Here is a 70,830-nt window from a genome sequence, read left to right on the forward strand (position 1 = left end):
TGTTGGCTTGTAATATTAAGGTGCAGGGGCCACACGGCCAAGCCACACGCCCATGTGCTAGGCCATGTGAAAATACCTGAGCATTTTATTTCTCAGTTTTAAAGATGCAGGGGACACACAGGCAAACCACACGCCCATGGGCTAGACACACGGCTGAGACATACGCCCGTTTCTCTACCTGTATGGACGAAAATAGGTCATTTCATGGTCACATTTGTAACACCCCTAACTTGTATCCGTCGCCGGACTAGGGTTACAAGGCATTACTAAACATAAATACAGTTCTGAACATTCTCAAGTTAATACAGGCCATACTCATATGTATACATGTAAAGCATGAAAATAATTACATATTAAACATGCATTATAAATATATTGTAAAAATCAAACTTTACATTTCTTAAATCTAAACTTGCGCATATTAAACCAAATAATATTATCACAAGGCATTTATTCCTTAGCAAATATATATATATCATTATAAATTTTACAATTTATACCAATCATATAAGCATCATATATATATATGTGCATATACACTTTCAATATAAACCGAGCCATAATGACAAACATCTTTCGATTACATTCATATATACATATGCATATAAATATAATCAACATCTTGCTAAAACTCATATAATTCCCATAGTTTACTATTGCACAAATCACTATTCATTTGGTAATTTATCAATGTTTCACTTATATACCATTTTAAACAAAACAATCTCAATAGACAATCATTATTTAACTTTATTAACTATACCTATATATATAAGACCATATAACCACTTAAAGTACCCATAAATTTTTCATGCAAACCGAACCAAACTAATCTATACATATTCGAACATACACATACCTTATTAACATTTTTAATCTATTATTAACCAAACCAAATTTCATTTATTAATATATAACATACCCTATATCATGCATATCTAAATATACATTAAACAAGCTTAACATTTGAACTCATGTTTATAATTGACCAAATATACAAATTTTTACACACTATGACCGAATCATCAACCACAACCAAGTCCACCAATCATTTTCAAGCTATTTTGAAAACATATAGCACCAATCACATATATCATTCATTCATTTCCTATAACATTATAATCAAAACGGAATAAACCATCACCAAACATAACCACATCCAAACTTTGAAGTTAAGCCATAGTCGAGTGGCTCAAATTATACATACCAAGGTTGAACAAAATACATATCAGCCTATACATGCCATAAGTTCGAAAATAAACTTTTAAAAGTATCAAAAGTTGACAATAGTATGGATGACTTCGATAACAATCCCCGAGCTCGTAACTTAAAACCAAAATCTATAAAACAGAGTAACAAAAACACACAGAGTAAGCTAACTTAGCTTAGTAAGCTTTAAGCAAATTAAACAACTGAAATGAATAAATCAAACATTTCAAGCAAGTCGAATTGTATCATTAATATTATACTTTAACACAAAAAAGTTACCTTGGCCGAATGTTCAAAGTCAATATTAACACCACATAAATACTTACCTATATAACCGAATATACAAGATCCATTATATCATCTCATAAATACTTTCATGTATGGCTGAATACACAAGGTTCATTATAGCATTACATATGGCCGAATATATATGTTCAATATGTCATCATATATGACCGAATATACAAGCTAAATAGAACATCACTCATAGCCAAATTTACAAGTTCAATATATCATCACATTTGTACATACCTATGTGGCCGAATATATACAAAGTCATTTAGCTCAATTTTTACTTGATCACTTTCCATAACAACTTGAAATCTTATAAGCATAGACTTGAAAATAATTCACCGATATAAAACTTGCTAGGCGTAAGCCTGAATCACACACCGGCACAAGGCCTGCTAGAACCAATTTCTAATATTTATTCACCGGCACTAAGCTTGCTAGGCACAAAGCCCGATCAAATTCATCAGCATAAGGCTTGCTAGGCTCAAAGCCCGACTATCACAATTATAAAATCATTCCATAACAGTTCATATATCAAATCATCCAAATATTCCATGTAATTCATACAAACTTTCAGAGGTTTTAACTCAATCGAATAAAACTCAACCACATTAATTCAATGTTAAACCACATTCGGCTAGTGTACTATACAGCTATAAAATTCGAATCATCATAGTAAACCATTATATATTTGAAACTATGTTTATGTAACGCCCCCTTACCCGAGACCGTCGCCGGAGTCTAGCACAAGGCACTACTAAACTTACTTGAGCACTTAACCAAATTCAGATAATTTATATCATACTTTTCAGACAAGCTGTCCAACTGCGTCATAGTTGCTAAAAAAATCATATCTCGAGTTATAAAACTCGAAATCCAAATCCGTAAATTTTACCCAAATTTAGACTCATATATCTACTTACTAATTTTTTTGTATAATTTTTGGTTGGTCTAATTAGTACATTTTATTAGTTAAATTCTCCCCTATTTCAGGGTTTGGCTACTTTGACCCCTGTGCACTTCGAACCAAATTTCTCCCTGTACAGAATTCAAATAACCATGCCGTTTGTTTCTCTTAAAAATAGACCCAATGAGGAATCCATACATATATAGTATGACTCCTAATTATTTTTTTGCAATTTTTAATGATTTTTACAAATTAGAACAAGGGAACTCGAAGTCATTCAGACTCTGTCTCACAACAATTTAAATATCTCATAACATAAAATCCAATTGCATGCACCGTTTCCTCTATATGAAACTAGACTCATTAAGCTTTAATCTCATTTTTTTATTCAGCCATTAACTCAATTTCCACAATTTATGGTAAATTTTCAAAGTCAAACTATTGCTACTTACCAAAAACTGTTTTAGTACAAATATTGTTAATTAGTTTATAACATCTTTACTTCAATTCATTCAAACTCTATACATGCCATATAAATCTTTAAACATAAAACAAAAACTACCGGAATTGATCTGAATAGTGTGCCTTGTTGTGTTGATCCGATCTACCAACTTCTCTTTAATTCAATCTACAAAAGAAATTATCAAACACACACAAGTAAGCTTATTGAAGCTTAGTAAGCTCATAGGCATAAAAACACAAATCTTGTCAAATATTGTACACAATCATATATCTATTAGTTTAACTATTTCATTCTGCAAATCATAATTTCATTAATAACTCATTTGAATAATTTCCATATGGCTATTCACAATTTAACTCCATTGGGCCCATTTCTCATTTACTTCATTGTCAAATTAGGGAACAATAAGGGAATTGAGTACTTCATTATCACATTGCCATAGTAAACTATGGACTTTCACATTGTTACGCCTCACACACCGAAGCCATAGCCTTGCCATGGTCTTACACGGTTCACATATCATACCGAAGCCATATTCCAGACATGGTCTTATACGGAATCACATTATCACATTATACCGATGCCATAGTCCAGCTATGGTCTTATACGGAGTCACATTATCACATTGCACCGATGCCATAGCCCAGCTATGGTCTTAAACGGGCGCACTTATCACATATTTTCCGTCAATTCATCAGGGTCACAGAATGGAAGCACTCAAATCCATTGTTCCTACTAATTTGTACTTTTAGTTACACATTATTTATTAGTTAATGCAAATTGATAGTATTCATCAATAATAAAATACTTTAACAATCATAAGATTTTCATAACAAAACATTGAACTTAGCCATATGAACTTACCTAGGCTAATTTGCAAAAATCGTAGAAATTCAGGGACTATTCTTGAAATTTCTCTTTTCCACGATTCAGTTCGTTTTCTTGATCTATAATTATAAAATCATTCCTTCATTAGCATCCATTTCAATTCTATTCTATTTCACAATTTATGCCCTTAAATTTTTGAAATTACACAATTACCCTAAACTTTTCAATTTTTACAATTTAGTCCCTGCTCAATTTATTCAACAATTGAACTATTTCTTCTCAAATAACACTTTATTTAAACATTATAAACTATCTCACAGCTTTTGACATTCAAAGTTTCATCACAAAACCCTAATTTCACAACTTTCACAATTAGGTCCTAAATATTTATTTCTAAAAAAAATCTCTTCATAAAATCATCATAGAATAAAATTAAAACCTCAATTCCATGATAAATCATCATAAACTTTCAGCACTTGTTCATGGTAACTTTCAAAATTATCCATATAATAAAAAAACTAATGAATTAAATATATGGACCTAGTTGTAAAAGTTTCAAAATCACAAAAATCACAAGAAATAATCAAGAATTGAGCTTACATGTAATAGAAATATAAGAGACCAGCTTAAAAGAACCCTTCAATGGTGTTTTTGCTGGAGAAGACGAAGAAAATTAAAGAAAACTCTAGATTTTTACCTAATATATCATATTTTACAATTTAATATTTACCCAATTCCAATTTTACCCCTTGTTCACACTTGATTTTTTTTCCAGCACACACCTGCCGTCCGGCCCAATAATAGGTGTTTAATTGCCTATTTAGTCCTCCTTTAATTATTACTAGAGCTATTTAATCACATTTCACAATTTTGCACTTAATTCAATTTAGTCTTTTTTTTACCCAATTAACTACTGAAACCTTAAAATTTCTTGACGAAACTTTAATACTAACTTATTAACACTCCATAAATATTTCTAAAATATTTATGGCTCGGTTTATGAATTCGAAGTCTCGATACCTCATTTTTATTCCGTTTTATCTAAAACTTCTTATACTACATAATTTCACTAATTCAAAATTATTTCTAAAACCACATTTAACATTTACTTACTAATATTTAAGCTCACATATCGGATTTAGTGATTTCAAATCACTGTTCCAATATCACTGAAATTTGGGCCGTTACAGTTTAATTGCTTAAAGACTTACCTCGGATATCGACGAATGTTCTAAATCGGCTATTCAACTATTTTTGTTTTTCCCCGACCCAAGTCCGATTTCTTTTGTTCTTGATCTATATAATTTCAAATTAACTTGATTTAAACACAATTTCATTCAATTTAATCCAACAACACAAAAAATGGAAAAATTACCATTTTACCCCTAATATTTCATACTTTTACAAATTAGTCCTAATTTCACAAAATACAAAATACACAAAATCTCACCACATCATAGTTAGGCCGAATCTTCCTTATGCTCATACTAATCCATATATTCCATTTATCTTTCATTTTAGTCCTTCAACTTATTATTTTTACAATTTAGTCCTAATAACTCAAAAACATTAAAAACTCCAATACAAAACATATTAATCCAAAACATATCTTTCATAATTTATCATCAAACATCACAAAACACAAATGTTCATCAATGGCATAACTCAAAATATTCACCAAAATTAGAAATTTGAGCATGGACTAGCTAAAACACAAAGCAATGATCTCAAAAACGTAAAAATTATTAAAAACAGATAAGAAAATACTCACATGCATGAGAAATGAGTATAGTTGAATGCTCAAGCTTCCATGGCTGTTCTAAATGTGAGTTTTCAGTGGTGGAAGGTGATAATGAACCAAATTTTTCTTCTATTTTATTTAATATTAACTTATTTACTAACTAGCAGCTTTAACATTTAAAAATAAAATAAATTTCAACAATGCCAAACCAATTCTTCCACTAACCAAAATAGTGGAATAATTATTCAATAATGACTCCTACTTTAATATTCCATAGCTATTAGACACATTTGACTTATAGAACACAACTTTTACACTTTACGCGATTTAGTCCTTTTTGCTCAATTAACTATCGAAATGATAAAATTTTTCAACGAAACTTTCACCCATGCTAATTCACATATAATAAAAACGAAAAATAATATTTAAATATTTTTCTGACTCAAATTCGTGGTCCCGAAACCATAATTCTGATTAGGGTCTAAATCGGACTGTTACAACATTTCTCACCCCTTTGGATATCAACCTAAGCACAACATTTTAACACTTCAATAAACCACCACAAAGCAATCAAAGCAAGCCAAACTCATGTATTATACACAATATATCATCACATATACCATAAATACTCAAACTTACCTATCTAGTCCATTTAACAAATTTTACTAAGGTTTATTACTAATTAAATACCTATTAGCATATATAATTCATAACCACATCACAATTTACTTCATTTCCAAACCAAAATATATATCTAGGTTGATTATTTAAACAAAACATCATTCATAACATGTATACAAACCAACTTTGATCTAATCCACATCAATCCCTATACATGCCATATAAACCATGTTGAACGCTTCAAAAACTACCGGAACAAGCTGGATAGTCTGTCTTGATGTGCTCATCTGATCTTCCGACCTCACGAAAATCTACAATAAGTTCGATAGGTTAAACATAAATCTTACTGAACCTACCATAACACATCAATTAAATAAATTCATTCAATGTAAACTCCTTGCCAATCACAACTTCAATCGATGAATACACTTATTTCAGATCAATACCGATAACAAATAATATGTCCTTCAATTTCAATTACATATATTCACTTACCAAATCTTCCCAAATTGAGGAACGGCTTACGAATAAAAGTACATCATTTTTAGAAGCCCGATGGCTAAACAGAAGCTCATGAGAGCTAAACAGAAACCTATAAGGGTTGAACGGAAGCTTGTAAGCGCTAAACAGAAACCTGTAAGAGTTAAACAGAAGCTCAATAAAGCTGAACGGAAACTCATATGAGTTAAACAGAAGCTCGTAAGAGCTAAACGAAAAGTAAACACGAAAGTTCACAACATATGCTGAACCTCAGTTTACTTGGGTAATTTGCTGTCATTTTCCTCCAATGTCGTCAATTCACCGAATGCCAAATGTACTAAAATCTCGCGTTTCATTTAATCCGAATATCCAATTTAATTTTATAACTTTAACAATATTTCATTTTCAACAATAGAATAAATACATAATACCATTCATCAAATCAATATAAATATTAAATTTTAACCATACGAACTTACCTGGATTGAATTGTAATATTTACAGAAGTTTAGGGACTATTACGCTAATTTTCCTTTTCACAAGTATCTATGGGTTCTTGATCTAAAATATAAAATTATTCATTCATTAGTACATATTTCAGTTCCAATTCACTTCACAATTAATACCCTTCAATTATTTAAATTTACACAATTACCCCAAACTTTTACAACTTTTACAATTTAGTCCCTTAACTAGTTAATCTATCAATTGAACTAATTTTTCTCAATTAATAATTTATTCAAATATTCTAAGCTACCATACAGGCCTTGATAAAACAGAAATTTAATACCAACGCTAATTTTTTAACTTCTTCACAATTTGACCCTAAAATCAATATTTAACAAAATCACTTTATAAAATCATTATATAACAAAATTAAAGCTCTAAATCTATGTTTAGTCATCTAAAACATCTTATATTCATCAATGGTAACTTCCAAAATTTTCAATAAAATCAAAAACTAAGGTAATATTAAGTTGGACTTAATTATAAAAGTCTCAAAAACATAAAAATTACAAAAAAAAATGGCATTAGACTTACATGCAGCAAAAATATACAAAACCAGTTGAAACTCTATCTCCCAGGCTGTTTGGACGAAATTTTGAAGAAGAATGGCTTAGAAAACTTTAGAATTCAATTTGTTTAAGTTTAATTTCAACTAAATTACTATTTTGCCATTATATTACATTATTTTATTATTTATTCTTTGCTTATGCGCCTCAGCCATCTCATTTTGGCTTATTTCCTCTTTAAGTCCTCCCTTATTTACTATTTGAACCATTTAATCATTATTTCTTATAATTTACAAGTTTTGCACATATTTTAATTTAGTTCTTTTTAATTAATTAACTATCAAAACGTTAAAATTTTCTATCGAAACTTTAATACTACCTTAATGACACTCCATAAATATTTATAAAAATATTTACGACTCGGTTTATAGAAAAGAGGTCTCGTTACCTCATTTTTTAAAACCACTTAACCTAAGATTTTATCACTCAAACCTAATAATTCATTATAAAACTTAAATTGCCAATTCAAAATCTTTCTAAAACCACATTTCACTCGTAAATACTAAATAATAAAATTTACGAGCTTACTCGTCAAATTTAGTGGCCTCGAACTACTATTTTTTATACCACTAAAAATCGAACTGTTACAACTATTTTTATAAAAATATTATTAAATATCAATGCTTGGATTGGAACCATTATATTTTAAACTTGTGGGGAGTAATAGCTATTATATGTTTTACTACGCCCTTGTTTTTGAGTTTAGGTAAATTGTAATTGGATTTTATTTTATATATTTTAAAAATTATAAATATAAATTTAATATATATATATTTAAAGATGGATTAATTCAATTTTCATTTAAAGATTTTTGTAATAATAATAATAGAAAAAGAGTAGTTGCTTTTATGCCCAATAATTATTATTTTTTTCCTCATTGTGGTGATGGCTTATGATTGAATATTAGAAACAATGGCATTAACATCTCCCACACGAATATGCAAATTCTAGATCCCGACAACAGGACAAAACGTGTAAGAGAACCGTTGCTCTTTCAAGTTGTCCCTAGTTCTGGTCCTGTTTATCTCGAGCAATCTGACATATATAATCATAAACGCATCTACTAGACTAGTATCTTGATAGTCAATATTAATTAAATGCAATATAAAGGTTGAATTGAGTGATAAAAGATTAAAGATTTTATATTTGAAAATGTGAATAGAAAAAAGGAAAAAATAGGATTGAGAGAATTTATCTTGAGTTCGATAAAAATTAAGTCACGGCCGTAGTACTGATCATGAGTTGAGTTTGGGCCAGGTCAAGGTAAAATTTTTAGGCCCAGTCCAAAAAATGGACTTGAAATTTTGTCCAAGTTCGGTTCAGATAAAAAATGCTAGAATTCGAGCTCGTCCAACCCTCCCGTGTTAAAATTTTTTATATTATTATTATATAAAAATAAATTTTAAAAACATAGCACATCAAATAGACTAAAAATATTAAAATAAATGTTTCTAAAAAATTGAAAAAATTATACTTAAATAATACTAACATATGTGCAACTTAGCAAAAAAACGTCTTTACAATAATAGCAAAATTACAATAAAACATGAGTTATATAATATCCAAACAATAACGACAAAATAATAGCAATATATTAGCGAAATAATAGCAAAACAGCAGCAATTTTTTTTTGTAAATTCGGGCCGAGTTAGGTCGAGCCTAAGCAAAAAAAACAAAAAACTTACCCAAGATCCATCCCATTTAGAAAACGGGTCTTATTATTTTGTCTAAACCTATTTTTTGGATTTATAATTTTATCAAAACTCTCTCACTTTTGATTAGGTTTATTACGATACATGAAAAAAATATAATTAAAAAATATATGTGTATGCGTGTAGAAATTACGTATTTAGAATATAGATTTATATTTTAAAATAACATATAATAAATAATGAAATCTATGGTTTGAAACTAATTAATAATAACACATGAAATATGTACGATATTAAAAAAATTAAATTAAATTGTAAGTAAAACGGAATTTAAACACATGAGTACGAAGAAAGAATACAAATATATAATTATTTATCATGGTGTTGTCATCAAACCTAAGTTTGTGTCGAGTTAATTTGTGACACTATCTCAATCAACAATAAATATATATACACAATTGATGGAGGCAATAAAGTGTGTATAATGAAATTAAAATGTATAAACAAAATCGGAATAAAACTTTGGTTAAGTGGTAAATTTAAGATTTTACCAATGAAATTAGTGTAAGTTCAAAACCTTCCATATGCATAATTTTTTATTGTTTTTAATAAAAATATTAAAATATCCTCGAATAATATAATATATTTTAATTATGAAATGGCATTTTCATAATTTTCCTAACTAAGTTGGTGCTCAATTGACTTGTGGCACAAATTCAGTCAGGCCTTAAATAATAGTATAGATATATATACAATTGAACCCCAAGTTGTGACTTATTGACTGATTGCTATCCTACCTAGGAATAATCTATGTTCAAATCATCGTTGTACCAAAAAATCATATATATATAACTGAATGAGGTAATAAAATATGCATATTAAAATAAAAATGTAATAAAAAATTATAATAAAACTTTGACCAAGTTCTAAATTTAAGATTTTATTGATGTAATTAGCATGGGTTCAATTCTTATTATATGCAAATTTTTATTGGTTTTTAAAAAAATTATAAAAAAGCACTAAATTACCCTCAAATAATATACCTTATTTTAATTACAAAATGATATTACCATAATTTTCCTAACCGAGTTGTTGTCTCCTTCACTCGTGACACCAACTCAGTCATGAACTTAAATAGTTATGTATATTAGATTGTGGCACAGTTACAATATATGTGAAAAATATACGTAATAAATATATTTATATTAAAAGTTAAAAGTTCATGTGTTTCAAGTTCAAATGTCATAATAAGTGGCGGAGCATAGTGGAGATCCATGGGGCCATGACCCCTCTAAAATGGTAAAATTTTAATTTAGGCCATTTATAAATTATAAAATTTTAAATTAGTAATGATAAAATTTTATTTTTGCTCTTTAAAGATGATTTTTTTTAAATTTAACCCTTTAAAAATTATAAAGATACAAACTATTAAAATGATGAAATTATATTTTTACTATTATAAAAATATACAATTTAATTCTGTCCCCTTCAAAAAAATTTCAGGCTCCACCACTGATAATAATATTGTTTTATTGTAAAAAATGAAAACACAAATCCATTCTCGTATTTTAATAATTATTTAATTAAATTAATATCAAAATTGATTGATGACACCAATTCAATCCGCGAGAATTAATATACATATAGGCACCCTAATTGGAGATGTGCAAGTGGTGGAAAGTGCTTGAAATGATGTTGGCAGGAGGTCTTTTTCCTTTTATTTTTCTGATTTATGTGTATTTGGAAGGCTATTTGTCTGAAGCTTTGCTCTTTCTATAATTGTCACCATTTCCTTTTATTTCAACACTAAATTATTAATAATTTATTGAAATGGTCCATTTATAAGTTCATAGTTTATATATGTCTAAAGTTTAAAATTATGAAATTAATATTTGTTATTTTGTATATAAAATAATATTTTAATAAAATTTTAATTAAATTGCTGTCTAATTGAAAATATAAAGTTAACGAGCTTAATGTTGTGGTTTCAAATTTAATTAAGTGCATTTTTTAAAATTTTACATAATTTAAAATGACAAAAATATTCTATAATAATGCTTCTTATTTTATGAAAAGAATAGTTTTTGGTAATTATTCAATTGAGTTGGGACTAATTAATGAGCGACTCAAACTCCACAATTAACTTTTTAAATATAGCATAGAGATTAAATTATAACTCACGTACGAGGTAGGTTAAAACATTTATATGACAAATATATAAAAAAAATTATATAAAAACCAAAAAAGGCTTTGATTAAAATAGAAAAATTGAGATAATGAGAGTATTTCGTCTTGGATTTAAATCCCATGATTTTTTTATGTGTGTATACTTTTTAAAATTAATCAAAATTAAAAAATACGTAAATATTCTTAAAATATTATTTGTTGTTTTGTAGTAATTTTCTAACTGAGTTGTGACCCAATTAATAGGTTACATTTAACTCAATCAACCTTATATGTATATATAGTATAGATGGATAATAATTAGAAAATAAGAAAAATATTCGAAAAAAGCATATCAGCACTAGATCTGATCATGGATAGGTCTGATGCAGAATTTTAGGCTTAGTTTTTAGATTTGGGCTGAAAAATGGGTTTAAAATTTTTTTAAGTCCAACCCTTATTAAAAATGCTAAGCCCAAGTTTGACCCGACCCAACCATAATAATTTTTTTATATAAAAATAAATTTTAAAAATATAATACATCAAGTACACTAAAAATATTAAAATAAATTATTTCTCAACAAATTAAAAATACAAAAAAGAAATATAGGCATGTGATTTTGGTCAGCCAAGTTAGGCTCGCGCAAAAAATCTATCTGAGGCTCAATCTATTTAAAAAACGAGATTTATTTTTTGAACTTATATTATTATCTAAATTCTCTTACTTTTCAAATAAGCCTTCAGACTTAGATAAATAATTTAACATGTGATAAAAAATATTCCAAAGTGAAAATTTTAGAGAGAAAGCAGGACCCCCAGGAGAGCTGAAAGAAGGTCGAAAAGCCGAGTTTAGTGGGAAGTGCAAAGGACGATTACAAAGTGGAAGGCTGTCATTTCTTTACCCATAGCCACAGCCACACTTCCAGATATGGTCTATTTTGAAAGAGGATATTATGACCAATCGGGGACGAATGGGGATGTCAATTTAAACCATTAGTTATCTATTTAGACTAATAATTTTTAAGTTTAAGTTGGATCTGATTTTAAAAATAATTTATTTTTTTATTCAAGTTTAATTTAATTTATGAAAAATAAATTTAGACCTGATTCGACCTGCTCATATTTAATTTTTTTAGATTAATTTTTATTTAGAAATAATTTTTTTTTAAATATAATATACTAAATGCATTAAAAAATGCTAGAATAAGAATTTTCTAACATATTAAAAAGCATTTTTATTAAAAACACAAATAAATATAATAAATAATTTATTGTATTAAATATAAATTTTAAAATTTTATATTTTGGATTAAGTTATTTAGTTGGATATTTTTTTTAAAGTTTTGAGTAATGAGTTTAATTGTTGTTGGGGTAGTGGTTGAATATAAATATAAATATATATACTTAATATAATAATTTTTTTATAACATAATATATTCGGGGGCTTAAGCCAAAAAAATTTACCCAAGTCTCAACCTATATAGAAAATAGACCTTAAATTTTATCAAGCCTATTTTTCGAGTCTCGTTTATCCGAATCTTCCTATTTTTCAAGTGGACCTTCAAGTTTAGACGAGTGACCCTAACTACGAATAGGTATAGGTATGCATAAGCATCTAGTTTCCAATTATTGGTAGGTTTAGGGCTATAAAAAGTGGTAGCGTTTCGTTGCATAAAGGCGGTGGTAAGGATTTGCATGTCGGATACTTTACTGTTCCCTAAGAGCAAACAAGACTATAGATTATCCGAACAGAGGAGCCATAAGTGGTTGGGTTGAGAAAGGAAATTGAAAATCAACTTCAACACTACTATTTTGGTCGGTTTTGCTTCATAGAATCCAATAGAAAGTTATGAATTTAATTTCTATACTTTAATTTAGTAAATTTTAGTTTCTTTATTTTTAAAATTTTAAAATTTCAGTCCTCGTCGAACAATAACTATTAAAAGTTAAGTTATGTTATTTCCAAAATTAATAATGTAAACATATTATCATATGTGTAATGTCATGTTTGCTTGTTATTTTTACATATGCACTCGTTAAAAATCTAATTAATGAAACAACGAAAGTCAATTGTGTCAAAATTAAAAAATTAAAAATTCGAAAAATATAAAATTTAAATTTAAGGGATACTTGTCAGTGTCTCTCCCACTGGCAATTTTCATTTAGTGAGGAGTACAGCAAGGTTGCCCTCTTTTGCCTGTCTAGTGCAAATGCCCTTATCCTAATGCTCTCCAAAGCAATGTTTATTGGTTTATTTAAGGGAGTAGCAACGGGTACTTCTTTGTGTAAAATAATGCAAAAAAGAGAGAGAAATTGTTTGAAGTGAGTGTATTTCAACTCTTGATGAAGGAGAGTTTACAACATATTTATACAACTAGTGTAAAATATGAGATAAGCACAAATGGTTACAGCAAAGATATAGCTATAATAATTGTAAAAAATAATCCTAAAAATAAATGGTATATATCTACTCTTAACACCCCGTCAAACTAATGCCAAAGTGCAATGGAGGCATGATTGCCTCTGTGAAATTCAAACACGGCAAGACCAAGGGGTTTGGTCATAATGACGTTTTGGTCATCTAGGACCGTTATTGATTGGTTTCTCCTTTTTCTCTTTTTACCCCCCGGGGGGGGGGTGTTGCCCTCTTCTTATAGCCTCTTTGATAGCGTTCATCAAACTAAGGTAATCCTTGGTGGCATCATTGTGATATAGGCATTATGCCGTGGGCTCCCTTACTCCTCACACTCCCTTCAGTTTGAGTTGTGAAAATCATTTAGTTTCCTTTTTTGGGAGATCACAGTTTTCAGGGGTAAAGATATACCTTTTTTTACTTCATTTCTACAGATAATGTTAATTGTTATCATATAAACAATAAATTTACTTGCGATTGAGGTTCACATCGTAAGGGTTTTGAAGAGTCATTAATGGGAGGGTGATTTACAACGAGAGATGTGGAAAGAAGCTTTTCTTAGAAGGCTAAAGAAATGGTGAAAAGAGATTTTAGTAGGGTAAAAGTCCAACGTCCCTTTCTTCTCTCTCGTCGGAAGTATTTATAGGAAAAGAAGGGTCGCTTGTGGGTCCCATCTATCAAGCTTAAGTGTCGTGGTTGGGTGGCAGGCGATAGCCTAGGGTGTAATTAGATTTAACTTCAAAAAGACCAGATGAGGAATTCTCAAATACGATGAATTGATGGATGTCTTTGGGGGTTTCCCCAATATATATGGATTATATCGCCAAAGTATAGGACAAGTTGTGGCGTTCATCCTTACAAGGTTAAACTTTTATATTAGTGGACATCTCATATAAAATACAACACAATAATAAAAAAAAAGAAATAGACTACAATATTAGAATTATTTTTTTATACAATATACTTAAAATTACCTATAATTCTTTTCCATTCCTTAAATAAAATGATAAGTGTACTTGCTTTCGAATAGAGTTATTCATGGGCCGGATTTGCCCGAAAAATGGTAGGGCTTGGACAAAAAACAGGGCTCATTTAGAAAACGGGTCAAGCCTCGGGTAATATTTTTTTGCGAAGTCGCAACCCGAATTTTCAGTAAAAAATTCTCTGCTATTTTGCTATTGTTTTCCCACTTTTTGCCACTATTTTGCTATAATTTCACTATTATATTGCTATTATTTTATTGTTAATGTTTGGATATTGTGTAACCCTTGTTTTATTGTTAATTTTGCTACTATTTTAGAGGTATTTGCTTGTTAAGTTGCACTTGTTTTAATTTTATTTAAGTATAAATATTTTTTTAATTTTATTTTCAATTTGTTAGAAAATATTTATTTTAATATTTTTAATGCATTTAGTGTATTATATTTTTAAATTTTTTATATAAAAAATAAAAAATAAAAATAAAAAAATTAATACGAGTCGGGCCGGGCCGAGGTTTTAACATTTTTATCTAGAACGAACTTAAGCAAAAATTTAGACCCATTATTCAGTCCAAGACCCGACCCAACTCATAAACAATTATATTGTCGAACTCATATCCTCATTCACCAACAATAATATTAATTTCAACTGAATTAAAAATCATTTAACTCCAAAAATTTGCCATTAAACTAATTGCATCACAGCTTTTCTTTATGTTTATCATTTTTGTGGAAAGTGGATAACAGTTGGAAAATAAAATTTACACTTTTTTGTTTTTTCAGCAATTGCATTCTCTCTTTTGAATTTACTACGAAGAAAGTAAGCAAAATAGATGAGGACAGATCTAATCATATAATTAGAACAGGTCGATGTTAAAACAACTTTTGCCGTGATAGATATATAGGATCATTATCTGTAAAGATAAAAACAGTGAAAACTAAAAACTCCATTGTTGAGTGTTTTTCTCAACCTTCTCTTTCAATAATAAGATTGTATATTTATATGATATGATTACTGTTCGTTGACGTGATATCTCAGAATAAATTCTATGCATATCATCATGTACTCTATTCTAGATTTATCATGTGTCTGTACGGTCTATGCGCGATCTTAATGTGACCTTGCAGGAAGAATATGCATGTACCCCTCATGCGAACACTCAATACCATGCAATCTCGCTGTGCGAGCCCAACACTCGAGCTTGATATGGGATCCATTCGAGTTACTGGTCGGTAATAGTAAGTATCATAATAATAGAACTAAAAATTTATTATTTTTTGTTGGTTTATATATATATAGATAGATATTATGATATTGATTGAATTTACTATTTTTTAGGGATGAATTTATTCAATTTTCAATCTTTATTTGACTCGCTAAAGATAGTAATATTGTAATAATCATAGTAATAAGTACTAATAAATAATTAGAATTAGAATGTTATTTGAAAAAATATATTAAATGTCTAGAGCTTTATTAATTTTTATTATCATATCCTTACAATTTAAGGATGAAATTGATCGAATTCATTAAAAGGTTGAGAGTAAAATTGATACAGTTCAATATAAAATTATATTGGCATTATAAGGTTATTCGTTAGGGGAAAAAATTATATGAAACAGTAATATTATTCATTTCTAATAGTTTAATGTCAAATCTAAATAAAAATATTGAAACTCAAGATGAAAATACTGATGTGATATTAAACTATTGAAAAATAGATACGAGATGTTCTTGTTTCATATAATTATCAAATCTTAGGTCATTGGATTAATTTATCATAAATTTATATTTTGCCAATAAAGTGAGATGACTTGATAAGTGCCAACCGGTAAAGTGACATAACTCGATTAATGCTGAAAATTGAGACTGGTACGATGTTGTAAGTAACTTTAAAAAAAGATAATATTACATTATTAATTTTAGTTTTCCTATTAAAATTTATTTTAGAATAATTTTACGATAAATTTCGTCCATCTCTTAATTTAAATTTTATATAACAATATAGAGACTCCACGTAGACTTTGACCTAAAAACATCATCATGTCTAATGTTAAAAATAAACGTCTCAAAATGACAAGCACCCAGCAAAATATTAGACCCCATAACTTCAGGATTTGACATATAATAGAAACCCAAAGGAAAAATGAAAGGTTAGAACATATTGATATTGCAATGAATTCATAATTTTAATATTGCTAATTATTGGATTTATATTTTTAAATTTAAAAAATAGAGATTAATTAAATATTTTGAATGTAAAAGAAGAGTGACTAAATTCTAAAAGTACGCAGAGTAGAGGGACTTGGTGCATCTTTTAACCAAAATAAAATCCTACTTTTACTGGTTTCACAGCTTTATAAAAACCACTCAAAAAATCATGTCTAGAAAAACCCATAAGCACAAACCAAATCAAGATAAAACACCACCTAGACACCATCTTCCCTAATTGTCACTTTAAAAATAAGGCGAGCTAGAGGTTGAAGAAGATCCAAGATCAAATTTGTTTTTTTGAAACTGGAAAAATGAATTGGGTTTTAAGCAAGTGTTTGAATGAATGAATTAAGGAGGATGATGATGTTGAGGCAAGGCAGCACAAGGTGTGAAGACTGTGGCAACAAAGCCAAGAAAGAATGTGGGTTCATGAGGTGCCGGACTTGTTGTAGGAGCAAAGGGTATCAGTGCCAAACTCATATCAAAAGCACTTGGGTTCCTGCCTATAGAAGGCATCGAACCCGCCCACAGATCTCTCATAACCCTACAAGGCTTAGACAAAATCCTTCTTCAGGTACACACCCATACCTTTGCCTTTTCCATGTATACACATACATAGATCTATTTGTACTGTGTTGAGTGTTGACTGATTGGAACCCTAGCAGCTGTTATATCTTTCTTTAATTTCTTTTTATTGGTTGTCCTTGTTTAGGGTTAGAAGTGGGGAATTTTCCGGCGGAAGTGATATCTCCGGCGACATTCCAGCGTGTTCGAGTGAGCTCCATGGAAGATGAAGATGATGAATATGCTTTTAGGACAAGTGTGAACATTGAAGGACGTGTGTTCAAGGGTCTTCTCTATGATCAAGGCCCTCACCACTCATTAGGCGAAAGCTCCTCTCGAGATCAGACACATTTGCATCAACAGCAGCCGAATCAAATCATTGCAGCTGACCCTCTAACAATGGCTACTACAACTACTACTACTTCGACTACTGTAGAAACTCTTCTTCCCTTCGCGTATGCATCTCCCTTTAATGCTTTCATGTCACCTAGTACGCAGTTTTTCCTCCACCAACCAAAGCCTTAGTAACTGCGTGGGAAGAAGGGGAAAATTGCTTTAGGAAAAATAGAACTTGTTCTTGCAAACTTTACTCACTTTCAGTGAGTTGGAACTCCCATTTCCCTCTGCCTTCTTTGGTTATAGCAGGTGATCGCTTGTATTTGCCCTAATCATATCTAATATTCATCATAGTTTTAAGAAAGAAAAAAAGGTTTAATTATGTCCAGAATCTTTGTAACCATCAGACTGTTGAAATTTAGTCCACTTGTTTTTATTTTTCAGGAATTTAATCCTTATCCTTGTCTGTTTTAAAATTAAACTACAATTCATTAAACTGTGAATGAATTTTCATTAAATATTCAAAATGTACAAAATTTAGTTAACAATAATATCATCAGGTAGATTTTAATTTTTTATGTACAAAAATAAACACCACAATTAGACCAAATAAAATTTTAAGGACTAATTTTGACATATAAGTTAAGGGAAATAATGTATTTTAGTACACTCGAACTCATGTCCTCTTACATTAACAACAATATTTATGCCAATCAAACTAAATACTCAATCAATAATTTTTTATTTTGAAAGAATTTTAATTTTTAAATTACGATGACTTTTTAACTTTTTTGTTGTAATATTGACGCAATTACACTTACTAAAGGAAAATAACTATGCCCTTTTGAATGAAAAAAAATAGAATATATCATTTCTACTTGGAAAAAGAGTATTACAAAAAAGATATTATATAAGAATAAACTTCATCAAATATTAGGTTATTTGTTTAAGATCAAAATTTAGAAGTAAGCAGTATTCGATTCGAATCGAAAAATTAAATAAAAAATTTAAATTTTGAATTAAATAGTTCAAGTTATTTGAGTTAATCGAGTTATTTGGATCAATTCGAATAAAAAAAATCAAAATTTTAAATTACACAATTTGAGTTATCTGAAAATCTGAATAAAAAAAAAAGCAAAACTACGTTGTTTTGATAAATGTTTACATTTACTAAAGTAATACTATTAAGTTATAAGGCAAAATTCCGTTGTTTTGATAATTGTTTGCCCATTAAATTAAAAAGCAAAACCATTATATTGGTTATGTAATTAAATAATTTTATACTTTGTCTACTAGTTAAATAATCGTTCCATGTAAACGCAACATTGAGTATAAATAATAGGATTTGTTAACTCGACTAGAAATTTTTCTACTCAATTCAATTTGATTCAAAAAAAAAAATTAAATTGAGTTCGATTGTTAAAATAGGATTCATTAACTCGACTAGCTAGAAATTTTTTGACTCGATTTAACTCGATTCGATCAAATACTCACCCCTAATTAAAGGTGCCAATCCGTCAAAATAAATGGTTTTATTATTTACAAAAAAATAAATATTTTATTTGAATTTAATTATGAAAAAGTATAAATATTAATATAAAATTATTTTTATTATTTTTCATTAATAAAGCGAGTTGAATCAAGGTTGAAAAATCTAGTTTAGAACTTGACCTATGTGTTTAGGATAGGATGATTATTAAAACTGGTTAAATAACAATAGACCTGTTTATGGATTGAGACACACATCAAAATCTAAAGGTTCATTCAAAATTTGGGAGGTTTGGGATAAAAATAGTAGGTCTGGAAAATGGGTTTTGATAAAAAAAATTAGGCTTGTTTAAAATATGAGTTGAGCTCGAGTCTTGAATAACTTGACCAGTTTTTAAGATAGTAATTTTTTATATTATGTTATTTATAACACATAGAAATTAAAGATTTAAAAATGTTAAGATGACTATATAAAAAAGTTTAATAAATAAAAATATATAAAATTAATAAATATTAAATTAAAAATAATATAAATATATTTTAAAAAAATATGGGCGGGTCTAAAATAAGCTCGAGATAGCCATTTACAAATGTGCTTTGACAAAATTTTAAACTCATATTTCAGACCAAACTTAGACAAACATAAATGTTTTGTTTGTTTACATGTAAAAGACTTTACAGAAAATAATTTTTGTATTTTCCTGTTTCACAGAAAATAGTTTGGTCAAAGGAAAATGAGTTACAAGTCAATGTAAAATACGCCAAAATGACTTATCATTTTGAAAAATGTAAGTCATTTCCGGAAAAGAACTTTTTTATAGGTAATTTTATTTTTATATAAAATTTAACTTAAATCAAGCTTAATACTATTATATTATATTGATAATAAAATTTATTTTTAAATTTTTTTTAAATATTATATTTTTCAATATTATTAAACATATATATTTAATTATTTATATTTAGTCACATAATAAATTATTATTATAAATAATATAATTTATTATTTTAATAAATTATTTAATATTTTAATAATAAAATTTAAAAATAATAATTTTAAATAATATTCTTCACATATTATTGAAAATATTTAATATTAATATTTTAATAATAAATATTTTGTAGTGTAAAGGTTAAAATATATCATAAGCCTATATACTCTTCACAAAATTTACGGACTTTTTAGATTTGAAAATCAAGTTCAATTGTTGACATCGTTAAATTTTTTTGTCAATTTTGTTGATGTCACATTTTTAAACAAAAAATATTCAATTGGTAGTCATGTAACTAAAAAATAATATTGTAATAAACCTAAATCTAACAAAATATTTGTAATATATGCGCAAAAACAATGTAAAATATAAACTTATAGATATAAAACACACTCAATTAAATAATGAAAAGATAAGAAAATCTCTCTATTTCATCGAAAACAACTTTTATAGAATATTTTAAAGAAATCTGTCAAACAACAAAAAAATATTTTATATAGATTCATCTAAACATAATAAAATATTCACTTTTCTAAAAATATAAATCATTTTCCAAAAACTATTTTCAGTAAAACAAACAGATAGAAAATATTTTGATATCATGTATAAACCCAACTCAACCTAACCCATTAACACCTTTAACAAAAAAAAAATACACTGAACTTAAAATAATAACAAAATCTTTGCGCTTTGCACTCTTTTTTATTATGAATAATGTTTATTAACTTTGCTAACATCCAGGTGACAATTCATGTGTGTATCATATTTGGAATTAATTAATTTTTTAAAATAAAAATATTACAAAAATATTTTTTATAATTTTTAATAGAATTCTAAAACACTCTTAATATTTTTTATTTTGTAAAATTTTTTTTTATATTTTAATTTTTTAAAATTAATTAATTACCAATATGGCGTCCATGTTGCAATATACGTATATGCCACATTAGCAAAGTTAGCAAACATTAACTTTTCTATCTATTTTGGAGTGAATTGACAAACAACACAAGTTAAAATGTTAAAAGAGATGAAAAATTAAATAAAGGACTAAAATGATTTTTTTTTTAAATTGGAGAGTTAAATAAATGTTTATGCCAAAATAATTATCTTTCCTTTTCTATGGGTAAAAACTGGGCACATCAATCCGTACGGGATAAGATTTTTATATTTTAAGTCTTCTTAATTATTGTTTTTATTGAATATATTAAGAAATAAAACACAATAAGGAAGTTAGATTATTGAATCTAATTAATAATTATACATATTTATATACTTATGAATTATATTTGTATTAATATACAATATATATTTTACGTTCAATGCTCTCAGTAATTATAATCATTGAGATTTGAAATTTTATCTAATTAAAAAAAATAATTGATAATATTATTAATTAATTTTAATTAAATCAGAATATGTACTATCAATTGAATATTAATTTTTAAATCAATACTTTAAATATCAAAATCTTACATATTTAAATATCATGTATTAATTTAAATTTTAAATTAAACAAAGGGACTAAATTTTAAAAGTTCAAAGAGTACGAGGATTGATTAGCTATTGAGCGCACTACTAACCATTTCATTCAGTGTGTGAATAACGGGCCATCAAGTCCAGCTTCCGTACCCTAAGACTCGAAAATTTGAATGTTTACAATAGAGCCCAAATATAAGCTCATTAGCCCACATCAATTATGGCGCGAAAATCATCGATGATTTCCCGCCTAATGAGATCCCCTTTTCCCCATCAATGAGGCAGTACCGTTTGCATTTCTCACTTCAGTATCAGAGAAAAATCTTTCCGTTAATCTTTGCCTCTGTTCTTTCTCGTAGCCATGGCTTCCGAATCTTCTCCCGCTAATTTCAATAATGGTAATTCTCGTTCTCTCTTCGCAATTTACAGGGTTCTTTTGTTTTTAAGTTATTTTTGAATCTAAGTTTCTTTTTTTTTGCTTTTCAGGTCCTTCCTCTCCTGATGATTCCTTCTCCAGCCCCATAGCTAACACCTCTTCCCCAGCTCATCGTCGCCGGCGTGGCCGCCGTCAAGCCTCCACTCCTTCATCCGCTGCCGCAACTCCACCTCCAAACCCTTCTCGTTTCGCCAACTCGGCATCTACCCCAACCCCAGCTCGTTCCACCAGGCGTGGTCGTCGCCCAGGCCCAGCCACGTCCCCATCTCCCGCTGTCGCTGCCACTCCATCCTCCACCGACGATTTCTCGATGCCCTCTTCCGAGGGGGGCGAGGATATGGAGGAGGCGACCCCTACCTTTGTTTGGGGTACCAATATTAGCGTCCAAGACGTGAAAAATGCAATCCAGATGTTCATCAAGCATTTCAGGGATCCCCAAGAATTAAGCAATGATATCTACGGGGAAGGAAAGTATACGAGGTTGATACATAGAGTTCTTGAAGTAGAAGGAGAGTGGATTGACGTTGATGCTCATGATGTTTTTAATTATGACTCTGATCTGTATAACAAAATGATGAGGTATCCCCTTGAGGTTTTAGCCATTTTCGACATCGTTTTGATGGACATTGTTAGTGTGATTAATCCTTTGTTTGATAAACACGTTCAAGTCCGGATTCATAATCTGAAGAGCTCTACTTCCATGAGAAATCTCAACCCATCTGGTCAGTTTTCTTTTTTTTTTCCCTTAGGTTATTCTTTTTTGTTTTTCCGTGTGTGTTGGATTGATTTGGGGTTTATATGTTTGAATGGTTTAGATATTGAGAAGATGGTGTCACTAAAGGGGATGGTAATTCGATGTAGTTCGATAATTCCTGAGATTAGGGAAGCAGTGTTTAGGTGTATTGTTTGTGGGTACCATTCTGAGCCTGTTGTTGTGGATAGAGGTAAGTGTCTTTTGTTATGTTCTTTTTTCAAGTTTGATTTTTGGAGTAATGTTGGTAATGGATTTGTTTGCTGTCCTTGATGCTATAAGGTCGAATTAGTGAGCCTACTTCCTGCTTGAAGCAAGAGTGTCTTGCCAAGAACTCAATGGCATTGGTTCATAATAGATGCAGGTAACTGCATGTTAAAATTTCAGTAGGTTTTACTGTAAGTGAACTTGCTTAGTTGTAGTAATGTTAGGACCTGATTAAATGTTTAATTTATTGTTTTATAGGTGTATTTAGTACAATTGAGTTCATTTTAACTTGATGCTTACTTTGGCATCTAACTTTTATGCTTACTTGAGTTATTATGAGACCAAAGTTAATTGGTTCTATTTCCCAAACATCAGGTTTGCTGATAAGCAGATTGTGAGGCTCCAGGAGACACCAGATGAGATTCCAGAAGGAGGGACACCACACACAGTGAGCTTGTTGATGCATGATAAGCTGGTGGATGCTGGAAAACCTGGGGACAGGGTTGAGGTTAGACACTTGTCAGATCATGTTCTGTGATCGCAAGTAGCCTGGCAGTTTCATTTGTTTGCTTAATGTTCTTGTATATTTCTCTAGGTCACTGGCATTTACAGGGCTATGAGTGTCAGAGTTGGGCCTACACAAAGAACTGTGAAATCACTGTTCAAGGCACGTGTTCTCTAATGCTTTTATTAGATTTATAGAACTCTAAGCATTTCAATAAAGTTTTGTTTTGATTTTCCTTTTCTTGCAGACATACATAGATTGCCTTCACATCAAGAAAACTGATAAGTCAAGAATGACGGCTGAGGACCCTATGGAAGTTGATAAGGGGTCACAAAGGGTTGATGATGATGTCCAGTTTGATGAAGACAAGGTCTGATTGATAGCTTATCCTTCTCTCACAAAATTCAGTTATATTGGCTACTTGTCTCATGACCTTTTTTGAACTGCAGGTGGAAGAGTTAAAAGAGTTATCCAAACAACCAGATATATATGAAAGATTAACAAGGTCATTGGCACCAAACATTTGGGAGCTGGATGATGTTAAGAAAGGTCTTCTTTGCCAGGTATTGTTTGTCGTATTAGACATTCATATTTGCTCAGATACTAATAGCTAGTTATTTGCCTTCATTGTAGCTTTTTGGCGGGAATGCTCTGAAATTGCTATCTGGTGCTAGCTTCCGTGGTGACGTTAATATCCTTCTGGTTGGTGATCCTGGAACCAGCAAGTCCCAGCTACTCCAATACATACACAAGCTTGCTCCACGTGGCATTTATACCAGTGGAAGGGGGAGCTCTGCTGTTGGATTGACTGCTTATGTTGCTAAGGACCCTGAAACAGGGGAAACTGTATGATATGCTTTTCTTGTTTACCTTGGTATTAATTGGAATATTGGAAATTGATGATTGATTTTCATTTAATTTTGAATAATCTCCAGGTTTTGGAGAGTGGAGCCCTTGTTCTGAGTGACAGAGGCATCTGTTGTATTGATGAATTTGATAAAATGTCTGATAATGCAAGGAGCATGCTGCATGAGGTCGGTTATGCTTTGCCTTTCTTATTCCCTGTTATGACATGATATGTGCATTGCTCCAATGCTGAAGATAAGAAAATTGTAGATGCTAAGAGTGCTTAAAATCCCAAGTCTTGCAGTTCTAAATATTAGGCTATCTGCAATTTTGCATTATTAAGTTGTTATGTGCTTTCTTCTCTTGGGAGTAGTATTTCACCAGAATGAGTTGTCAAATATTTAAACTCAGGACTTAAACGCTTTCCATGTTTTAGCCATTTGTTTTCTTCTTATACTTGCTATTAAAGTTGACAACAGTTGATTCACTGCGCTTCAATTTTCCAGGTAATGGAACAACAGACTGTTTCAATAGCAAAAGCTGGTATAATTGCATCTCTTAATGCAAGGACTTCAGTCTTGGCTTGCGCAAATCCTAGTGGTTCACGCTATAATCCGCGTTTGTCTGTGATTGACAACATACACCTGCCTCCCACCTTGCTGTCCAGGTAAAGATAATGCCTGCCAGCTACCAAGTGCTGTGCAACTTTATGGTTTAGCAGGTTTAGAGGTCTTTTATACCATATTTAATTTTTATCTGGGCTAAAGGTTTTTAATGCTATTGTATAAGTATTGCCTTGCCTGTGTTTCTTAATTTAGATGCTTAAAACGGTATATCTAGTTTCAAATGTTGTTGAAAGTGCTATATTAATAGTCTGTGGTGCTTATTGGCACTGTCTAGAAATTGATATGATATTGCTTGAAAAGTACAGGACCATTATTATGCATTTTACAATTCCATCTATTTGGTATTTGTTTCCCAGATTTGATTTAATCTACTTGATTCTCGACAAGGCTGACGAGCAGACAGATAGGCGTTTAGCTAAGCATATTGTTTCTTTACATTTTGAGGACACAGAGGTTTGGCGAACTCTTACGCTCTACCATGTTTAGGATTTCTTTTTCCTGTGGTTTTTCAATGTAATTCCTTGCCTCTATTTGCAGATTGCTGAGCATGATGTCATAGATCTTGCTACATTAACAGCATACGTGAGCTATGCTCGCAAGAATATTCACCCAAAATTATCTGATGAAGCTGCTGAAGAGCTAACCCGAGGATATGTCGAAATGAGGAAAAGAGGAAATTTCCCAGGCAGCAGTAAAAAGGTAAAATGCATTTACTTTTTGTCTCCCCCATTCTTTTCTTTGTTAGTATTTTTTCTGTGTAATCATTGATTGCTAGATAGATACAGCCCTGAATTGATTTATTATGGATTAAGTACATGATCTAAGGCATACCAGCTTGCTAACTTTTTTCAACCCTTCTTCTGTGTTTTGATATGTCAACAGGTCATCACAGCAACACCAAGGCAAATTGAGAGTCTGATACGCCTTAGTGAAGCCTTGGCTCGTATTCGATTCTCGGAAACAGTTAGTCAGCTTAGATTTATCTTAACATCTAAATTGATTTCACTATGAACAGAATAATGACAACCCATTCTGATGTTTGTAGGTTGAAATGCGAGATGTAACTGAGGCATTCCGGCTTCTGGAAGTTGCTATGCAGCAATCAGCAACTGATCACTCCACAGGTAATGTTTCAGCCATTGTTCTTTATTGTGAATTCGTTTTTCCCCATAAGAACAATCTAATGAATCCTTCCATTTTTTTTCCGTTTGTTCCTTTCTCTTTAAAGGAACTATTGATATGGATCTTATCACCACTGGAGTTTCTGCAAGTGAAAGGATGAGGAGGGAGAGTGTGTTATCAGCAACACGCAACATAATAATGGATAAGCTGCAACTTGGGGGACCATCAATACTATTGCTAGAGGTAAGCTGGTTCAGTATATTTAAAGTTGGAAGATTTCATTTAGTCCCCAAAATTATCTTATTGGTCACATTGCTTGATTAATCCTGCAGTTACTGGATGAAATGAAGAAGCAAAACTCTGGCACTGAAATTCACCTTCATGATGTGAGAATCCAAGCCTCTTTCTTGCACACTCCATTAAAAATGAATATGATCAAACTGATGAAAAACCCTTTTTTGTCATTTGTCTTTATTTGGCCAATTCAGCTAAGAACTGCAGTTGCAACTCTAGCCAGTGAGGGATTTGTTGTACTTCATGGTGACAGCGTGAAGAGAATGTGAAAATGTGAAAGCTACAAAAAAGACCGAAACTATCAAAGTCGAACGAAATAGCCAGCCAATGTGCTAACCACTGGAAATGCTGCCTTGTGACTTCCGAGATACCCTCTGCAAAAGACATTTACTCTTAAGGTATCCCTTAGCCTGTGGTGGACTTAAAGAAGAGAATTGAGTGTTAGGTATGTCATTTAATTAGTTGATTGTGACATGTATCATATCCTTACCAGCTGCTAGTGTAATACCAGAGCTTATTCTTTTCCATGTCTCTCTTCTTTTAAGATGTCTAACTTAATGTTTTTAAACGATAACAATTAAGTGGTACTAAGTGCAAAGGGTGTTTAATTTCCTTTTCATTGGGTACATCTAGAGAGGCTTTTATGAGTGGATTAGATTGAATGAGAAAAAAGTTTGTTCTCGAGGGTACGCGATATGGTGAAAACCTAATCCAGAATTTTAGGTTCAACATAGGCAGATGGTATATGGCTCAACTGTACTAGCTTTACAATACTTTAGATAGCTAGAAATTTACCAAATGCTTTAAGTGCCATTTTAAATTATATTGATATGATAAATAAACGAGGGAAGTGGTTAAATTTTAAATTGTGATCTCTTAAAATAAAAAAATCCATTTTGGGTTTTTCGATTAGGATGATTTAAGTTAAAATTTGAAATATTTAAATAATTATTCTTAATGCGATTAATAAGGAGTTTAGAGATCAAATTAATATTTGAATTTAAATTAGTTTTATCATATTGGATGTGGATAAAAATTGAATTTATTGAGGTTTATAAAAATAATCATTTTACGCAATACAAGACTATCTTCATCCCAAAAGCTTTGTTATTGAATTTTGCTGGTCTAATTGCATCCAACTTGGCTTGAATTGACAAATTTTTGAAAATGGAATAATTGTGATTATTTCTGCAAATATTATCAGATTTTTTTATGAAAAAAATTTTGAAGAATGAGAAGTTCTTTCTATGAATTGAAAATCATAATTGTAAATATTTAAATTTTAGATAATTTCTTTATAAAAAAACTCATTAAATAGCATTATAATCAACCTTTTCTATTTTTTTTAAACCGATTATATTCATTAAATTGATTAAGGGCTTAGTTAAAATGAAAAGTGGGTTGATTATTGAAATTCAAAATTAAATCGGATTTAAGCTGTTTAATATATGTTTTTAATTATTCTAAATATATTGTGTATAAGTTAAATATATATTATTTTTATAATATATGTTATTTTAATTTATGTAAAACAAGAAAAAAAATCAATTAATCAACTTAAAATTAAATTGATTCAAATAAACCAATTAAAAACAATATTGATTATTATTATTGAAAGTTGATCAATTAAATCAATTATGTATAAAAGCCAAACAAACAACTGATTTTTGAACCCCTACCATCAAATATATTTAGGTCTAAATATTAAAAAAACTCACTTAAAGTAATTAAAAAATCAATTAAGTTATTTGATTGAAAATTGTAATCAATTAAGTCCTTGAGATATAATTTTTCATTAGAACCATTAATGAGCCATTGAATGATAATGTAGTAGTAATAGACATAGAGGAAATGATGATATGGTAGCTGACATAGTATTTCATGTGAAAAATTGTCTGACATAGAGAGCTTTATTTACTTTTTAATTATTTATTAATGGCTTAATTGATTTTTAATTACTTTTTGATTAAGTTTAAAAACTATTGAAATATTATAACAAGTTTAGAAATTTATTAAAAATGCAGAAAATTATAATTTATTAAAAAGGCTAAAGGGTGGTTAAAGTTCATAAACTTTTTTAAGAAAATCAATCAAGCCCCTATAATTATTTTTGGTACTTAATTCAGTTTTTGAACATAAAAAATTCAATTAATAAAGTCCTTTGACTACTCAAGAGCAAAGACAACTATTATGGGGTTATTTTCGTCACATGGCACATCAGGATTGTGTCCTGCGGTGAAATTAGACCCGTTCATGGGTTTGGTCATCTAACTCGAAGATTTATCTAAAACGTAAAAAATTTGAGTAAAAATATAAGTCCGAAAAATGCGCTTGAAAAAAAATAAAACGAGCCTAATTTTCTTACCCAAACTCATTTTTCGAGTTTAGTATTTTGCCCAAACCCTTTCAAACTTTGAGCAGACCTTCGAGTCTAGATGGATAACCCGACCATAAACAGGTGTATTCGTGACTCAGAAAACCAACTCAACTATTTTCAATTAATTTACTCGATTAATTACAGTTTTCAATTTTAAAATTAATTAAAATTTAATTATTTTTACAGGGTTATTTTAGCCTGGCCATATACTTATTACCATTCTAATTTTCAACAATAATTTTTACAGGGATTTTTTTAGCATGATCATATATTTATTTCCATTTCAAGTTTCAACCAATAACCATCACCTGGTGGTAAAATGTTAGGATTAACTTTTTACAGAAAAAAAAAACCAGAAGAAAAGGAATCTTAAGACAACTAGAACGGTAAAAAAGGAAAAGGCTTACGTGGAAGATTGTGGTAGTAAGGAAGTAGAGGACGAAATCTCTACAATCTACAAACACCATCTCCCGGTTTCCTTAATTTTTTTTCCCCGTGACCGTATTTTTCTTTGGCTTTTACTACGCGCTGAATTATTTGAACTCCACAAACCAAATCCAAAAGCAAAAATTACTCTCTCTCTCGAGAGATCCATCTCGCTCTGCTTTTTCTCGTGTGATCGGAAAAAAAATCAACAGTCATCTAACGGAGTTGGAACTCGATGGGAGACCGTGGAGGAGGATGCTGCCCTCCGATGGATCTGTTCCGTTCGGAGGCGATGCAATTGGTCCAGCTCATTATCCCCATGGAGTCCGCTCACCTCACCGTGTCTTACCTCGGCGACCTCGGTCTCATTCAATTCAAAGATGTCTGTACACTTGTCTTTTTACTTGTCCGACACTTCTTCATGCTTTGTCTTTTGATGGATGCTCAGTTGCTATCGAAATCTGTACTCTCTCTTTGTTCTACTTCGGAATTGAACCGGATTATCGGTGCTTGAGTCTTTTGTTTTAGTTCATGGCAGCCCTAGACTTGAACTATGTGCCGGAAATTCTTTGTGGTTGAGATCGGTTTATCGGATTTTTTTAATGATTGCGACTGCTAGGGTTTTTGTTTTATGCATCAATTTCTTTCTTTTTCTACTTTCTTTTAAATAAATTTTCATGAGAAGATAGTTTTATTTTGACTTTTCTTTCAAGATTTGATGGATCAATCGGTGGAGATTTAGGACTGATTTTTTTTTTTAAATTGTGATATTTTGCAGCTCAATTCGGATAAGAGTCCATTTCAGCGAACTTATGCTGCTCAGGTATTTTCTTTGCTGCTTTTCAGTAGTATGTTTGATATATTCGCAATTAACACATTGTGATGCTGCTCGTTCTTTCTTTTGCTTCTACTTTAAAGAGCTACACTGTCGGGAATTTTATGCTAGTAGAAGTTTCACTGGCTCAAAAATGTTGGCAATAAATAATATTAGATCTCTTGAACCAAATCTACTGCATCACCTAACCAAAATGTCAGTTTGATGTGTTGCATGCACTATATAGCATATGCTGGTGTTTAAGGAAGTCCTAGAAGAGTTCAACTGATGTTTTAGGATCTCAAATGATGGATGTTTGTTTGAGACAGCGAATCTTATCCCACTGCCTTTCTATTGTATTCGAAGTACTACAGTTATTTGAAAAAACAATGTTTATCATGCTATATTTTGTTCCCATAATTCCTCCACCTCCCCATCGCATTTTTGGTCATTGTTTGTTAACATCTTTTTCTCATGAAGATTAAAAGATGCGGAGAGATGGCACGCAAGTTACGTTTTTTCAAGGAGCAAATGCTAAAAGCGGGCTTCTCCCCTTCAGCAAAATCTTTGGGAGAAACTAATATTGGTTTTGATGACTTAGAGGTACAGCATCTATTATCTAGAAATGTTTTGTTTTGTTTTATTTTATTTTTTGGTACGACATCTATTACGTAGAATGTTTAATTTTCTTTTTCATTTTTTAAATTGAAATCAATTTTTTTTGTTATGTTTTAGGTGAAACTTGGAGAACTTGAGGCGGAACTGGTTGAAATGAATGCAAATGGTGACAAATTGCAACGTGGTTATAATGAGCTGCTTGAGTATAAGCTTGTTTTGCAAAAGGTATGCTTTGTTTGCTGCCCTAATCAGATGGCTTTGGTGATGGATCACTTCCTTGTTACTACTATTGTTTTTACATCTTGAGAAACAGTAACACACATGTGGTCATTGAAGTTGCTAATTTTTGCAGTAAGGTTATATATGTATGGATGAGTAAAACAATTCATAGTTGAGACACTGAGCTACTAATTGGATAGTCTATAAACAATGTTTTTTCATATTCTCTTTAGATAAAAAGTTAATTTGATTCTGTAGTTTTTATGTTATATTATGTTCTTGTTATATCTTACTGGTGTTGAATGTTAACTTACTCTTATTTGTACATCAAGTATTTTTCTCAAAATAATTTTCACTATCTCTACAATCAAGTGGATATCTCTTTTTAAAGTTTCATTTGCTTTCAGCTTGTAACGCTTTATAATTATTGCATAAAATGCTAACTTGTTTTTCTATTTAGGCTGGTGAGTTTTTTACTTCTGCTCAACGCAGTGCTACAGCTCAGCAGAGAGAAATGGAATCACAGCAAATGGGTGATCAAACCCTAGAAACTCCTTTATTGCATGAGCAAGTATAGCACCATCTTTCTTTCAGTATCCTCTACTGTCTACTTATCTATCTATAATGTCATACCTTCACTTATAAAAATCTCCCTGTTATTTGTAGGAAACCACAACAGATTTATCAAAGCAAGTGAAATTGGGGTTTATTACCGGTCTTGTTCCTAGGGAAAAATCTATGGCATTTGAGAGGATTTTATTTCGTGCAACCAGGGGTAATGTGTTCCTCAAGCAGGTTCCTGCAGAGGAACCCATCACCGATCCTGTTTCTGGAGAGAAGGTGAAAATTATTTTTATGGCACAAATGATATATTTGAAGTATTTGCATCACAACATGCTGATGGATATCACACACTGCACATGAAAGAATGTTTCTTATATTTTTATGTTACTCAAATGTGCAAAGTCTTTATCATGTTGTGCAGACAATTAATTATTTATTTCAATACCTTAGGCTTTTTGTTGTGAAAGAGTATCGAACAAAGTTCTTGTGCAGGCAACGTGCCATTTATTTGAAGAGCTTAGATTTTATGTTCTGAAACAGTATCAAACAAAGAATTTATTGCTTTTATTCATGACCATAACCACAGACTATCTCAATGCTGAAATCTCAATGCTGAAAGAACTGAACTTAGTATAGGGTGATAGTGTATATGTATATTGTAATTTTTCATATAGACCCAGCTAAAATTTTAATAAATTTCTGATTGATCCAATTGTTGGTTTTTTAGTTTGGATTGTTTACTGGTTTCTCTTCTTGATGTATATTAAAACTTATTTAATTATTCTTGTAATTTTACTCTTGTATGTTAATGTGTCATTTGTCTTCATCTTTTAGAAGAAAAAGATAAATAATATTAAACCTAGTAAGAATGAAGTGAAACCCAGCTGGACTCATAAAATTCATGGATGATCACAATGCAGATATAAATTAACATCTCATGCCATTGATTTGCTTCTAAATAAAGTAATGTGATACTATTTCCTTTATATTTTTCTAAACTAAGAACTTTTGCATTTGACATAGAAGTCTTTTCTTCAATAAACATGTATAAAAATATTGTGTAACAAAACAGAAGTTGAAATATGACTCCATTTGTATTTTTTTTATCTACACCACTAGATGTGTTTCCATGTTCATTAATATGAGCATGTATGCAAATAGCAAAGAATCAGCTGGAAATGTTAAAGCTGAGTTAATTTTCTAGTTTATGAGAACAATACAACTCTTGGTGTATGATTTATTGTGTAATCCACTCAGGTCATGCTTATGTGTGTTGTTTAGGCGAGCTTAGGATTCTGAATTATGGACTTGTGAAGAGTATATCATTGTCTAATCTTGTACCAAGTTTTCTGTTGTATTTGATTTGAATGTTAATGTGCAGATGGAGAAAAATGTATTTGTGGTTTTCTACTCTGGAGAAAGGGCAAAAAACAAAATTCTCAAGATATGTGAAGCTTTTGGTGCTAATCGTTATCCTTTTGCTGAGGACCTAGGCAAACAAGCTCTCATGATTACCGAGGTATGGATTATTATTATTTATTTAAACTGTCACTCTTTTGTATTTTCTTAATGGTTTGGCAGACTGCTGCTTGCTTGTATAATTTTTTTGTTCCTGTAGGACATCCCAGGCTGTCCAGTTCTGTATTAAGTAGAATTTCTGAATATGCCTGTATCCTAAATCTTTCTTCCACAGACCACTCTTTCAATATTACTTCTTGACGAGGAACATCCACTCCTCCCCTCTTGTTCCAATTATTTTGATGCATCATGGGAACTCGAATCTTTTTTGCATTTCAGGTTTCTGGAAGAATTTCAGAGCTAAAAACCACCATAGATGCTGGATTGCTTCAACGGGACAATCTATTGCGGACTATTGGAGATCAGTTTGAGCAATGGAACCTTAAGGTCTGTTTGAACTTTAAATAATGTTACTTGATGGTCATCTTTTATCAGCTTTTTATAGATTATGTAACATATGCTTATATTTTCCTCTTGCACATGAGATGCATTGAGGACTGATGTTCTAAATTGTCGAGATTAAGTTCAGTGAGTAAACCATATTTTCTTTAATTCCTGAAGGTGAAAACAGAGAAATCAATCTATCACTCTCTGAACATGCTTAGCCTTGACGTAACAAAGAAATGTCTTGTGGCTGAGGGATGGAGTCCTGTTTTTGCCACAAAACAGGTATTAGTTTTCTGCTACTTGTGCTTTACATTTCCATAGATGTTTCTTTTATATATGTAGTAGATTAATTATGTATAAGTTTGCAATTTTATGGTGCAGATTCAGGAGGCACTGCAGAGGGCTGCATTTGATTCCAACTCTCAAGTTGGGGCCATTTTCCAGGTTTTACATACAAGAGAATCACCACCTACCTACTTCCGCACAAATAAATTTACTTCTGCTTTTCAGGAAATTGTTGATGCCTATGGGTAAGTTCACAGTAAGACTGAACTTATATTGTGTTTCAGAGCAAAAAGAAAACCAGATATCCATCATAAATGATGCCCATATGTGCTGAGTCTATGTGTCTGTTTATCCTAATAGACTTATACATACACTTTTTAGGCATTTTCTTTATATTGATTTGGCCTTTTATTATTTGCTTATATATAGGATGCATGTCCAAGCTAAATATGAGCATTGATGTCCTTTAAGCTAGGGAATTAGGAGCTTACATTTTATCTGTTGCTTTCCACTGTAATTCAATGCAATGATATTTGGAAGAGATAAGATTTAGAGTACAGCTTGTTCTTATTAAGGAGATACTAGTAATGACTTGATTAATAAATTATTGGTTGCCTATCTGCATACGTCAGAAAATAGATATTATGGCATAAGTGCTCTTCCTATTTCATTCCTGAAGAAGAGAGTGAACAGTATTCTTTTCTGTGTTATTTGACCTATACTTGTACTATTGTACATGTTATATTCTTGTTATGTATCCAGTTTTTATTTCCTATTGGTAAATTCACCTTATAATAGGGCTCCTGCACTGGTTTCCTTTTTGGGAGCATGTGTTTTGTCTGTATGTTCTGCATTAATATCCTTGCTGATTTAATTGCAGGGTGGCAAAGTATCAAGAAGCAAATCCCGGTGTATACACTATTGTTACATTTCCTTTTCTTTTTGCTGTCATGTTTGGTGATTGGGGGCATGGAATATGCTTATTACTTGCAACATTATATTTTATTGTCCGGGAAAAGAAACTTTCTAGTCAGGTAATCTCTTGTGGTACATTAAAGAAAGGAAAAAAAATTGAGGGCACTTACGCCTTCATTCTGTTTTTTCTTGAAGTTATAGAAAGAAGAAATATATTTTTAATTGTACCTCCGTAAGATAATGACTTGGAAAGCCCTTTGTCCCATTGAATTTGGACAAAATAGTTTCAAGTTTAATCTTCCGCTTTGAGATTTGTTTTACGTTTTGTTGGTGTAAGAGTTCTGTATGTTTCTCAGTCTCATCAATGATTAAATGCTGAATCTACAAGATTTCTATACGATTTAGTTGGGCTACAAATGTCATTAACCATCTCTTAATTTCATCTTAAATTTGCTAATATGGTAAATAAACACAACATGACATTATACTGCATGAACTTTTTTGCTTTATTTTGTTAACAACAGAGATTGGTAAGGGTCACATTGATGTGTACCGTGAACATCATCATATCATAGAATTTGTGGTAACATGACCTTGCCTTGTCTGAGCTTTTGGTTTGAAGGGTTACTTCCAAGATAGAAGGACCTGTTAGTTTTCCCTGTTTGTGATTGTTATCTTTATTGGTCTATTGTCTCTGTGGGTGGAACCTAAGTGAATTATAATTCTTGGAATCTGCAGAAGCTTGGAGATATCACAGAAATGACTTTTGGTGGTCGTTATGTGATTATGATGATGTCACTCTTCTCTATTTATACTGGTTTGGTCTATAATGAATTCTTCTCTGTGCCCTTTGAATTATTTGGTCGCTCAGCTTATGCTTGCCGCGATCTCTCTTGCCGGTATTTCACTTACACTTCTGATGATACCAAATGTTTTAGAGACCTCCTATTATGGTATAAGTCCTTTGTAACAGCTTTTTGACTGCTTTTTATCCAGAGATGCGACTACTGTTGGTTTGATTAAGGTTCGCGACACTTACCCCTTTGGAGTGGATCCTGCATGGCATGGTAGCCGTAGTGAGCTGCCATTCCTGAACTCTCTGAAGATGAAAATGTCAATCCTTCTTGGGGTGGCTCAGATGAACCTTGGAATTATTTTGAGTTACTTCAATGCAATATTCTTTCGTAATAGTCTGAACGTCTGGTAAGACTGATATGCCAATCAAGATCTTAGCTTTTCCATTTTCTAGGGATTTTGACGTGACTGCTAACTGAAAGCTTGTCTTTGCTCATTTGCTACTCAGGTTCCAATTTATTCCCCAGATGATATTTCTGAACAGTCTGTTTGGCTATCTATCATTCCTTATCATTGTGAAATGGTGCACTGGTTCACAAGCTGATTTGTACCACATATTGATATACATGTTCCTGAGTCCTACTGATGAGCTGGGTGAAAATCAGCTTTTTCCTGGCCAAAAGATAACTCAGGTTATTTCTCGTACTTTTTTAAAATAATAATAATATCATTCATTGGAGGGATTTTCATCTAACTTGATATTCTTGTGCATTTCTTTCCAGCAAGTGCTGTTATTGCTTGCCCTGGTTTCTGTGCCATGGATGCTATTACCAAAGCCTTTTCTTCTAAAGAGACAACACGAAAATGTATTTATGCTCAACTTTCTCGATTTCTTGTTGAACATACTTTAAGTTTTATTTTCATCCTTGTCCCATCACTTATTATATGCACTTTTTTCTCAGAGGCACCAAGGCCAATCCTACGCACCACTCGAAAGCACAGATGAAACTCTCCTTTCAGTGGCAAATAATGATTCCCATGGTCATGACCATGAGGAATTTGAGTTTAGTGAAGTCTTTGTGCATCAACTGATCCATACCATAGAGTTTGTGCTTGGTGCAGTTTCAAATACAGCTTCATACCTTCGTTTATGGGCCCTCAGGTATGTCATTAGTAACTTAATTGATGCTGAGGCTTCACTTGGTTTTGCTTGAAGTAACACTGTCTCTAAATTTTACTTTCTGCTTTGAGTTTCAAAAAGATCTTACCTTTTGATGAGTCTCGTTTTGTCAATTCTGATTCAAATCTGAAAATCTGACTTGATCAATTGGAACCAAACCCGACATAATCTGAGTTTACCATAGAAGTCAACAATCCAAATCCGTCAGACACGAATCCAAGTTAATCCAAACCTGAAATGATGTGAACCTAAAGTTACCATAGCTTAGAATGATCCAGATTTGTAATGACGCAACCCAAAAAAATCGAGCCTCAAACATGAAATACCTGAACCCAGAACAACCTGAATTTGAAATGGCCCAAATCCTAAATGCTCTGAACTCGAAATTGACCCAAACCTGAATGACCTGGAGTCAAAATTGACCCAAACTGAAGTGACCCAGATCAAAACTTAACCCATTCCGCTCGATTGACAGGTTTAGTGTGTTCTAAAAATGTTTTTTTATTTTTATTTTATTTTATCAATGTTGTCTGATTTAAGTAAAGCCTAACTGCAAACTGCACCATGTTTGTTCATTCTTTTTGCAGTCTTGCTCACTCAGAGTTGTCAGTTGTGTTCTACGAGAAGGTTCTTCTTCTTGCTTGGGGGTATGTCTTGCACATTTTCCATGCTTACGAATTCAACCCAGATACATATATAGGCACTTTGTATCTTATGATATCATATTGCTCTTATGATTCCATCCATTTCTTCTTTTACATTCTAAGTGTTCTCCGAGTCTATAGATCTAAAGGCATATGCATGATGATATTGCCATTTTTGCTTGCCTGCAGGTATAACAATATAATCATCCTCATTGTCGGCATAATCGTCTTTATTTTCGCAACTGTCGGCGTGTTGCTAATTATGGAGACCCTCAGTGCTTTCCTACATGCTTTGCGACTTCACTGGGTTGAATTCCAGAACAAATTCTACGAGGGAGATGGTTACAAGTTCTATCCATTTTCATTCGCATTACTCGATGATGAGGATGATTGATGCGATGCACCGAATCGAATACAAAAGAATGTATGTTGAATGGACTTGAGCGTGGATAGGTAAGAAGTTATGTTGATTTTTTCATTTAAACATGACGAAAATTGGGAATATAGATGTACCCTATATAGTTGGAGTTGAGGAGGCTTTTATTAAAGTCGCCTAAGGACACACTGCTTCTTTACCCCTCCAGTTGATAAATAGTTTGTTATTGGAAGCAATAAATGGCCTACTGCTTGGGCTGGTATTTATATGTGGTATTCAGCTTTGTATGAAATGATCCTTGATTTAATTTATTTTTCTATTTAAATTTTATGAAATTTTAGTTGCTTTGGTTGTATCAACTAGACATCATGTCTTTTTGAGAAATTATATTTTATGGAAAATATAGTATATGAATTTTTTTAAAAAAATATAGATAAATTTGAAAAGATATGTAGTATCATCATATAACAAAAGCAAGAGATAAATTTTAAAATTATATATAAATTTTGGTTTTAATGTGTAATTTTATACTCAAATCAAATTATCATAAATTAACAACATAATTATTAATATGATATTATTTCATGTTTATATTGTACACAAATAATTATATTTATTTTATATAAAAATAAATTATTGTATTTATTTATTCAAATGTGTATGATTGAATTAAAATTAAAATTTCATGTATATATGTGAATCATAGTCAAAATTTTTTATGTATAATTGCACTAAAATTTATGTATTAATTTGTATATTGAATCAAAATTTATATATAATTTTGAGATTTATCTCTATTACAAGAGTTAACATGAAATGTTATGTCTGCCAATAAAATTTTGGTAAATTTGACATAAAAGAAGTTTTGGGGTCATGGATACATAAGTTCAAGACTCATATGCATAATTATATACGTGTTCATGATCAGTTTTAGTCTATATTGTTCCGGTTCCTACCTGTGAATTGAAGTTCAATTAGTAAGTTCTAGTCTATATTGTTCTAACTTTTAATCTATTTGAATTCCAATTATTTGATTTTACATTTTATTCCATTTGTTAGTCCATCTATATGTTATTTGCACTTTAATTGTACTTGTAACCTTTAAAATTAATTTAAGTTACAGTAGTCGAGTTTAAGTAGGAGATTGCAGTAGCCTCGAAGAGATGAGTTTAACAATAGGCAAAGGAACATCTCGAGTTCCATTTCAGGGAGACTAACGAGGGAACAAAAGCTAAGAATTTCATAAAAAAGGTTAATTCATTAAACTTGCACTGATAAACACGTGTAGACCCGATTGGCAAACATAATGAACCATCAAGGTCCCAAATTAATCGTAACGCGAGACATATATACAAAGCAACTGTTCGTAAAAGAAGAGCTCTGCACCCTACTCTGAGTTGGTATTAACGGCAGCAACAGTTGAAACCATGGAATCTACTCCACATATATTACGACCCCTGCAGATCCTATAAAACCCATTCTCTCCCCAGTTTTCACCCCATGAATTCTTGATAATCCAGTACGGTTTATCCTTCATGCGAACTGGAGCATAACCAGCTGAACCATACCCCACCAACAATACTCCATGGTCAAGGCGTTTAGAGCAGATATATGGGCAAGAAACTCCCCCAATGTAGGTCTGCATGAACACCGCATTGATAGCCACTGCAATCAAAACAAAAGAAACACATCAACAATCATTAGAAACTACTCATCATTTTTTTGGGTCAATTTGGGTCTTAAACTCTTCAGATCATTTCTGGTTCAAATCATTCAGGTTTGCGGGTTGAGTTCTACTCAAATCAAGGCTACTTATTCTTGTTATTTCAAGTTCGGGTAGGATGAATATGAGTTGTTGACTTTTTACAATTAAATTGGATTGAATCGGGTTTTCGGGTTGAGACCAGAATTGATGGGTCCACTCTGATGAATGTTTATATGCATTTACCTGCAAGAGGACCATTCTTGAAAAGATTAGCAGCGATTTGATCTTCATCTAAAGAAACAACACTGAAGTTGGCCACCTTGGCAGCAACCTTGGTGTTGTCAAATTTGCAGGTCCCTCGATCAGTGCCGGTGTAAGGGTAGTCTTCCTCACGCATAAGTCCACCAGCTTTGAGGGTATACTCAAAAGCACTATTCATTAACCCCCCATTGCATCCAGAATCACATGAACCTGCTTCTTCTGGATCACACTGCAAACCAAACATCCAAGTAAACAATTGAATTTATAATTGCAGCACAATCATTGCTTATACATTGTCATCTATGCAACACGTCCAACATGTATATGACGTGGACAGGGCTCTAAAATGGTAAAATATGTGTCTATTAGTTCCCCTTTCTGTTTTTGCATGATTACTATTTTACTAATCTGAATTTATTAACATAATTATATATTAATCAGGCATGTATGTAAAATTTTCAAATCATTCTAATATTTCTCACATTAATCCAAAAAATTTTTATTTCCTCACAGCCATTATTTACCTAAACTCAAAGCGTGTGTGTATATATTAAAAACATGGAAGAAAAAAAGGTAAAAGAAATGGAACCTCGTGATCACAATCCACGAGCTGTTGCTCGCTGAGGCTCACAAGTTTCCCAGTTGCCAAAAAGTTAGCTCCTTCCAAGGCTCCTGTTGTACTAAAAGACCAGCATGATCCGCATGAACCCTAATCACAAAACATATAATAAATTCATATATCATTCATAAAACTAAAACTTATAAAATTCTTTTTAAAAAAAAAAACAGAAGTAGAAACCTGATTTTTGACGGGTGTAACAGCTCCTTTTTCTCTCCAGTCAAAATCTTGAGGCAAATTATCGGTAGGCAAAATCGGAGCCTCAGTTGCATCTTTAGGCAATCTCAGTCTCCTTAATCCCAAATATGCCTTTCTGAACTCGCCTGGAGTCAAATCGGAGAACTGAGTCACCCCGTGAGTCGCAGAAGGGTCAAGCTTCTGATGACGCGCCGCTCGTCTCAGGTTAACCTGAAAAATCTTGAACCTATAATCGTGCTCCTCTTGTGATCCGTACGATTTCTTGAACCGCTTCTTGAACAGCGAGAAGTGATGCTCCGCCGTCAGCAGCTGCGGCTCGGCTCCTTCGTGACCGTCCGTTACTTGTTCGATCAACGGATCAACTTCAAATCCCTCCGCCGAGAAAGTCTCCGTACAAATCACGCCAACGATGAAAAAGGAAAAAATAACAAAAATAAAAAAAACATTGCGGTATTCCATTTTTTTTTTGGAAAAAAAAGAGAGTGAAAGTTGCAGAGGAAACGGGAAACGAAGGCGCGTTATTTAAAGGCACCATTCATGGCCGGTGGGGTACTTTAAATTTTAAAAACTAACAGTCATGAGGATATTTTGGGGATTTTGAAAGTTTTAATTATCAATTTTAATCCTTCAACTATGTTAAAATTTAATATTTAATACCTATACTTTAAATAATTTAGTATAATTTGAGATTTAATGCTGTTATAACGTGCAAATTGATACTAAAATTAGCTGCCAATGTTAAAAGGCTGCGCAGAAAATTCGATAAAACTAAAAATTGTTGTGTTTGATTTCGATTTGGTTCAATTTTTATTATGTCACGTCGGGTTCTATTGGAATTAATTGACTACATAAATTTGAGTTTTACGATACACAATTAGAAATATTTAGGTCTCTAGTTTTAACATGGACGTATGTTATGTATAGGTTTTTGACTAGATTACTTTTTTTTAAGGGTAAAAGAGGCGAAAAATTAAATAGAGTTAAAATAAACTTTTTTTTTAAGTTGGAGGACCCAAAAAGTCATTATGCGTGATTCTATAATTAATTTTTTGAACTCTATTTGTAATAGTAACCCTTTAAAAAATATATTTTTTGTTATGTTTGATTTTTTTGTTCTCATAATGTAAGATTATTATTAAAAAAATTTAAAAACCAATTTAAATTGATAAAATTCAATTCAGATGACTGGATTAGAACATATCTTCTTATTTTATTACTATATTTATAAGTGATGGGACTCGAGTCACGTAAACTCTAATATCAATAATAAATTTACATAATAGTTTAATGCTAGAGTTCGTTCATCGTCATTTTAGTGACATCAACAAAGGATATTATTAACTTGGACATATTAATATCATTATAAAAGATTGGTTAAATTAAGTCAAATTAAAGTAAAAAGGATGAAATCCTAAATTGGGGTATAGCAGAAGGACTGAAACCAGAATTAAAGCATGATAAAAACATTGCTTAAGAGTGAGGGAAGTCAAAGCCACAGGTAGAAGACACGTGGAAGAGTGGAGTGTTAGAGGTTGAATGGCAGTTGCTTTTGGGGTTTCGGGCTGTTCTTTTAACAAGAGATTAGATTCTATGAAAATAGCGAACAAGTTGGGTTTGTTGGATTTGGATTACCTTTGACAATTGTTTTCGGTTTCATTTTCTTTGTTTGCTGGTCGAGGATGCGCTGTAATAACTTTTTATGTGAAATTATTTTATCCATTATTCATGATTTTTTAATTATTTAATAATATTTTTAATATTTTTTTATATTATTAACATATAATTTTGATAAAATTTTGTTTTAAATATTAAATTTCGAATCTCGAACATTGAATCTTAATATTAAATTTTAGACCTTGAACCTTAAATTTTAAATTTCATATTTTAACTTGAATCGAGTTTAGAGCTCAAGTTCAATTTTGAAGTTTAAATTCAGGGTTTAAAATTAAAAGTTTAAGATTTGAAGTTAAGAGTTAAGATTCTAAATTCTGAATTTAAAGTTATCAAAATTATATATTTATAACATAAAAGAATTATTAAAATATTATTAAATAATTAAAAATGATTAAAAATAATTTAATTAGAAAGGTAAATAAAATAATTTCTGCCCTTTAGTTCAAAAGGTGTAATGTAACAGTTTCGTTTGCCTCAGCAATTTCGTAGTTGTTGGATTTGCTTTTAGGCTTACACCCAAAATTGACATTTGGGTAGACCCATTTTTTGGAATTTAATTTAATTTATGAGATTTAATTGTGAATTTCGCATTTTTTTTACAGAAATTGAAAAATTAAATTCTTTATTTAATTTGTTAGAGTTTGATTTTTATATTTTATAAAAATTAAAAAAGTAATCTAATTGAATAATATTGTTAAATCTTGCCTTTAAATCAAAATCGATAGTTCAATAATTTATACGGTATAAATTAATAAAAATGAACTGTTCAAGGTTACGTATCAATAATTTGATTAAATTCTCTATTTCAATCAAGTATGAACATCAAATACTAACAAAGTAAAATAAAAAGACTAATTTCTTAATTCTCATAAAATAGAAGGATGAAATTTATAATTAAACTTAGCTTAAAATTAAATGTATATTTCAAAAATTATTTAAAAATTAATATTTTATTTTATTTTATTTATTTAATAAAGAATCCTATTCCTTTCGATGATGTAAGACGAATTCATTGTTTTCAATACCAACAACCTAGACAAGATATAAAATACAAGTCTAAATTAATGTTCTTTTTCTTGGTTTTTCAAAGAAGAAACTCTTATATTAGACTTGGCACAACTACTTTTTATACGGTCAGTTGTACCTCTCTTTGTAATGAAATGAGTTGGATAATAAGCTGCCGCAAAACATTAGTATTGACCGGAAAATAAATAAAGAACTTAGAAATCGATATTTGTACACACGAATAAGGAAGATGAAACTTGATTGGTGTTGCTGTTTTTAGAGAAATCACAATGAGATCAATTCTTAAGAAAGTTTAGAGAAATTATAGTCTGTCTCACTTAAAACCTAAACTCCGAGATAGAAATTTTCTATAAAATGATTTAAGGAGAAAAAACCAATAGAATTTAAGGGATATTTCCACACCCAACAAGAAAAAAATATTAACATGAACCAAATGGAGAGCGTGCATATATGGTAAGCTTATAGCCCAATTACTTAATAAGAACAAGAAGTAAATCCATATAAAAATCCTCTTAATAAACTTGTACTTAACCGATGTGAGATATACTCATTAACAACAATCCTCTGCATTACCTATAACATGCACTATATCATCATTATCTTTTTGTAAGTATCGAAAAATGATTTATAACGTTAGTGTCACAATTTAATTGTTATTTTGCAAAATACTTGAGATTTCGACCCCAAGAAACAAAAACATCCGACTCAAACTCCCTTAAGAAAAAAAATGTGAATATAAAAACATTATGTATTCATCCATTACACTAATTACGAAAATTGATGCATAAAGTCTTGTACATCTGAGTATATTAATGAAGGATTTAGAGCCTAAAAGGTAGATTAGCAAATGTAGCAAAAGAATTATTCATCCTTTTTATTTATTTGATATTATTATAATATTTTAGATCTTAATTTTTATTTTATAAATAATTAGTCAGATATAGTCATAAATTAAAACCCATTTAAATTGTTTGTTACCTTTAGCTTTACAACAGCTGTTACATGTGTCAAGCCTTATAGGAATACAAAGAAAGTATTATGTGAAATGGAGATATTATATCATTTTATATATCTTTTTAATTATTTAATGATATTTAAGTAATTTTTTTCATATCGTTGATACATAATTTTAGTAATTTTTTAAACCTGAATCTTAAAACTCTTAACTTTAAACTTTGAACCAAAAACTTTAAACCCTAAATTTGGTCTTTTGGTTTAGGGTTCAAGGTTTTAACTTTTAGGTTTAGGGTTCGTGTTTCAAGGTTTGGGTTTGAGACTCAAAGTTCAAGGGTTTGAGTTTCGAGTTTAAGGTTCAATGTTCAAGTTGAAAAAGTACTAAAATTATGTATTAACGACATAAAAAATTACTGAAATATCATTAAATAATTGAAAAGAGAGACAAAATGATGTTGCGACCCTGTTTCATACACTCCTTTTTATAGGAACACAAGAACAAAGCAATTGGTAAATGAGGACTTGTGAAATTCTTATATTATATTATGATATAATTAACATATACTTCACAACAATTGGGATTAAGAACAAATTAAAAAATAATTTAATTAGATAATATTGTTAAATATTGTCGTCAAATCATTAAACCAGAAATTACCAATTCAATAATTTATAGGTAAGAAATTAGTAAAAAATAACAGTTCAACAAATTATATACAATAAATTAGTAAAAATCAAGAATTTAATATTAAATATTCATATACAATTTATAGGGATTAACTTGTTAATTTTTATAAACTAAAAAGATAAACTTTACAATTACATTTAGTTAAAAGTTAAAATATCACATGTATTTTTCAAAGTATGTTTAAAAATAAAACTTGTGATAAAATTATAAATTTATTTATAGTATTAAAGAAAAGGGTGAGTGATGCAAGAGGAATTCATTATTTTAATACCAGCAAGCTAGACAGGATATAAATAATAAATCACAAGTCTAATTTCATGTTCCCCTTTCTTGTTTTTCAAAGAAGAAACTCTTATTTCAGTCTAACATGTTAGGCTAAGAATGCTTGATCCAACCAACCATATGCAACCGACACTTCAACTTTCATGTGCTCTTTAGCAGTAGTACAATTTTTTTTTTTATTTTGGTGAATTGTAGTAGGGGTAAAGTCTTAACAACAACACGATTAGTGTAATTCAAATCTAGGCTATACTTGAGGCAATGAACATCTTAATCATCATGTCAACATATGAGGTTGAGTACGAGTAATTTTTTTTTTGGTGAAACAAACAAATAAATGAAAAATTACATTAGTTTTATTTTATCTATCGTTCCTTTAGCTTTATCTTGAAAAAAAACTTTTGAGACAATGTGAGGACACTCATCGTAAACTTGGAGATTTGTCCTCTCTTCTGAGCTCAATTTAGTTAAATAGTCCGCAACACGATTGTTTTCTCTGGGAATGTGTTGAATCAACCAACACCTTTTCGTACTATTATTTTTTGGACTCTCTTGAGAATTGTAATGTCTGAATCTTTCAATAAGTTATATTGTAAAACTTGAACTACTTTTAAATTATCAGTATGAATCATAACTTTATTAAAACCATTACTAAGTGACGTAATTATGCCATCAAGAATAACCCAAAATTCAGCCTCACAAATATTGCACTTTCGTATATAGCCGAAAATCCAATTCATATTCTGATCTAGCATCACTCCACCAACAGACGAGGCTCCAATTCCTCGATCAACCGCTGCATCAGTATCCAATTCTTTAATCCTCTGACTAACCTCAGTTACAATTTATTTTACAAATTAAATGCAGGGTAATTGGAACTCATTGAAGTTGTTTGTTATTCAGTTCAAGTTTCTGTTTCCTTTAGCTTTACGCAATCTATTACGTATGCCTAAGGCCGTGGTCCATTGTTTGCACCATCTATACCGTAGGAAGATAAAGGACAAAGTCAATGATAAACGGGGACAAGCGAATTTCTTATATTCGATTATCATATACTTTACAAACACATTAGGTTCAAAAAAAAAAAAAACAATATATTTCCTTCAGAACTTAATCTAACAAATCCTGCAGTCTTAGATGGATTTTTGGTTCAAATCCATGAATTTTCGTAAAATTTTTTTAGAATATACTAAATATTTGAATAAATACTCTTAAAAATATCTATGACCCGGACACAAGGATGATGGTTAGTTTAATGGTTTATAATTTCAATAAATCCGGTAATCCTTAGGTTGTATTATTTTTATCATTTCATATTTGAGAACGTGAAGGGATTATTATTTATTTATTATTAATATTTGTTTTATTCGGATTTTCATTTTGGTACATAAAGAAAGCAACAAGCAGACTAGAGTCCATTGCCCTATGACCACAAGCTTTGTTCAGATTTGTATCTCTATATATCCTATATATTAATTCCTTTTCACAGCACCCATTCTCGTATAGCTTTCAATGAGTTGACTTCTAAGATGATCTGATCTGTATATTCGTATATAGCCTGAATATTCTTCCCTTATTTCATTGGCAATTATCCATAAAAATGCAATGTGTTAGAGCCAGTGTGGCGTTAAGACCTAGATGCCAAAGATGAACTCCCTTCCTTCTTTAGTTCTGGCCTTTCTTGTCATTGTTCTTCAAGTTTTGGATTCAGCAGTGAGATGCGATGGGGGAAAGACCAGCACCTACGTTAGGAAAGTGGAGAAAACTGTGGATATGCCGCTTGACAGTGATGTTTTTCGAGTTCCCCCAGGCTACAATGCACCCCAACAGGTTGCTCCTCGGTTCCTTGGTCTTGTTTTTTATATTTTTCTTTTGTCCATGTCGGAATCTAGACAGGGAGCAAAGCTCTCCTAGTGCCGACTTTGCTTAAGGGCCACTCGGTCCAATAGGTGTTGGTTGTTTCAGAATCTGACATTGTTTTTGTAAATTTAAGGTTCATATAACACAAGGAGATCATGTTGGAAAAGCTGTGATTGTTTCATGGGTAACTGAGGATGAACCAGGTTCCAGTACTGTTGTTTATTGGAGTGAAAACAGCAAGGAAAAGAAAAAGGCAAAAGGCAAATTCAATACCTACAGGTTCTTCAATTACACCTCTGGTTTTATTCATCACTGCACCATCAGAAATCTGGAGGTAAATTTGGGATTATTTACTATATTCAGAGTCTCCCTTTTACTGTTCTATCTTATGCCTGTTTGGCTATGGTCTACTTAAGTTATCAAGTCTGGAGGGGGCATTCTTTGATTTCGATTCGGAGTCTTTTTTTCATTTGGTTGTTGAATGTTTTTGCAGTATAACACCAAATATTATTATGTGGTTGGTGTGGATCATACTATGAGAAAATTCTGGTTTACAACTCCTCCCGAAGTTGGTCCAAATGTCCCATACACATTTGGTCTCATTGGTAAGGGAAAGCTTGATTAATGTATGTATGTATGTATCATGTTTTGATGTGGTAATGTATGAGAATTGGGACCATAATGCAGGGGATCTAGGGCAGTCTTTTGATTCAAATAGGACATTGACTCACTATGAGCAAAATCCAGTGAAAGGTGAAGCAGTGTTGTTTGTTGGGGATCTTTCTTACGCAGATAACTACCCCAATCATGATAATGTAAGATGGGATACATGGGGAAGGTTTACTGAGAGAGTTGTTGCATATCAACCATGGATATGGACCGCAGGAAATCACGAACTCGACTTCGCCCCTGAAATCGTAAGCACTTGTTCTTTTCTCATTGTTATGGCTGGCCTGGTGAATTGGTAATAACACGATTATGGTTCTGTTGCAGGGTGAAACAGAGCCTTTTAAGCCTTACACGCACCGTTATCATGTTCCTTATCAAGCATCAAACAGTACTGCTCCCTTTTGGTACTCGATAAAAAGAGCTTCGGCGTACATCATAGTATTGTCTTCGTATTCAGCCTATGGTAAGTGTATGGTTCACCAGGGATGCATGCTGGATTCATCTGGTAACTTATCAATAATATTTCCACAGGTAAATACACTCCTCAGTACAAATGGCTAGAAGAAGAGCTACCGAAAGTAAACCGGAGTGAAACACCATGGTTAATAGTCCTTATGCATTCCCCATGGTACAACAGCTACAACTACCATTACATGGAAGGAGAAACCATGAGAGTAATGTATGAACCGTGGTTTGTGCAGTACAAAGTCGATGTTGTATTTGCCGGTCACGTCCATGCCTACGAACGAACTGTAAGCTCTTTGCCTGTATCATTAGGTTCTGCATTGTGGGGTTTGAACCATTTTGGAAATGCCTAATGGAAAAGAGTTTGTTTCGAAGTTGCTCGATTACCGATTTATGTATTTTTCAGGAACGCATATCCAACATTGCATACAACATTGTAAATGGCCTTTGCACTCCCGTGAAGGATCAATCCGCACCTGTATACATTACGATCGGTGACGGAGGGAACATTGAAGGCTTAGCAAACAAGTAAAAGATTGTTCTTTTCTTGTATGTGATGGTTTTCCTACATGATTTATGTCAAACGGTTTGGTTTTTTTTTTTTTTTTTTTTTTTGGTATTTGCAGCATGACCGAGCCACAGCCGGCTTACTCGGCATATCGCGAAGCCAGTTTCGGTCACGCCGTTTTCGATATCAAGAACAAGACTCATGCTTATTTTAGTTGGCACCGTAACCAGGATGGATATGCAGTTGAAGCGGATTCAATGTGGTTTTTCAATAGATACTGGCATCCAGTTGACGAGTCTTCAGCCTCACAGTGAGAATAACATGCCATGTTTCCATCTTTACAAATTACAATCAATAAAAAGAGTATTCCAATATTTTTCTTTACATTTCTTACTCTACAATTTCACTTCCAGTGAATTGCCATCAAGTTATCTTAAGAACAGAAGATAAGGTTCTAGAATAGTTATTTAAGGTTCTGAGTCTTTGTACTTTTCAAAATTTTGAAAGTTAATCTTTTCACTTGATTAATTTAATAATTAAAATCTAATTGGTAACACTATTAACAAATACTTTTTCAAGGTTAAATTTCACTTTTAGTCCCTGTATTTTACAAAAATTATGAATTTAATCCTTAATAGTTTAATTCAGTCATTTTGAGTCCTTGTACATTTCTCATTTTAAAATTGTAATCCTCACCAAATGATAATTGTTAAATTCATTAAGTTAAATTCTGTTATTTTCAAAATCTAATGCGATAAACATATTATCATTTTGTAATACCATGTTTATTTCCATATATTACACATTAAAAATCATGTTTACGGATTAACAACTATCATTTGTATAAAAATTGGAATTTCAAATTTTGAAAAGTATAAAGGCTTAGAATGATTAAATTGGAGAATATGGACTAAATCTATAAATGTAAGCATAATAAATGACTAGTAATTAAATTTAACCAAACAAAGTTAACTACAACTATTTACTATTTGGGTCAAAATTAAAATTTCAAAAAAAAAAGATATAAAGATTAAAATTAACAAAGTAAAGTATATAACTAAATCCGTGAATTTCACAAAATATATGAACAAATAATTGAATTTAACTTTTTTAAGGGCTTAAATGGCAACCTTCAAGTTAAACCTATGCAATATTCCTTTTTGTTTTTCCATGTAATTTCATCCAACAATTAGAGCAGGAGCGTAGTTAAGGGGCTAGCAAGGTCCGGCCCTAAAATAGAAATTTTTTTATTTAAGTACTTTAAAATTTAATAATACTTTTAATTTATTTAATAATATTTTTTAATAGATTTAATAATACTTTTTATACAAGTTATTTCAAATATAAAATATTTATTTAATTTAAATTAAATAATAAAGATTGATTCAGTTGGATTGAGTTATTATGATATTTAACCTGTGAACCAAAAACAGAAGTGAATATATTTAACTAATGACAGAAACAAATCATACCTAATTTAATAAAACCAAATACTACTATTTGGATTGATTTTTCGAACAAGGCGAGGGAACCAAGGAACAAAGGCGACTCTAGCCAGGCAAACAAGGAAATCCATAGAGCAGTGTTTGATGCCTGTAAGAAACTCAGAATATCTAATGCGTCCCTTTATAAGTTAAAAAACAGGTTTTGGTTATCCACAACCCTAATACATAAACCAGAAGAAAGAAAGGAAACCCTACGTCTCGAAAATACATGCATACATACATACACAACATTGTTAACTCCCACTGACTGGCCCTTCAAACAATATAAACAGGACTCAAGTTTTCAAACCACTTACTGTCAACTCAAGGATTATAAACTTACAAGGCTTACAGATTTGGATGGTACGTATATTAGTCTCCGTGTTTGCTCCAAGCCTACTCCATGGTTAACAGTGAGAAAACGAGTCGAGTTGGGTATCTTGACTAAAATGCTAGCTTTTATGTACCTTTTTGTCACCTCCGGCGTCGTTTTGTATCCACCTGAAACATAATGAATCAATGGTGATGTTTGTAGTTGATAATACATACCAGCTGAAGAATTTGGTGATACCATTAGCACATTTTAAACAGGAACTTAAATCATACAAGCAGGTAGCCAGATAAGCACCTACATTCTCAAATAAAGATACAGACCGTGTGGTGAATAACTAATAAAGAATACCGAAAATGAATGGAAGGGCGAGGAATCGGGAAGACCTTTGTATCCGAGGGTCTGGAAGCAGCATGGGAATTCCGCAACTTTTTCTTACCTTCAGAAGAACAAGTTTCACAAAAGAAGTGGTCAAGTCTTTTAGCCTCCTCTGCTGTCATTTCTATACAAGCAGGATGAAACCTGAATCAAAAGTAGTATGCTGAATATGGCAACGATTTTTACAGCATGCAGGGTAAATTGGTTGCAAATCAAAATTAACCTTTGAAATTAGACATGAGAGTAAATCAGATGAAAAAGTCTTTCCAGGACTGGCCTCTAAACTCAAGAAAACTAAATTTCCTAGCTAGGATCAATCACAAAGCTCAACCTACAAATACACATAAAGTGAAAATGTAACAAAAATCTGTCCATCAGCATGCTTCTGAACCACTAAGAATTCTCCCATGTTAATATTTTTGTATTTCATGGAAACAACCAGACTTCTGGATGCTGCTGTATCTTCAATAAAGTGTATTAGGTCTTTATAACACAAACGAATATCAGTTGACATAACATCATAAAGTTAAGTGATCACTTCTCCAGATTTTCATACTTTAATACAATTTGGATTTTCACTTAAAAACCTACCAACTCAATGCCAATAATTCTAGACTTGTAAATCCATGAGCTATCAGTGTGAACACTGTATCTAAGCAAAGATCATGCCTATCGAATCAATTCATATCAACACAATTAACAACACAGACAATACGAAGTCTAAAGGCCTATACAACAGGACCAAATCACTCTTCCCCAGCCCCCACCTGAGCAGGCTCTAAGGGATAAATAAAGTTAAACTTAGGTCCAGCACCTGCCAATAGCATTATAAAAGAGGACCGTGTTTTCCGCCTTTTGTTCTAGTGAAGGACAACAAAGACTTTGGTTACATCACAACTGTATAAATGCCTCCCAGGAAGGCCTAGAAGGAGGTATTTTCTTAAAAGAAAATGCTAATTAAACCCTAGCCGTACTACCAGTCAAAAAGTTGGGGGAAAACAATAATGTTCAGTTTCCATAGCAGAAAAGGAGAGGAAGGGATCATCATTCCACTATAGGGCCAAATTTTAGAACTTCTTTAACCATTTTTGCTCCAATTGAAAGTGGCAGCTAAAATAATACCAGTTCCAATTCTTCAACGACCTGCTGATAAATGACAGCTAAAACAATAGTCAGTAGCCTATCTGTCACTCAATTAAACTGTTTTCACATCCTTGAACAAAAACATATGTTAATGTATTTTATGCAAATTTATAAAAGAAAAAGAAAAGCACTTGGAGAGAACTCTTCTGGCATATCTTGCAAAGATGCATACAATATATTCATCCTAATAAATGCATAACTGAGATAGCTATCTTCCCAAGCATCCAACTTACCAGTCACTGCAATCTTCACACTGAACCATTAGGTCATCAGGATTGTAAGGCATTTCACATTTGCAATAACTGCCACATCACCATAACAAACTAGAAAAGGTCAAAGGAAAAAAAGATTAAATAGAATAATCTAATTCTCAAAGTTGCAAAACACTCGAACTTCATTTCAAGTAAAAATGTTCACTTTGAAATAACCAGTTCAATCCGCTAGAGTCGTGGGACCTGAATCCATCATTTATTAAAGAAATAAAATACACTGACAAAATAAGGGGATTTGTGGGGCAAATAGTCGAAGCCCGCCAAAGATCCCAAACCGTCGCATAAGTAGAATCCGTGTAAAACTGCACTTCCTCTATTAAATAGTGTTTTTCAAGTGAACATTAATCAAACATTAAGCATACAAATATAATGTTGAAGTCAACGTTAATCAACTTATATTCACTAAATTAATCTTAGTCAAGCGATTAACTGAACAAAACATCATTAGTGATAAATCAACAAAAAAAGCGCCAATTAAGCCATTGAAGTATGAGTTTTGAGCGAAGAGAAAACAGGGGAAAAACATGAGTCTAATTAACAATTATGAAGTTAGAATTCAGGCACTTGTTAAAACAAAAATTAAAAGAAGAAAAAGAACGTACACGGCGACGCGATCGGGATTGAAAGCACCGGTGGAGGAATTATATTCGAAACGACAGAAGAAGTCATCGTTTCCAACGGCGTCGAGCTTCGTATAGCTCTTGAAGCTATGGACTGTGCACTTCCCTTCGATAGTATCAGCGCTTTGCACATCGTAATGATCAGACAAGAAAAGCTCTTTAGATCCATGGAACTGTCTCCGCCCTCCGATCGACTCCTCCGGCCTGTAGTACCACCTTGCGAGAACCTTAACGTTTCCTCCACGTGCGTCCGCATCGATCCGTTCGATTCTCGCCACGTATTGAGGGTTTGACTGGTCCGCTGGTCGCATCAACACGCAATCCCCAGCTGCCAGTCACCACCACCACCACCACAACTTTTTAGAAAAAAAAAAACCCTTAAAGCTCTTATCTTTTTCATTTCCTTTGGCTTACCGTTAATTGTTTTATTGATGTGTTTGATTGTGCAAGACTCTAGAGGTCTCCTCGGAGCTTTAGCTTTGGCCATGGGAGAAGAACAGAAAATAGTACAAAAAGAGAAATAAACGACAATCGTTCAGTGAAATACAATACAAAGGCATGCACAAGGACAAGAGAGAGATTGTGGGGCGACAAAAATTAAATTTTCAAAAATAATAGTAAAAGTTTGGTCAAATTTTAGAAAGATCCCTGTACTATGTGTTTTTTTCTGATTTAATCCCTCTTCTATAATTTAATAATACCTAATCCATCCACTTTTCGAAATGTGTCCTTTCAATCTTGATAATAACTCTTTTTTTTTTCAATAAATTCTATCAAATTTTTTAGCCTGACTTTCTAATGTGTACATCACATTATTTGATGAAATTATTATAAAAAATAATAATATCAATATTAAAAATACACATTTTAAAATGTAAACAAACTGAATCTATTAAATTATGATATAAGGACTAAATCTGATAAAACAAATAGAACAAACACTTTTTAATGAATTTAGAAATAAGGTTTAATTCACGATTGGACACTTGAAATATACTAGTTTTTCCACTTTAGCACCTAAACTTTCTTTAAACTATTACTCTGTTATAGTTTTTAGTCCAACAACAATTAAACAATGCTAAAAGAAAAACTGATCAACCAAGAAGAATGTGCAAGCTGCATGTTTTTTAAGTTAGAGTTAAAATTAAAATTTTAAAAGTATATTTTAATTAAATAAAAATATATATTTTTTTTGAATCAATGTTGTTGATACCAAGTATCAACGAAACGAAGAGACAAGTAGAGGTGTGATATTGATTCACCCTAGTGGATGGAGAGCTATGAAAGAGAGGGATTGTTTACTAGTGGGCTTTTATACAAGGGATTAAGTTGTCACAAGGAAGAGTTCTATTAATAGATGAGTCACTTCGTTGTTATGTAGTGAAGGGGGCTATGTGACCTTGTAGGATGATGATGCGATGTTATAGGTTGAGCTAATGATGTATAATAACTGTTTTGTCAATAAATGGTTTTTGGCAGTGACAGAAAGCGAATAGTAATTGAGATAGAGGTGTATCACTCGACAAGAGTGCATGTAAAGGTGATTTAACAATTGTCTCCTAGTCGAAGAGGAGACAAAAGTTGGCCCTGTTAGAGAGATGTTAGTGAGAGCAAAATTTCTCTCTTTTTCATTTATTTTTTTTAATTTAAATGACCAGTGAATAATGTAATTGTGATTTAAAGATGTGACTTTTAATGGCAACATGATTTGGAGAACATGTGTTGGTTGCCATTTGTTATTAAGTTTAATGACGCGGCATGGCGGTACGTGACAATATATAAGAAGATCATATGGTGGTTGATGAGTGATGTATGTGAAAGTTACACACTATTAGAGCGTAAGGGCAGTTGCATGCATTTTGGATGAGTTATGGAGCTTATAAATAGATGGTTAATGTGTGTCTTGCTTCACCTTCATTACTTGCTTTATCGGCTTTAATTTACTTTGTTTGCCACCTCCTATTCTTTTTCTTCTTAATTTGCTGCAATCGTTTTTATTTGAGTTAATTTATGATATCTGTAGTAATAAATTTTTTTCGAAATCACATTTATGTTTTGAACTAGATGAATGTTTGTCGTTATTAACTTTTAACCGAACGATCTTTTCTATTATTCTCGTACCATGATGCGAGATTCCGATTATACTTGGGAAGTCAAAGTCTAAAAACCCTCACAATAGAACAAATGGAATGCCTTACTTGGTATTAAATTCCATTTGACATAATGAGTATCTCATCCTCATCTTTCTTCTTTATTTAAATATATTAAATTTTGGGATACACGTTATTCAGCACCATCAAAACTTGTAGGCATGTGAATTGTAAAGCTACCTAATTTTGTAACTTTTCAACTTTTAAGTTATTGATTCACCAATCGTTTGACAACTGAAATATTGCGTCTAATTATTGGTTTTGGTCCATCTATTATTTAAATTTACGGTTTAATTTATCTTAGGCCCGGTCTTAGAGTCGTCTAGAGATAAGGCCGCTCAAGGTTCAAGCCTAAAAGGGGTCTAAAATATTATTTTTCAATTTTTAAAGGGTCCAATTTATTTTTAACATTTAAAGGTCAGAAAAAAATTTTACCAACTTTTGAGGGGCTCCAAAATTTCTTTTACCAGCTTTTAAGGACCTAAAATTTTTTTCTCCAAATTTTAAGTAACCTAAAAACTCATTTTATTATTTTGCTTAGGGCACTAAAAATGTCAGGAATGGGCTTGATTTATCTATTTTAATTTGATATAATTTAATCCATTATTTTCTAATATTATTTATTAGTATGTTCATTAACACTGTTAATTGTTGTTGTTAAAGTTAGTATATGGTGTTGACACCATTTTTTTTTAAAACAGGGTCGACTAGGATTTTGAAAAAAAGAATGCAAACGGGAGTCGCCACCAATCTTTTTTGATAAGGTGTGATCGGGTCACCTCGAAAAATGGTTGTTTTTAATAAATGATTTAATTTTTATTAAAAAAAACGATTTCGGTCTACGAAATTTAGAGAACGGGCTCGGGAGTCGGTTACGCACGAGGAAGGATTAGCACCTCGATACGCCCAAAATTGGTACCTAGTTGATTTATTAATGTCTTGGTGTCGAAAATTAAAAAAACTCGAAAAGAATTTAAAAATATGATCCCTCCTTATATTGCTATTTTAAAAATGTCTCGAATAAATCAAAATGAAAAATGCCTTCTTATCTCGAATTAACAAGATGTCACATCCAGTAAGTTAGGACACGACACCTCGTACTTTTTTTGAGAGTAAGCTTGCCTCTTATTTTGTTGTTTAAACTTCATTTATTTTAATTTTTAAAGGATACTCGGTTATTTAGGATCAACGCGAGAAAAATCGAAGCTCAGTAAGCTAGGGCACGATTTTCTCGAATTTTCTAAATATGGAATATTGCCTTTATTTTCGAAAAATCCTCGTATCGAGGAAACAACGTGTCATATCCAATGCGCTAGGACACAACATATTGAAACCCCGATAATGAGCTTTTATTTATTTTTTATTTAAAGAGGATTCTCGATTATTTAGATTAGATAAAGAAAATTGGAACCCAACACGTTATGGCTCAATCCTCTCGAAGATCCCAAATACCGAGTATTACTTTTATTTTCGAAATCTTCCGTTTTTACAAATCTGAGTAAAAATGGGTGTAATGGAATAACAATGATGATGATGTAAGTAGAATGATAATACGAGCAATAGCATCAAAGATAAGATAAATAAAAAAGGATGAATCAACAACATACAAGAAAACAAGCATATAAGTAAATGAGATTAAAATATTTTAAAATAATGATGAAAACGTAAATAGATATAATTATAAAGAATGTAAGAAGATATATATGTAAGTATACATCAAAGTTTAAAAATAATAAAAATATAAGTAAATAATGATAATTTATATATAAAAAATGTCAAAAGTATGTGCGTATATATGTATTTTAAAATTATAAAACCTAAAAAGTATATATGTATTTAAAAGAAATATATATATGTAAATAAAAATTATAAAATATAAAAAATATATAAGTGTGTATATATTCGTGAAAGTAGAAAGATGTATATAGACAAAAATATATGAGTACGTATGTATGTATGTATGTATATATATATATATGAAAATAAAAAAGGTATATAGATTATAGAATATAAAGAATATATGTATGAGTATGTATACATATAAATTGGGAAAAATATGTACGTGTATTATAAAAATGCATGCATGTATTTATATTGACTTAAATCAAGTAATACAAACAATAAGAAAAATATTAGGTAAATAAAATATACACATATATATAACTTAAAATAAATAATAAAAGAACTCTCCTTTTCTTTTAAAAAAAAAATTAAATGAACTAAAGGATGAAATTAAAATCAAACCAAAATCCGGGGGTCTAAACTGTAAATAAAAAGCTCAGGGACTGAACTTGGATACGCCTAAAGACTGGAGGACTGATCAGGCAATATGCCCCAATCCCAGAGTGCAGCGTTTCAATGCAAATGACCGCACATGGTCAAAGGACCAGACTGAAGCAGAAACAAAATTCGCGGTCCAAATAAAAAAAATAGAAAGGTCAGATTGCGCATCAAGCGCAAGATGGAAGGACCAAATGCGCAAATTACCCATTAGGGCAAAACATGCGCAGATCTCCATCAAACGGCGCCGTTTAAATGTTTTTATTACTTAAAAAAATTGAAACCCTCATTTGCAACCTCTGTTACAAAAAGAAAAAAAAATGGGATCCTCCTCAGCCCCCTCCCACTATTCGGCCACGGAGCCACCGCTTGCGCCGCCGGGATCAAAGACCGACGACGAAGAACATAGGCTTTTCAGCCCTTGTTTCGCGGCGTACCCGAGAGTCGGGTTTCCAACCCGAGGGACCATTAGACCCACCTTAAGGCCCGATTCCGCCGACGGCAAAGGAGATCTCCGTCGACAGAGCTACGCGGTGGTTCCAGGTACGCTTCTTTCCCTCTTTTCCCTTTTTATTTTCGTAGATAAAAAAGAAATAAAATAAAATAAAATAAATAAAAAATAAATAGAATAGAACACTAGATCTGAAACAAAAAATGAAATATCACATTGGAATATTTTTTATTTCCCTTGTGTTCGTCCAAAGAGAGGAAGCCCTTTACAATGGTGAGATTTCGACTTTTATAGCCGATCTATATAACTTTTAATTTCTATTTTTTGTCTTTTTGCTATTTGTTTCTTCTGTTGTTGCGTGTTGCTCATTTTGCAGGTGGGCAGTTGGGCAATGGCGGAAAGCAGGTGAACGGCGGAACAGGTGAGGAGGCCAGGAGCAGGTGCGGCACAACAGGGGGCTAGGGTTTCTGCTAGGTGTTTATGTTTTGGGCTGATTGGGTTAGGCTAGTTGGGCCTGGGTAGTTTTTAGGTTAAAATTTGTTATTGGGCCCTGGGTCAAAAATTGGGCTTGTACAGCTGCCCCTCTTTGCTCGTTGTCGTGTAACGATAACAGAGCAAAGACTAAGAAAGACCAATTTTTGTCCAGTCTTTGCCGAGTATTAACTTCTCTTGACGCTTCTTTTCAAGTAACTTTATTCTAGTCCACTGTGTCTTGTTGCGTCGACCCACTCCACTGTAACTTCCAAAAGACAAAACTTGTAGCTTCAATCCACTCTATTGTAGCTTCAGGGGGTAAGGTCCATCATTTTGACCCGCTCCACTGCAACTTCAGGGAGATCGGACTCATATCTTCAACTTGCCCCACTACAACTTCAGGGGGATAAGATTCGTGACTTCAACCTGCTTTACTGCAACTTCAGAGAGACAAGGTTTGTGACTTCGCTTCCATCTATTCCACTACAACTTTAGGGGAATAAGATTAGACATGATAAGAATTGCCATCTACTGTCCGCTCCGCTACAACTTTAGGGGGACATGACTTGTTGTTTTCAGTCTATTCCACTGCATCTTCAGGGAAATAAGACTTGATGCGATCTACTCTGCTGTAACCTCAGAGAGATAAGATCCTTTATTTTAATCCGCTCCACTGTAACTTCAGGGAGATAGGATAGTGTCTTCGATCTGCTCCGCTGTAATCTCAGGGAGATAAGATCTCTGGCTTCAATCTGCTCCACTGTAACCTCAGGGAGATAAGATCTGAAATTCTTCGGTCTACTCCACTGTAACCTCAGGGAGATAAGACTTGCATATTCAACCTGCCCCACTGTAACTTCGGGGAGATAAGGCTTTATGTGACCTGCTCTGCTGTAACTTCAGAGAGATAGGATCCTTTATTTTAATCTGCTCCTTATAACTTCAAGGAGATAGGATAGTGTCCTCGATCTGCTCCGCTGTAATCTCAAGGAGATAAGATCTCTGGCGTCAATCTGCTCCACTGTAACCTCAGGGAGATAAGATCTGAAATATTCACTGATATGTTCTCTGGGGAACATGACCTGTATAATGAACCTAATTATGCCTAATGATTAGGATGGCACGATAAAAAAGAATCAAATGCTCCTAACTAGCTATGTGTGAATGGTGTTTGCATGAATGCAGAATTTTATTTTTCCGAGAGTGATCCCGCTTAGGTTATCACTACTCGAAGTTTATTAAGGTTTTGTCACTGAAATGTTACAACACCTTTCTTTTCGACTGGCGCTTTCTGAAGAAACATTTAGCCAGGCTCTCCCCACTGTAAACCTCAAAGTTATATCCACTGGGACGCTAAAATTTGTACCATCATTCCCTCACAGTAATTTAAGGGTAGAAATACGTGGCTTTTCCTCAGTCTTCTTTTATCACAATTCGGGTATATAGGATCTGAACCGTTCTGGTTTCCTACACCATTCTCAGGGTGTTGTTCGTACCAAAGACTTATGCGCAAATGAGGGCTCTCTTCTCCGAGGTAACTTCTTCCCATTGCTTGATGATCATTGCTTGCTTGTTCATTTAAGCTTTGCCACCAACATGGCGCCTTGTCAATCAACGCATTTGAAAACAAAAATCCAAAGAAAAAGTTTAGATTTAGACTATTCCTTCTCAAATTTCCAACCTTTAAAATTGGTGTGTTCTAAACAATAATCCTACTTTAGGCTCCTATATTATTTAGAAACTTTTCAGAGTAATAAGCAAAATTTCCTTTGTAAAAGTTTTATTAGTCCATTAATCATTATTCCAATGCGACATGCTCGCAAGAAGGTCATAACAATGGATAAGAATAAAGTTGGTTCTGAGCATAGCTCGAAAGAACAAGTTATCCAAAAATAGTAAAGAAGGTTGACAAAGAAATTGATTGGGAATGTATATCTTGGAGAAGAATAAAAGGTATTCTGAGAACAACAAATAATATGAGAATTGGGTGCTTTAGATATCGCAGCTTGAACTTTTCTGTACAAACTTTCTGAAGACCATTTTGAGTTGGACATGTGTTTAGGAGATCTACAGTGCTCTGTCGATGCCCCAAGATGTCGCCTATCCTTTCCTGTTGATTCAGGCATAGCAAGATCGTCACATGCCTAATTTGGTCAAGATTTGAATTGCTCTGATCACCTCATGCCCCATTCTGATCAATATTTGAGCTGTCCTTTTCAGGTTTTCAACTCAAATCCCCTTTTGCCTAAGGCGCCCTTTCCGAGTTTTCCCCTTAGCTTCTCAATTTTTCAATTTTCATTTTCTTTTTTCAATTTTCATTCTCATTTTTCATTTTTTTCAGAGTGCCCTTTGCGGGTTTTCACCTTGGTCCTTTCTCCTTCTTTAAACGAAGTATTTCTTGACTGGATCCGAGTTTATAGGACTAGCAATCTCACTCAGGATCAGTGCTCTTCTGAAGAATGTCTTCTTTACAACGTAAGGACATTCCTGGTTTGGCATTCATTTCCCCCTGGAATCCTTTTAGAGAGGAATGATCTTTTTCGACATCCAACCCTCTCATGGAATTATCTGAGATGACACTATTCATTATGGGCTCGTATCATTTGTTTCTGGTACATCCGACCCTGAAGAATAGCTTTTAACCTTTTTCCTAGGTTCAACTGATCGCATCACGATTGGATCCATTCTACTTCATCCAATTCTAGCTCAACTAATACCCGGAGAGAAAGGATTTCAATAGGTAAAACTACCTAAACCCCGCAAACCAAAGAGAAAGGTATTGCCCCGGCACAGATGTTCGTCAAGCAAGGAAGGCAAATAGTAATTTCTCATGCCAATCCTTGTAAGTCTCAGTCATTTTCCTTCAATTTTTGATGTTCAACTCTAGGCAATTCAGTGACGAATCGTGGTGTCCACTTCTGAGTTAATTTGAGACCTCAGCAATCGTGCTATTGTTTAAGCTCAATGCATTCTCCAATACCCTCTTCTCTGAAATTCTGTATCGGTATACGATGACTTTGGCTCATGAAGTAGCCTCTCAAAATGAAGCAATGTCCATTAGAGGTCTTCGATAATGGTGATGTCCATGCTTCATTGTGCTCGAAATTTGAGTCGCCCTTTTCGGGTTTTCAACTCAAAACCTCATTTGGTCACAAAGCGCCCTTTGCGGGTTTCGCTTTGGCCTTTCCTTTTATTTTTCTTTTTCTTTTTCATTCTGATTTTTTCATCTAGATTTCTCTTTTTCATTCTTCTTTCTTTTTCTCAGTTTCATTTTGATTTTGATTTTGATTTTGATTTTTTCCTTCTTTCTTCTTTTTGTTTTTTTGTTTTTTTATTTTTTTCATTTTCATTTTCATTTTGACTTTGATTTTGATTTTTCTTTTTTCTTCACTTTTTTGATCTGAGCCTTTTGGGATGCAACTTTGACAAAAACTTTGGATCTTCCTCTTTAATCAGGATGGACCCAACAACAACTTGAAGAGATGAAAATTTGACTTCAATTTGGCAAAACTATGCTGACTCCACGAGAAGGGCATTACCCCGGTAAAGAATTACATCGTTCATACTGCAAATTTCTGACATCGTGCTGTTGTGCAGATTTCATTATCGGCGTTTAACCTAAGTATATCCTGGTATGATCCTACAAAGATATCTTTGAAATCTAGAGGTGCCTCAATAAGGTGTTGCTTCGTCTCTGCGGTCAGGTCAATTCTAATCTTCGCCAAGCTCACAATTTCTGATGATTCCTTGTGAGGTAGGATCTATCTATCCTCTTGTTCAACCATCTTTAACAAGTCGGGAGATAAACTACAATCTTTGTCATTTTCAAAGCCCTGGGATCCCTCTGAACACATGCCCCGCTCAAAAAGAAAATCTGAGTTTGCAGCAGTTTCATTCATGTCATTGATATTTGAGGACTCATAATAAGCACCAAAGAATATACAAAAGGAATGTATACATTTATGAATAATTATTTATACAATATGATTATGAATGAATGAATGATGTGGAAGAAAATCCAAAAGAATGAGATATTCAGAAATAATTGTTCAAAAAGAATGAAAGAATATTGGCTCAAAAAGGAATGCAAAGATGTATTTTATTAGAATAATGACTTTCAGACATGAGCCTATTTCACAAAAGAGTTCTTATTGCCTCTAGGCTAAAAGCAACAAGTGCGTTCTGAATATTACTCTGAGTAAGCTCTAAATACTACAGGGGTCTCTTCTGCAGTCTAATTATTCAGAACACTCTCAAGTTTAGAAGGGCGAACATCTAATAAGATCTCTTCTTCAGTTGTTTCTTCATATTCGGCACTGATGTGAACATTTCCCAACATTTCTTCATTCATCGCATTCCCTTCATTATTCGTATGATTGAGCAGCGGGTTTTCTGTACTGATTGAATCATCAAATTTGACAATGCCTATATTGATAAACCTTTCGACCAACTTTTTAAAGGCAGTGCAATTTTCTATTGAATGCCCCGTAATTCCCGTATGGTAGTCGCATTGTGCATTCATATCGTACCATTTAGGATAAGGAAGTTGTAAAGGGGTCAAGTAACGAGATGCAACAATATGCGCATCGAACAAGCTTTGATACAGCTCCTTATATGACATCGGAATTTGTGTGAACTGGAGCTTCTCAGTATCTGGTTTCACTCCAGGTTCTTACTTTAAAGGGCTCTGATGGCTGGTGGTCTCTGTCTTTGGCCTGCCCACAGTGATTGGTTTTGAGTGGCCCTTGTTATATTCGCCTACATTATCCCTTTTATTCCCCTTCTTCCTTGGGGACTTTGTAGTGTCTGGGTACTCTACCCTCATCTGCTTTATTTCAGCTAGATTAGCAACAGGATTAACTAAATCGTTCCTCAAATTGGATCCTAAGCCTGTTAGGTAATTCACTGGTGTCGATGTACCAGTCTGATAGTGTTGGGATCTGATAGTAAAAAGTGCTCCTTGCGGACGCCCATCTGGCTGAACCTGGACACTTGTCGAAGTACAATCTAAGGAATAGACAAGATCCTCATTATCGACCCCAAAGTAAACCACTGGGTCATTCACTTCTTTTGACTTTCTAGCTAGCAATCGGTTGAACTAGTTTATCATAGTTCTCCGTAATTCTAGCATCTGATCTCTCATCTCCTGTTGAAATTCAGTCAATTGCTTCTGCATCTGAATCTGCATTCGCTCTAACTTTTCCAACCTTCATTCCATTTTTCTAACCTTTGTTTGGATATCGTAAGGGTGTTTGGTTGGTTGGTTTTCCAGGTTAGCTGGAATAAATTTACTTGTTTAGACTCTTTCAATAGATTTTAATGCATGTAATGCAAATGCATGAAATGAATGCCTAAAGAGACGTTGATTCTGATTCAATTACATTTAGAAAACTTTTCCAGAAAGTAAATTCCCTTACATAAAATGGATACATGTACGGCTTCACCTTCATATTCCAAGAAACAACATCGGTCTTTTTCTTCATTCGCATGTTTGAGGTAATCTTGCTAATAGATGCCATTGCTAGCTCCACTCTTGATCTTGGTTGCAATCCATCACCTGCCCGTCCTCATAAGGCTCGTCCGGCTCTTTAAGGGGTGGAATGTTGAAGGCTCTTAGATAATTGCCTTGAATCCTCAGGCCACGAAGCAGGGTCACGAACTCTTCCATCGCCATTCTTGTGTTTCTCAGAATATATTCAGGCAGTCGTATTGTTTTCCACTTTATCAAGGAATTCGTATTCCACGACAAGCTTTCTAAGTTAGTAATCAAACTTGAATCAATATCTCTTTCTTAAAATGCAGATGCAATGCAATCATAACCAAAACACAACAAGAGGGGTTAGCACAAAACAGAAGTAAGCAAGGAAAACAAAAGTACCTAGTCGGGTAGTCACTAGGGATTTAGAGTGGCTCCACTTAGGATGTGTTCTGAAGTCCATTATATGAGGTTTGGCTCTAAAGTACGGGTACCCGAACCAGCAGATTCCTCAATCCTCACCCATTATAGGCTCATATGGACTGAGTTCAGTTCAGGGGAATACATTTCCCTATGGCCATGCGGAGATGAAAATCTCACGAAAACATAGGTACGGATGTATCCCGGAAGCGATTCACTATCCCATGCGGAGGTGAAAACCTCACGAAGGCGTAGTTTCTCACTCCCACTTAAAAAGGTGTGACCAACGGTCATGCAATACAATGTGCAGAAATATACATCTAAACGCAGTAATTACAAACAAGATGATAAAAACTGAAATAAAGACAAATGAAATGCAATACAAGGATCGTGTCAAGTTTTCCATCTTTGACAAAAGACAAAGTAACCAACACATGGCTCGACTCTCTTATTTTAGGTCCCCAGTGGAGTCGCCAAGCTGTTGACACCATTTTTTTTTAAAACAGGGTCGACTAGGATTTTGAAAAAAAGAATGCAAACGGGAGTCGCCACCAATCTTTTTTGATGAGGTGTGATCGGGTCACCTCGAAAAATGGTTGTTTTTAATAAATGATTTAATTTTTATTAAAAAAAACGATTTCGGTCTACGAAATTTAGAGAACGGGCTCGGGAGTCGGTTACGCACGAGGAAGGATTAGCACCTCGATACGCCCAAAATTGGTACCTAGTTGATTTATTAATGTCTTGGTGTCGAAAATTAAAAAAACTCGAAAAGAATTTAAAAATATGATCCCTCCTTATATTGCTATTTTAAAAATGTCTCGAATAAATCAAAATGAAAAATGCCTTCTTATCTCGAATTAACAAGATGTCACATCCAGTAAGTTAGGACACGACACCTCGTACTTTTTTTGAGAGTAAGCTTGCCTCTTATTTTGTTGTTTAAACTTCATTTATTTTAATTTTTAAAGGATACTCGGTTATTTAGGATCAACGCGAGAAAAATCGAAGCTCAGTAAGCTAGGGCACGATTTTCTCGAATTTTCTAAATATGGAATATTGCCTTTATTTTCGAAAAATCCTCGTATCGAGAAAACAACGTGTCATATCCAATGCGCTAGGACACAACATATTGAAACCCCGATAATGAGCTTTTATTTATTTTTTATTTAAAGAGGATTCTCGATTATTTAGATTAGATAAAGAAAATTGGAACCCAACACGTTATGGCTCAATCCTCTCGAAGATCCCAAATACCGAGTATTACTTTTATTTTCGAAATCTTCCGTTTTTACAAATCTGAGTAAAAATGGGTGTAATGGAATAACAATGATGATGATGTAAGTAGAATGATAATACGAGCAATAGCATCAAAGATAAGATAAATAAAAAAGGATGAATCAACAACATACAAGAAAACAAGCATATAAGTAAATGAGATTAAAATATTTTAAAATAATGATGAAAACGTAAATAGATATAATTATAAAGAATGTAAGAAGATATATATGTAAGTATACATCAAAGTTTAAAAATAATAAAAATATAAGTAAATAATGATAATTTATATATAAAAAATGTCAAAAGTATGTGCGTATATATGTATTTTAAAATTATAAAACCTAAAAAGTATATATGTATTTAAAAGAAATATATATATGTAAATAAAAATTATAAAATATAAAAAATATATAAGTGTGTATATATTCGTGAAAGTAGAAAGATGTATATAGACAAAAATATATGAGTACGTATGTATGTATGTATGTATATATATATATATGAAAATAAAAAGGTATATAGATTATAGAATATAAAGAATATATGTATGAGTATGTATACATATAAATTGGGAAAAATATGTACGTGTATTATAAAAATGCATGCATGTATTTATATTGACTTAAATCAAGTAATACAAACAATAAGAAAAATATTAGGTAAATAAAATATACACATATATATAACTTAAAATAAATAATAAAAGAACTCTCCTTTTCTTTTAAAAAAAAAATTAAATGAACTAAAGGATGAAATTAAAATCAAACCAAAATCCGGGGGTCTAAACTGTAAATAAAAAGCTCAGGGACTGAACTTGGATACGCCTAAAGACTGGAGGACTGATCAGGCAATATGCCCCAATCCCAGAGTGCAGCGTTTCAATGCAAATGACCGCACATGGTCAAAGGACCAGACTGAAGCAGAAACAAAATTCGCGGTCCAAATAAAAAAAATAGAAAGGTCAGATTGCGCATCAAGCGCAAGATGGAAGGACCAAATGCGCAAATTACCCATTAGGGCAAAACATGCGCAGATCTCCATCAAACGGCGCCGTTTAAATGTTTTTATTACTTAAAAAAATTGAAACCCTCATTTGCAACCTCTGTTACAAAAAGAAAAAAAAAATGGGATCCTCCTCAGCCCCCTCCCACTATTCGGCCACGGAGCCACCGCTTGCGCCGCCGGGATCAAAGACCGACGACGAAGAACATAGGCTTTTCAGCCCTTGTTTCGCGGCGTACCCGAGAGTCGGGTTTCCAACCCGAGGGACCATTAGACCCACCTTAAGGCCCGATTCCGCCGACGGCAAAGGAGATCTCCGTCGACAGAGCTACGCGGTGGTTCCAGGTACGCTTCTTTCCCTCTTTTCCCTTTTTATTTTCGTAGATAAAAAAGAAATAAAATAAAATAAAATAAATAAAAAATAAATAGAATAGAACACTAGATCTGAAACAAAAAATGAAATATCACATTGGAATATTTTTTATTTCCCTTGTGTTCGTCCAAAGAGAGGAAGCCCTTTACAATGGTGAGATTTCGACTTTTATAGCCGATCTATATAACTTTTAATTTCTATTTTTTGTCTTTTTGCTATTTGTTTCTTCTGTTGTTGCGTGTTGCTCATTTTGCAGGTGGGCAGTTGGGCAATGGCGGAAAGCAGGTGAACGGCGGAGCAGGTGAGGAGGCCAGGAGCAGGTGCGGCACAACAGGGGGCTAGGGTTTCTGCTAGGTGTTTATGTTTTGGGCTGATTGGGTTAGGCTAGTTGGGCCTGGGTAGTTTTTAGGTTAAAATTTGCTATTGGGCCCTGGGTCAAAAATTGGGCTTGTACATATGGAATTTTTCTTAACACATTCTTAAGCATGTAAAGATACTATTAGTTTAATGTGCTTGATTAGATTTTCATGTGGCATTAATTATGTGATCAAAGAAGCAAAACTCGATTCGATTCGAAAAAATAAAAAAAATCGAATTTCAAGTTAATCGAATCAAGTAAATTTTTCAATTCGGATAACTCAAATAATTCGAATAATATATTTGTGTAAATACCCTTTTGGTCCTTGTCAAGTTTGAAAATGAGCAAATTGGTCACTCTCAACAAAAATTACAAAATAATTCAAAATAATTTTAAAAAATTCAAAATATTTATAAAAAAATTCAAAATTTTATAATTTTTTACAAAATTATAAATATTTCAAAAAAATTTTAAAAATATATAAAGAAAGTTATAAAATTTAAAAATTTCTAGAATAATAATTTTGAAACCTAAATAAGTTAATTAATTATTCAAATTTATCATAATAAGTATGTTTTTATTATTTTGCTTTGAAATGTTTTCATATATATATGATTTCAAATTTATGTGCTTAAACATGAGATTAGTTATACTGTAACAAGATTTTAACTTGAAATGTTTAATTTTTTTAATTTAGCTCGAACATTTCACTCGATTTGACTTGACTAGAATTTCATTTCACTCAATTCGATTCGAAAAAATTACAAATCGAGTTAGGATGATAAAATAGAACTCGTCAACTCGATTAATTCAAAATTTTTTCACTCGATTTGATCGAGCGCTCACCCCTACAAAGAACAATAAATTAAAATTTTCACGTCATCATTTTAATGACAACACCAAAGGGTGTTTTTAATTTGGATCTATTAATAACAATATAGAAGTAGAGGAATCTCATTATGTCAAATTAAAATGAAAGATCAAATCTTGATTTTCAAGATAGTAAAGGGATTAAAACCAGAATTAAACCTAAATCTTTTGAAGCATATCCCCTAAATTATTCTAAAACAGTCCATAAATTTTGTGTTGACTTCTTGAATCAGACTGGGAACATCCCAACATGGTACCTCAAAAACATGACATGTTTATTTAAACAATGTTTTTCATTGTTTCATTCATGAATATTAATTTCAATGTTTTACAACAGGGTTGGTGGTTGTCAAATTATAATAGAGGGACTAAATCCAAAAAAAGCGAATAGTACAGGTACCTTTTATACTATTTGACTTTGATATCATATTACGGTTTTGGACTTTTGGTACGCTAATTTGAAGGATAAATTCGTTCATCCTTGTGTCCGAGATTTTAATTCAATTAATTGATGCTTGATTTCTCTGTTCACGGATCGAGTTTGAGTTTAATGTAAATATGATATTAACATATTTTATATTTATTCAAGTCTGATTCGGCTCGAAAATTGAGTTTAAAATTTTACTTAAACCCACTCATAATCTACTCATATTATTTTATTTTAGTATTTAATAATTTATACATTTTTTATATAGTCATCTTAACATTATTGTAATGCTTACATTAGAGTAATATTATATATTTAGTGTAAGTTTATTTTTTGATATGTTCTAAATTACATAATATATAAAAATAAAATAATATAAAGTATTATAAACTTAAAACGGGATGGGCCGAACTTAAGCTTTAAAAGTTTAAGCTCGAGCCCAGCTCAATCTAATTTTAAATAGGCCTAATTTTTTTACCTAAACTCATTTTTTGAGTCTAATATTTTTACCCAAACCCTCCTAAATTTCGTGCAGGCCTTCGGATCTGGATGGATGACTTGACTCATGAATAAGTCTAATAAATTTAAATTGATATTAACCCAATTAAAAAAGAAAAGAAAAAGGAAAATAAAAAAAAATGAGAGAGGAGGTAATAGAATGGGTTTGGCAGAGGAAGCTCAATATAAATAAGGAATGAGAGAAGAAAAAACACATCAATCAATATATCTATTTTATTTATTTATTTATTTATTTATTAATGATTTTAACCTTCAAAAGAAAAAAAAGGGGAAATTTGTAGCTAGTCCTTATGTTTTGACCGCTTAGCTTTTTTTCTATGACCCACATGCCAACGTGGCATTCTATTATCGGTCTATGTGTCATTTTTATGTCAGAATTAAAACCATTAAATTAGAGTACAATAGTGATAGACGGAAGAAAAGTACAGATGTCAAATTGAATAAATTAAAAATATAAGTACCACATAAACAAATTTATTAAAGTAAAGGGATACATTTTTTCAATTATTCCCATTCAAATAAGCCTTTCAATTTTGTTATTTGATGTAAACAGCCCCTTAAAGCTTTAATTGGTGCCAAAATAATCATTAATTTTTGACTTATATCTAATTAAGGCATTATGGTGTAAAAGTAGGTTATTATCCCTTATATACAATACAATCGGTTGTCTATATTAAAATTATACTTTAATAAGGATAAATTTTAAAAGAACACGCAAATTACACATAAAAGTTGATTGTAATTCAAATATATATATAATTTTGATTTTGATTCAATTATAATCATATATAAAAAAATAAATATATCAACATATTTTTATATATAGATATATTTAAATATTTGTATATACAACATGTAAGCATAAAATAGTGCTATATCGAAAAATATAACAAATTCATATATAGAATTACACAAAATCAAAATTTATTGTATAATATTACAGATTAATTCAAAGTTTATGTATAGTTTTAAGATTTAACCCTATTTAATATATTTAATTATTCATTATGTTCAAAAAAATGTATTCCTTAGTTTTAAATTAATTACGGTTATGTCTCTAACATTGAGTTATTTTCCTCGATATATTCAATACGTTTTTATGTTTGAGATGATTTCTAAAAAAATTGAAAGGTTTATTTAAATATTACAAAAAATACAGTAACTTAATTTAAGAATTTCTTTAAACTTAGATTATGGTATATGAAAATTTTATGTTAAAATCATATTTATAAAAAGTTAAAAGTAAAATATTTATGAAAATTCTAATATTTATAAAATTTTTGAGTCCCAAATCTAACTCTTATAATGTGCTGGTGTTGATACCTGATTAACTCGTACCACCAATTTAATAAATTTAATAAATCTAAAGTGTTATCCCTAAGCAATGTCTGCTCCAAATGTAGATAAGATGCCACTGATACATCTCAGTAACATGTTTTTAGCGTAAAGAATATTCAACAGACTAGTATGAAATTGGTACATTTGTGTTACAGAGTGCACAAAATTGTTAAAACCTTTCAACAAGGTACTAAATTTATAGCAATTGCATTATCAAGTGCCTCATCTAATATTCTCATATTTTCCCCTTAAAGATGAGTATGATGGGATATGCTACAAAACTGGTTCTAACCCGCTGCTAATGGAATTAAGCTTGAAACCACCTTCTAAGCTTCTTAGAACCTTGCTTTTCCGCGTCGGGTGTTCCGGATCTCGGCTGTGAGAACTTAGATCTGTATTGTTCAATTAGCATATCAAGTTTGTCTCCCACGTCTCGGCCTGATGGATCTTTATTCCTTTTCGGCCTTGTCCTTTTTAAAT

General features: G+C 31.9%; 8 protein-coding genes across 15 annotated transcripts in view; 5 read left to right on the forward strand and 3 right to left on the reverse strand.

Annotated features, from left to right (window-relative positions):
• Nucleotides 1–17,321: 17,321 nt before the first annotated feature.
• On the forward strand, nucleotides 17,322–18,258 carry LOC107911161 (protein SHI RELATED SEQUENCE 3). Its single transcript, XM_016839045.2, has 2 exons — nucleotides 17,322–17,610; nucleotides 17,749–18,258. The coding sequence occupies exons 1-2, from the start codon at nucleotides 17,376–17,378 to the stop codon at nucleotides 18,123–18,125; spliced, it is 612 nt and encodes a 203-aa protein (XP_016694534.1). The 5' UTR covers nucleotides 17,322–17,375; the 3' UTR covers nucleotides 18,126–18,258.
• A 3,864-nt stretch (nucleotides 18,259–22,122) lies between these two features.
• On the forward strand, nucleotides 22,123–27,291 carry LOC107913539 (DNA replication licensing factor MCM4). Its single transcript, XM_016842161.2, has 18 exons — nucleotides 22,123–22,290; nucleotides 22,379–23,050; nucleotides 23,144–23,272; nucleotides 23,362–23,443; nucleotides 23,662–23,794; nucleotides 23,882–23,953; nucleotides 24,039–24,161; nucleotides 24,241–24,354; nucleotides 24,425–24,637; nucleotides 24,727–24,825; nucleotides 25,144–25,304; nucleotides 25,620–25,716; nucleotides 25,801–25,962; nucleotides 26,146–26,226; nucleotides 26,309–26,387; nucleotides 26,492–26,628; nucleotides 26,718–26,771; nucleotides 26,874–27,291. Exons 1-18 carry the CDS (start codon nucleotides 22,254–22,256, stop codon nucleotides 26,946–26,948), a joined length of 2,520 nt encoding a protein of 839 aa, XP_016697650.1. The 5' UTR covers nucleotides 22,123–22,253; the 3' UTR covers nucleotides 26,949–27,291.
• A 2,187-nt stretch (nucleotides 27,292–29,478) lies between these two features.
• LOC107913540 (V-type proton ATPase subunit a3) lies at nucleotides 29,479–38,072 on the forward strand. The gene is made up of 18 exons (XM_016842162.2): nucleotides 29,479–29,864; nucleotides 30,261–30,305; nucleotides 30,777–30,899; nucleotides 31,032–31,139; nucleotides 31,594–31,704; nucleotides 31,800–31,973; nucleotides 33,079–33,216; nucleotides 33,495–33,602; nucleotides 33,777–33,884; nucleotides 33,984–34,132; nucleotides 34,768–34,921; nucleotides 35,541–35,701; nucleotides 35,799–36,005; nucleotides 36,106–36,289; nucleotides 36,380–36,463; nucleotides 36,560–36,759; nucleotides 37,365–37,424; nucleotides 37,611–38,072. Exons 1-18 carry the CDS (start codon nucleotides 29,718–29,720, stop codon nucleotides 37,813–37,815), a joined length of 2,466 nt encoding a protein of 821 aa, XP_016697651.2. The 5' UTR covers nucleotides 29,479–29,717; the 3' UTR covers nucleotides 37,816–38,072.
• Nucleotides 38,073–39,035: 963 nt separating this feature from the next.
• Nucleotides 39,036–41,112, reverse strand: LOC107913542 (cysteine protease RD19A). Its single transcript, XM_016842164.2, has 4 exons — nucleotides 40,563–41,112; nucleotides 40,353–40,472; nucleotides 39,746–39,992; nucleotides 39,036–39,462 (listed from the first exon to the last, which is right to left on the reverse strand). Exons 1-4 carry the CDS (start codon nucleotides 41,037–41,039, stop codon nucleotides 39,185–39,187), a joined length of 1,122 nt encoding a protein of 373 aa, XP_016697653.1. The 5' UTR covers nucleotides 41,040–41,112; the 3' UTR covers nucleotides 39,036–39,184.
• Nucleotides 41,113–46,618: 5,506 nt separating this feature from the next.
• LOC107913541 (purple acid phosphatase 2) lies at nucleotides 46,619–49,087 on the forward strand. Its single transcript, XM_041084503.1, has 8 exons — nucleotides 46,619–47,031; nucleotides 47,195–47,395; nucleotides 47,555–47,666; nucleotides 47,749–47,978; nucleotides 48,055–48,193; nucleotides 48,262–48,482; nucleotides 48,602–48,723; nucleotides 48,822–49,087. The coding sequence occupies exons 1-8, from the start codon at nucleotides 46,840–46,842 to the stop codon at nucleotides 49,015–49,017; spliced, it is 1,413 nt and encodes a 470-aa protein (XP_040940437.1). The 5' UTR covers nucleotides 46,619–46,839; the 3' UTR covers nucleotides 49,018–49,087.
• A 1,226-nt stretch (nucleotides 49,088–50,313) lies between these two features.
• LOC107913543 (chromatin remodeling protein SHL) lies at nucleotides 50,314–53,505 on the reverse strand. 8 transcript variants are annotated; one of them, XM_016842167.2, is made up of 5 exons: nucleotides 53,346–53,505; nucleotides 52,914–53,259; nucleotides 52,273–52,278; nucleotides 50,905–51,040; nucleotides 50,314–50,688 (listed from the first exon to the last, which is right to left on the reverse strand). In XM_016842167.2, exons 1-5 carry the CDS (start codon nucleotides 53,416–53,418, stop codon nucleotides 50,662–50,664), a joined length of 588 nt encoding a protein of 195 aa, XP_016697656.1. In that variant the 5' UTR covers nucleotides 53,419–53,505; the 3' UTR covers nucleotides 50,314–50,661. The 8 variants fall into 8 exon arrangements, 6 of the variants coding, with proteins under 6 accessions (XP_016697656.1, XP_040940439.1, XP_016697655.1 ...); XM_041084505.1 differs by having other exon boundaries at nucleotides 50,870–51,040; XM_016842166.2 differs by having other exon boundaries at nucleotides 52,273–52,341.
• Nucleotides 53,506–66,587: 13,082 nt separating this feature from the next.
• Nucleotides 66,588–67,252, forward strand: LOC121212178 (uncharacterized). The gene is made up of 2 exons (XM_041084509.1): nucleotides 66,588–66,810; nucleotides 67,095–67,252. The coding sequence occupies exons 1-2, from the start codon at nucleotides 66,588–66,590 to the stop codon at nucleotides 67,178–67,180; spliced, it is 309 nt and encodes a 102-aa protein (XP_040940443.1). The 3' UTR covers nucleotides 67,181–67,252.
• Nucleotides 67,253–70,412: 3,160 nt separating this feature from the next.
• Nucleotides 70,413–70,830, reverse strand: part of LOC107913544 (RNA-binding protein 28) — a 6,558-nt gene continuing 6,140 nt past the window's right edge. Inside the window, exon 18 of the mRNA XM_016842169.2 lies at nucleotides 70,413–70,830. This exon is cut by the window's right edge and continues 540 nt beyond it. Within this exon, the coding sequence (XP_016697658.2) occupies nucleotides 70,658–70,830 (173 nt within the window). The 3' untranslated portion in view covers nucleotides 70,413–70,657.

This window comes from Gossypium hirsutum, chromosome A13 (assembly GCF_007990345.1).
Source record: "Gossypium hirsutum isolate 1008001.06 chromosome A13, Gossypium_hirsutum_v2.1, whole genome shotgun sequence".
Classification (NCBI taxonomy): Eukaryota; Viridiplantae; Streptophyta; class Magnoliopsida; order Malvales; family Malvaceae; genus Gossypium; species Gossypium hirsutum.

What these genes read in the sequence shown, in the direction of transcription:
- LOC107913540 (XM_016842162.2), top strand. Translation starts at nt 29,718, where the DNA reads ATGGGAGACCGTGGAGGAGGATGCTGCCCTCCGATGGATCTGTTCCGT. An exon ending in AAAAGAAACTTTCTAGTCAG is followed by an intron (nt 34,922 to 35,540) that starts GTAATCTCTTGT and finishes TGGAATCTGCAG; the next exon opens with AAGCTTGGAGATATCACAGA. An exon ending in TGCCGCGATCTCTCTTGCCG is followed by an intron (nt 35,702 to 35,798) that starts GTATTTCACTTA and finishes CTTTTTATCCAG; the next exon opens with AGATGCGACTACTGTTGGTT.
- LOC107913541 (XM_041084503.1), top strand. Translation starts at nt 46,840, where the DNA reads ATGCCAAAGATGAACTCCCTTCCTTCTTTAGTTCTGGCCTTTCTTGTC. An exon ending in TCGACTTCGCCCCTGAAATC is followed by an intron (nt 47,979 to 48,054) that starts GTAAGCACTTGT and finishes GTTCTGTTGCAG; the next exon opens with GGTGAAACAGAGCCTTTTAA. An exon ending in TCCATGCCTACGAACGAACT is followed by an intron (nt 48,483 to 48,601) that starts GTAAGCTCTTTG and finishes TGTATTTTTCAG; the next exon opens with GAACGCATATCCAACATTGC.
- LOC121212178 (XM_041084509.1), top strand. Translation starts at nt 66,588, where the DNA reads ATGGGATCCTCCTCAGCCCCCTCCCACTATTCGGCCACGGAGCCACCG. An exon ending in GAGCTACGCGGTGGTTCCAG is followed by an intron (nt 66,811 to 67,094) that starts GTACGCTTCTTT and finishes CTCATTTTGCAG; the next exon opens with GTGGGCAGTTGGGCAATGGC.
- LOC107913539 (XM_016842161.2), top strand. Translation starts at nt 22,254, where the DNA reads ATGGCTTCCGAATCTTCTCCCGCTAATTTCAATAATG. An exon ending in TCCCGCTAATTTCAATAATG is followed by an intron (nt 22,291 to 22,378) that starts GTAATTCTCGTT and finishes TTTGCTTTTCAG; the next exon opens with GTCCTTCCTCTCCTGATGAT. An exon ending in GAGAAATCTCAACCCATCTG is followed by an intron (nt 23,051 to 23,143) that starts GTCAGTTTTCTT and finishes TGAATGGTTTAG; the next exon opens with ATATTGAGAAGATGGTGTCA.
- LOC107913543 (XM_041084504.1), bottom strand. Translation starts at nt 53,418, where the DNA reads ATGGCCAAAGCTAAAGCTCCGAGGAGACCTCTAGAGTCTTGCACAATC. An exon ending in CATCAATAAAACAATTAACG is followed by an intron (nt 53,260 to 53,345) that starts GTAAGCCAAAGG and finishes GGTGACTGGCAG; the next exon opens with CTGGGGATTGCGTGTTGATG. An exon ending in CGCCCTTCCATTCATTTTCG is followed by an intron (nt 50,689 to 50,869) that starts GTATTCTTTATT and finishes ATTATGTTTCAG; the next exon opens with GTGGATACAAAACGACGCCG.
- LOC107911161 (XM_016839045.2), top strand. Translation starts at nt 17,376, where the DNA reads ATGAATGAATTAAGGAGGATGATGATGTTGAGGCAAGGCAGCACAAGG. An exon ending in TAGACAAAATCCTTCTTCAG is followed by an intron (nt 17,611 to 17,748) that starts GTACACACCCAT and finishes GTCCTTGTTTAG; the next exon opens with GGTTAGAAGTGGGGAATTTT.
- LOC107913542 (XM_016842164.2), bottom strand. Translation starts at nt 41,039, where the DNA reads ATGGAATACCGCAATGTTTTTTTTATTTTTGTTATTTTTTCCTTTTTC. An exon ending in TTACACCCGTCAAAAATCAG is followed by an intron (nt 40,473 to 40,562) that starts GTTTCTACTTCT and finishes TTTTGTGATTAG; the next exon opens with GGTTCATGCGGATCATGCTG. An exon ending in CAAGAATGGTCCTCTTGCAG is followed by an intron (nt 39,463 to 39,745) that starts GTAAATGCATAT and finishes TTTTGATTGCAG; the next exon opens with TGGCTATCAATGCGGTGTTC.